This window comes from the organism of the source record quoted next, unplaced genomic scaffold (genome assembly GCF_019419815.1).
Source record: "Pyrus x bretschneideri cultivar Hongxiangsu unplaced genomic scaffold, Pyrus_bretschneideri_v1 Contig11, whole genome shotgun sequence".
NCBI lineage: Eukaryota > Viridiplantae > Streptophyta > Magnoliopsida > Rosales > Rosaceae > Pyrus > Pyrus x bretschneideri.
In genome coordinates this window covers 7,114,818-7,183,663 of record NW_025999402.1, presented here as the reverse complement: position 1 = coordinate 7,183,663, position 68,846 = coordinate 7,114,818, and the positions used below count along the sequence as shown (strand labels likewise).

Genomic DNA, 68,846 nt, shown 5'->3' with positions numbered 1-68,846 from the left:
CTCAACAATCTCGTCAATGACAAAGCAATGACTGAAAAATCTTTCACAAACCGTCCATGATAGCTTGTTAAGCTAGGATAACTCCGAATCCCAATCACGATTCGTGAATGTTCTAAATTCTCAATTTCTGCTACCTTTTATGAATTCACTTGAATACCTGAAGCAGATATAATATATCTCAAAAATGCTACTTGATTTATCCAACATTGGCATTTGCTAAACTTAGCATACAATCGACGTTCCCTCGATCTTTGCAATACCAATTTAAGATGTTTAGCATACTTTGCTCTAGTCTTATCAATCTTTTCAATAGCAACAATAACAAATCGGTCTAGATATCATTGGAATACTTCATTCATCAAATTCATAAAGTAGTAGATGCATTCGTCACTCCGAATGGCATCACCAAAACTTGAAATGACCTTAACGAGTCCTGAAAGTTATCATAAGGGCATCCTCACCGATAATCTTCAACTAATAATATCCAGACCTCAAGTCAAACTTAGAAAATATACAACCACCTAGAAGCTGATCAAACAACCATCAATGTGAGGTTACGAATAACGGTTTTCAATTGTTACTCGATTCAACTGCTTATAATCAAAGCACAGCCTTAACGTCCATTTTCTTTCTCACCAATAAACTGGGGTTCCCCCAACGTAATGTACTAGGTTGAATAAAAACCTTTATCAACCAATTTCCAATTCTCTTAGTTCAAAAGGCAACATTCTATAATATATGGTTTGTACCTGGAGACAAATCCATAGTGAACTCTACATCTTTAACTGGCGGCCATCCAGGTAAATTCTCAGGGAAAACGTCAGGTAAATGTTTGACTACTCCCACTTCTACCACACTACTAGGAGTGACATCATTTAGCACCACATGAGATAAGTATCCTTGGCAGCCTTTTGATAATAATCTCTTTGCTCTCACAGCATAATTAACGGTCTGCCTCACTTCACTTTACATACTTACAAAAGTAATCTCTAGTCATCCAGACCGATGGAAAATGACATATAATCAATTCAACATTCGGCTATAAACATAGCTCATACTCTTTCATTCTAATCAACTCAGCCCTCGGCTGCATATATAGCTCATCACTGTATATAACATAATATGCTCTATAATAACATCGAAATCCACAATCTAATGAAACAAAAATAGCTGGCAACAATACATACTCTACTAATACTGAGCACTCTGAATAAGTACGATACTAACATAGGATAACCTATCGGTTTACTTGCTTAACGAATCCACGAATAAGTTATTAATATTACGGTCTGCAGCCCGCAATACTGATAAATCATCGTTGTCTCGATAAGTAAGCAACAACTCTCGAGGGTGTAATATTACTATTTTGCCACTCATTAGGAAATACATACACACGTCTCAACCGCGATTAAATACTACTTTCAAGGCAATAACATTAATAACGTAAAATTTCTACATTAACAACAAATAGACTTTAGCTAAGTCATTAAGAATAATTATCGTACTCCTAATCAAATCCAAATAATTCTGAGTATCTTGCAGTGATGTGTGGTTAACACATCCCTGGGCTTGTTGTCGTCTCCCACAACCTCTATTAGTGTAAATACTTCGCTCGTGTACACCACGGCCTAACTGACCATAATTAATAGATCCAGGAACTTGCTGGATCGACGCTAGTTATGGCAAAGAAGACTGCTACGGCTTCTGTTGGCTTTGGACATAATTTGCAGTTCTATGTCCCATCTATCCACTTGTAAAGCGTCCACTGCTTCCTCGCCTACATTCTCAAAGGTGTCCATTATTGTACCTACAGCCCAAAGGTAAATTTCTTTTACCAAAATCACCTTGTCTCTGAGATCTGGGATTACCAATACATCTATCACTTCGCTTCTGGTCAATGGCATTAAAACCTTTGCCAACAGAACTAGAATTAGCTTCACTTCTTTTGAAGCTCTGAATCTTTCTATATTCTTGATATGACGAATCATTAACTTTATCGTCCTCTTTTGATTCCCATTCTTTTATCATTCTTCTTTACTCTCGCTGAACATGTTCTCAGAGTCCTTAAGGCTCAACAACATCTTGTATACTCCTGATAAAAATTACAATGGATAGTGGTCACCCAAAATACCACTGCCTTATGCCACCCAGCCTAAAACAATATAACACTTCAATCAAAATAGCAGCAATATTCGAATGGGACGAGGCAAGTCTGAGAACTTTCTATAATACTCATTGATCGTCAGCTTTCTTTGTCTCACATTTGCAAACTCTTGCTTTCTACCATCATAAGATGCCAAAGGAAATAATTCTTTTCTTTAAACAAATCCTTAAACAATTCTCAATCGGCTGTTTCCTTTGGTGACAACGAATTATACTCCTGTTTCCACCAGGATACAAGTTCATAACTCAAACCAGGTAGTCGTCTCAACCCTTCTGTCAAAAGGAAGATTCCTTTTACTTGCATAATCTAAAACATCTTTTCCAATTGGTTAATCCATCACTTTGCTCCCTCAGGTTCATCATTTCATAAGGTGATTCAAATTCAACTCATAACCCATCTTAAAATGTCCCTTTTAAATAATATACTGAATCACCAAAATAATAGTTTCCCCTAACAGCTAAATCAGGGAGACTAAATTCCTCTAACTACGTGGTTTGCTACGAGGCGGTGTAGTTCTGACAGAATTCACTAGAACTTCTCAAGATGTCCAAGATTGAAACTTAGGCTCTGATACCAACTTGACACACCCCGTCCCGAAGGAGGGTATGCTGGCCGTCACGTGAGAGTGACGTAACCATTTGCACAGTTCGGAAGCTTTAAAAATATACAACTTCTAAAATACAACACCCGAAGATGAGTCCTTATTTGGTCCATTCTGTCAGAACACCGTTGAATTTCCTCGTAGTCACCACACCTTTGCAATTCTTGAATCTGGAGGGGCGCAAAACAAAGTTGAGTGGGTCAGCAAAACAATTCTTTTCCAAATCCAAATACTTCTCAAAACTTTGTAACCCCTCGCCGTAAAACAAGTATAATTTCCCAGAAAATAAACATATATACGTATGTACAAATATGCCAACATGCACAAGGGTATATCATTCATGCTCAAGAATATGCCATTCATGCTTGAGAATATGCCACATTAGAATCTCATAATAAATGTAAATGCTCAAGCATAATTCATATCAATAACATATAATCTGGCAGCCGGGAGTCACCTAACGTGACCTGTACGGCTGCATGTAGAGCTCCAATCTCAACTCAATATCTGAATCTGCACACGAGTCGGAACCACCTAACGTGGTCTGTACGACAGGACTGGGTGTAATATATACGCTCTAGTGCTACGATCACGTGAAGACTGTGCGAATAATCGCGGGTCACCTACGAGTCGGAACCACCTAATGTGGTCTGTACGACAGGCTTGCACCTAACTTGGATCCAAGGCGAGCATGCGGTGCTGGTGAACATACACGTGAAGGCTGGGCCCTGGCCTCGGGCGGGAGCACTAACACCGGGGGTGCAGATTATGAACTCTCTAAGCATCTCAAACTACTATTGCATAATAAACAGGAATGCATAACAACGTGAACACCGCTTACCTGGCACTTACCTGTGCGCCCACAGCACCAAATACACATATATAAATGTATGTTACTACTAATGCATGTGATGATAGTATTTCAATCGTATTTCATACGTATATCAAATGTAGCTTACCTGGGCCTCCTCAGCACCATGCAACAGTATGCATAATTATGGTAATGCACATATTAAAATATGATGCATATATGACAGGATAATTAATTCGTATTTCTTTTAAAATACGTTTTCTGGGAAATACGTCAAGCATACGTATATATATATATATATATATCTATACTGAAAAATAACTGCCCACTCACTGATCACATCGACGTCTCATAGGTCCCTGAGCCTCCCCTAGCTTGGTTACATTCTTGCTCTGTATAATTTTCACCTATACAAAAAGTAACCAAATTGACGTTATTTAACGCGCATACACCAAACATTCGTCCATAACTTTTTCATACGTTACTCAATTTGGGTGTATGAATATACCACGGTGATCTACACGACGTCACGAACGCGTAACAATTTTCAGAACTCAATTTGGAGCTCTCACGCGCCCCCACGCGCACTGTTCACGCGCTGCCCACGCGCGCGTCTTCTTCCTCGCGTCGCCGGACTGGTTTCGCCGGAAATAGTGTTTTGCCGGAATTTCTGGGTAAATTTCAAAGTGTCATAACTTCTTCATTTCTTAACCATTTTCGACGTACTATATATCAAAATGAAGGTATTGACGAGACGAACACATCCATACCTGCCTTGACCTCTAACTCGCCGTGGTTTCGCCGGAAAACGCCCCGAAAGCTCCGGCCAACTTTGACCACGATGATCCCGACGTCCAAACTTCTCCAACGAAGTACTCCGAGGCTCCTTGGGACCTCACTAAGACATCTATGAGCTTCAAAATCCCAAAAACAAGCTAGATTAAATTCGCATGAACAGTACCTAAATCGGATTACCTTGAATCGACATGAAAACGAAGGATTTCTCACCTGAAAATGGTATGGTTGCACTCGTACGAGCTTCACGAGTCCAAAAATGCCCTTGGTTCCTTCGATCCATCAAGGTTTGGGTGATTTGGGTGTCGTCCGTACGTTTTCAGAAGGAAGAAGAATGATGGAGGACTCGGATAGAGAGAGAGAGAAATGACAGAAAAGAAACAAAGGGAGAGGAAAACACGGGAGAGAAAGAGAGTGTGTGAGTGTGTGTGTGGTCCTACAACACCACACAACACAAAACTACACGTAAAGTAACGAACTAGGGGTAAAATTGTAATTTCAAATGTGCGTTTCGATATTTCCGGGACGGGATGTCACACTTTAATTCAATCAGTTGTATAAAATAATTGACAATAAACATGCATATCACATGCATAATATACTTAGCCATACTAATCATGAATAATCTATCTATGAAATCTTTTGGCCTGTCACCATTAATCCTTATACTGCTTTGGCTTGAGCACAAACTCCATAAACTTAATATAGAAAATTAAGTTCATTATCTGGAAGATTACAATTACGATTACGAAGATTACAAACTCCATAAACTTATTGAATTTTCTAAATTAAGTTCATTATCTGGAAGATTACAATTAGATTTCATAAACTTAATATAGAAAATTCAATGAATTAGAAAGAAATTTGAGAAGCGAGACAATCTCACTAATAGTAGTACTGTGTAGTACTAGTTCCTGTTGCAGCAATCTCTGCAGGCTAAAAATGTTCGATTGACAAAGCAAAATTCCAGATCTAACTTGGATGGCAAGACATGAAAATATATTCCTGAGTCAAACTAATCAACCCAGTTGAACACACAGAAAAATAATTAAGGACACTTTAATTCAATCAGTTGTATAAAATGTTTGACAATAAACATGCATATCACATGCATAATATACTTAGCTATACTAATCATGAATCCTTATACTGCTTTGGCTTGAGCATAAACTCATTGGATAAGGAGATTCTTGCATGTCGCCAGAAATATTTCCACATGAGTTATCACATATTCATGTGACGAGTGTTATACTCATGAGGAGAATACCTCGGTGTTAACTAAGTCGTTGCAAATCGGATGATGCTTGCCTAGAGTCACCGTCTTGAGGGACTGAGCTTCGATGATTTTCGTAAGGAAGTTGAAGAGCCTCTGGAGAATTCCCAGCGGAAAGGCCTGGTCTTCTCTTGCATCCATTCTTCAAAACCTTCTGTGGAATCAGGGGTTGCTTATTATTTGAGTATTGCAAACCCTGTATTTATAGACGCGACTGAAACTTGAAGTGCTTGGAGTCAAAGAAGGTATTTATTACTTTGAATATTGCTTTGCAGAAAATCATATTATATCTGCTCGTGTCAGATAAAGATATCGTTATTCACACGCTGCATTGACGACACGGTTCAAATCTATAAAAAAACTTTTTATATGTGCTCGGAACATGATACTGTATATTTCAGTGTCATAATACAAATATTTAAAAATATTTTTTTGAGTATTCAAACATTTATATTACGATATTTAATATACGAACCATGCTACCGACAAACAAAAAAATCTCTCCCAATCAGGAACCGATTAAATTCACTAGGTTGAAGTGATAATAAAACTATTAAAAAATTCTAAAAAGTAATATACTAATTGAAGGCTACTCTAACTTTGATTTAGATGCTAAATCTGAAACACAAGCAGCGTTAGGATCCATAATTGGAATAGTACCAAGAAGATTACAAATTCTTAAAATACTTGCAACGATGGTTTGACCTAATAAATGATATAAAAAGTTATGAATAAAAAATATAGATTTAAATTCACTCATCGTGCACTTTTGTGAGAAAGTGTCATGTGTCACGAGTCATAGACGTGTTATTCTTTGTCAAGATATAATATTGCTCATCGTTTGGCCCGTGTTTCATTACATATTGGCATAGAGTGCTACCGGTTTGAAGATACACCCTAAGATTTAGTTCTGGTGTAATCTTTGCTGATATGTAACATAGGTATGGTGCTCTTTCTCCTTGGTTTGGAGTTTTTCCCACTAAATATGGACTCGTTTGGATGTATTTTTAAAATGGCTCAAAGCGCTTTTAGAAAAAATATTTTTGAGAACCAAAAGCACTTTAAGTGCTTTATACAAGAAACACCAATTATGTGCTTCTTCTAGGAAGCACTTTAAATGCTTTTTTCAAGATTTACTTGCATTTTTACTAAGGATTGGTTCCAAAAGCATTTCCATCAAAAACGCTTTCAGTTATGTTAAAAGCACATCCAAACGAACTTTATAGCTATGAGTTAATCATTTTCAATTTAAAACGTGCACTCCACCGCTTGGGAAGCAACACCACCACACCCACTTCTTCCTACCCAAACACCCCAAATTTCCAACATGTCTATGTCAGGGGTTTGTTTTCGGCTACTCACTATCCAACTTTTTAATTCAATCGTTTAATTTCTTAGAATCAACCGTTACTGTTTTTTTTTCCAAACTACTTTCCGGACTACTAAAGAAAGAAAATAGCTACGTCAATCACAAGGTTTTGTTTCATAGATATTTTCCAAAGTGGCTTTAGCATTGGGCAGCATCAGATTCAGAGGAGAGGCACATTCAATATCTACCCAATTATTACGGTCCTTGTGCCAATTGCAGACCAAGTTGTAAATGTTTTGGTGGGACATATTCTTTTCTTTACTTCAAAGGTTGAAATCTTAAACCTGAAGTTTCTCGACCCCATAGGTATCCGAAAAGGAACTCGTAAAAATATTGAAAATATGCGTAAATAGAATCGTTTATAACTTCAATAAAAAACAAAATTTATAGACATTAAACAAACAATAAGCCGTATATAAACCACATCTTCAATGTTAACTTGCTGTTTATTTAGCATCCATCCAGTTCTCCGTATGTTTGTTTAAGTTTTGTAACCAGTTCCATATATTTGTGCATATTTTTTGAGAATATTAGAAGACGAGATCGTAATTACCAAACTTTAAGGGAAATGAAAGGCTATAACACAATCATAATTAACTATCTTAATAATATATTTAATTAACTGGTCATCCCAAATTAGTCAGATTCTGTGATCTAGTACACACAACAGATGATAATCTGATATAATTCCAGCTGCAAACCATGGTAAAGTTATGAACATCTGGTGGTGGTTGAATTCACAAATGTGCCCACCTTCCCGCTCAGATCAGAATCTACCCTTAGAATTGATCTTACAGCTCTTGGCTCATCCCTTCCCAGCTCTAACCAGTTCAACTTCTCGAACGATTTACTCTTTCGTCGTAACTTCATTGCTTCCTCCATGTCCTCCACCCTGTCATTTATGCTGACCATTTTCTTCGGAGCTTCTGCTCGACGCGCAACTGTTGATACTTCTCGTGTTTCATCTTCTCGAGTCATCGGGTGAACCTTTCGGTCTCTTTCGGTCCCGGCTTCATTAGGGTTAGCATCAGAAATGGCCGAAGGGCCTAGTTTCATGGGCTTGAAGGTGATGAAGTTGTAGAGCCTTTGGCAAATGCCTAGAAACTGGAAATGCTCCTCTCTTCTGTTCATCTGTTGATTTTGTTTCCCAACTGCGAAGTGTCGAATACGAATGCAAAGTTGCAAACAAAGGAGTAGATAATGCGGAAATTTGGATGAATGGTTTGCTTGTGTGGATACCATTCTTAGGAGGTGTAATTTGGAACTGTGAAGCAAGGTATTCTCACTTAAACAAAACAAAGTTTCTTGTGAAACTTTATGAAAGAATACTAAAAATGGCATTGCCCTTTCCAATGAAGCAAGACAGAATATCTAGGAAGGCATCGTTTGGAAGAATGGCATGCCTGAGACGTACTGGCCTACATTTCCGGTACATTGCCGGTGAAGATACACATAGCGAAAGGAGAGTTCCTTTATAATTGCAAAAGAACGAGGTAGAAATAAAAATAATGTTAGAATGCTCTAAGGATCAATCCCGAAGTATTATATCCCTGCATGATCGGGTTAAAAGTTGAATTCAACAACAAAAAACGTAGCTACATCATACAGCTAGTTTGGTAAATTGAGATATGCTCGGTTTACCAATTGGGTAACAGCTTATATCTCGTCATCAACACGGCAGATTTTATGAAGGATGGCTTGCTTAGATAGAAATCCTCCCACAAAGACGCCAGAAAGCTTTACGCTGGAAGAGAGATTTTTCAAATACCCAGATATCGCGAACAAGGACCTACAGAGCACAGAAAGCATGTCAACATCACTTGGAAGAGCATAAATGGGAAAGAAACCGAAAGTGAAAAGGAGAGAAAAGGTGTTGTGTATATTGAAGAAAAAAGAACCTTGAATAACAGAACCCTTAATATTTTGTGTTACTGGTAAATATTCTTGTGCACCGGTTTTTTTACTTTTTACCCGGACATGCACTGGTGTTTTCTTTTCAATCACACTTTACCTCCTTCGATTTATCTCCAGCAACAACAGCACCCTTCGAGTCATATGCTTCGAATTTCTGCCAGAAAAAAACAAAAAGGAAAAAGGAGTAGCACCCTCAGAAGGTAAAGTTTTGAATTAAAAGCATTAGGTTACAAGACAATGAAAGAAAGCAACATGAAAATTATAAATGCGTTGTGAATCCAGCTGTCCATGTACCTGCTTTGTCAGAAACTCGAGCGTAAGCTGTATGAACACCTTTTCGAGATCATTTCGATCGACACCAATCTGTGATTAGAGAGTTTCTTCAACCTAAGCAGTTAAAAGTTAAAATGAAACGGTCAACATCAAGAATTCAGCCAAATAATCTCAACATGAGTAAATCCCATTTTCCGTCATGGTGAAGTGTTTGCATAGCATAAATCACAATTTATATTAATCAGATAGACACTTACCAGTCATGCTCGCAAAGTTTGTATTTTTACAACCGGTTCCACCATTTCCCAGAAAACCTTACTCGATATTGAGTCTCTTTGTTTTATTTCATTCTTGAGTTCCTGCAAACGAGAAGATCATACATAATCGTTAACTTCAAAAGCAAATCCTTTACATAAAAAAAGCAGCATAAATAAAGCTTAAGAGAAACTAAAAAGTACTGAAGCATACCGAAAACATTCTCTCTGTAACTGCTTTCCTTAAAGAATTTTTGTCCCCATTTGCCATTAGAGTATTTATCTGGAGAAGAAGGAGAATAGATTAGCTACGGGAAGAAACTCAAATAATGCAACTGAAAGAAGCAATACAAACTTGAAAGGATTTATAAATACACTACTATGAGGACTATTTATAAAAATAAAGAATGCATAAAACCTAGCGAGATGAAACTCGAAGAAAAAGAGAAATATACCTCCATGTATAAGTTTATTGCTTCTTTGTAGAATAGATCCTTTGAATACCCCTTTTTTATTAATTTAGAAATGGCATATGCACTTTTGAGCTGAAAATTGGAAAACCAGAAATATTGAACGGAGATGTCAAATATTAGGCCTCAATTGACTGGAATATAAATAATCAAATTCAATCTGCAATCTATACTTATTATGAGTTGCATTCCAAAACCAAAACATAAAAAATGGAGTGGGTCGGAATTTAGAATGAGATTTGGGGGAATGAAGGACAGTTGTGAAAGAATAGAAGAAAGAAGCGTCAACAGAATTAACCAAAAGCTGGAATCACTAAAACAAGAGATCCTTAGAGCTTCACCTCTATAATTGTGTCTTCTTTTGTTCTTTTCCACCCCCTTCTTGTGAACCATCTGATGCATAAAAACATCAGAATGTTCATACGTATGATCTGGAGATTAAGAAAAAAAATATAAGTAACCAAGTCTAACATTTATCTTGTGAAACTAAAGCTATAAGAGTTTAATGAGAAACTTAATCGTAGCATAAGTAATTCTTAATCATAGTATGTCTCTCATAGCTAATTTCTATAATTGCTAAAGAAAACAAAGACTATACTACCGATACAGTGAAAAGAGAGACCTGCCTAAATGTAGTGATCCTCGATAGAGTTCCATGCTGGTGACCGGTTTACTCTAATTACTAACAATCTACGAGAACAATAAAATTCACTTTTGAAATAACTAACCTCTTGAAAAATGAGATTTTTTCACCAGGTGTATAAGGCTCATAGATAAAACCTGGACTCAACATGGCTACTCTAAGAGCACCTTGCAAATATCATAAGGTAACCACACACGGTATTATGATCTGTGATGCAAACGAGCAGACGAAGAAAATTAGAAGTTCATTGGTTCTCTTCATCAAGAGAGCAAGATTACATATACAACTCTAACCTTCAAAAATGGATACTTGTTTCAGTACCGAACTAATGGAATATAGTAAGAAGAAGCGAACTGCCTGAGCATCATCCACATAAACTGTTCAGAAAGATAACATACCATTTGTCTTGCTTGTGCAGGGGCTTTTACTTGTGTTGATAGCGACCTTGTGTCACTCGAGAAAAGCGGCAACTCAACAGCCTAAATGAAAGACAACGAAAGAATAAAAAAGGGATGGTCATAATCAAAATTAGCATCGGCATCCAACCGATTCAAGTTATAAGTTTTAGTAACTCAACACAGCCTAAATGCACAATGAACAAACAATCAAAAGGGATGCTTACAATCCAAATTAAGCATTGGTTCAAACAGATTCAAGTTATGAAGAAACAATTGAAAGGGATGTTCATCATCTAAAATTAGCATTGGCATCCAACCGATTCGAGTTGTAAGTTTTAGCAACTCGCCGAAATGAGAAATAAAGAAACAATCAAAAGGCATGCTCATAATTCAAATTTAGCACTGGCATAAAACCAATTCAAGTTACAAGTGTTCGAAACTTACCATTGCAGAACGCAAAGTCATGGAACTCCCTGACTCGAAGGAAGATTCCGGGACTGATAAAAAAATAAGTAAAATTATTAAATTTACAAAAAAAAAAAAAAACTGTGCGCCAACCCAATAAATCAGTTACTATTTACTCCATCACTTGCAGAAAATTCCAAATTACTAAGTACCATTTGAAATACCAGTTGCATAGTTTCTTGAGCTTCCAAGCCTGAAATTCAAAGAAGATGCAATCTTTGAAATACCCATTTCAATTGATCATCAGAAGCATTTTGTTTTCCAATCCAAAGCTTGGGAAAAATTGAAAATTTTCAAGTTCTCAGCAACCAATCAGGGCATTAACCAGTCGTTTCTACTCACAGATGGGAGGATTCTGCGATCTGGGCTGTACGATAGAGAGCTCCAATCTGGTGTAAGCTTCTGAAAGCCATCGTTAATCACAAATCTTCGAGAACTCCAATTTGATCTTCTGTCAGCAACATGGAGAGATCGATAACACACAAAGAGAGAGAGGGAGGTTTTGTTGTAGACTTGCAGCGTAAAAGGGTTTAAGGAGGATTTAAACGGTGCTTCGCAGTTTTACCACTTGCACCTCCATACATCCAATAATTTTTTTTTGAGTTTTTCTTTTTACTATATATTATATATCAAGAAAATCCTCTTTGTCAACCTTTTTGTCGCTTTTTTATTTTTTCATTTTGCTCTCACTTTTGAGATCTTGGCCTTGTAGGTAAGACTCTATACATTTCGTCCATGTGTTGTAATTTTTGTTGTTCAACTTCTTGATTCCTCCAACAACTTAAAGGTCTCCCATTGTGTCGGCAGAGCTTCGATAAGCCGAACAAGATTAACCAATAATCTTGCAAAGTACTAAACTTCTCACAATTCTCGACAACTTCATTGGGGAAGGTTCCTGATCGTACCGTTCTGATACCAATTGTTGGGAAAAGATTAGAGTACACAACTCTAACACAAGTGTTGAAGAGATAACATAAGTAAACAAATTACTTATATTACACACACAAAATATTACAACACACAAACTCTTAAGAACACTCTTTAGAAACTATGACACTCACTCTTTCTAAAGACACACTCTAGAAAACTCACACTCCTACCAAATTCCTCTTGCTTCTCACTTGCTTGATTTCCTACTTGCTTGATTCTTACTTGCATTACACCATTACATATTTATAGACTTGCCAAACCGACTTTCGTGGAATGGACTTAATTTCATCCCAGCATTGTTCTAGGCTATTCTACAATCAGCCTACCGACATGGGCTTTGCATGACAACCTCACCATTGTACAATAGTTAGATCTTTCTAAATAGTGATTCACCGACATATCCATGCAAAAAATTTCTAGCATTTGCATGGATCGAACTTTTAGCCTATCATCATGGGTCGGATATCATCTTGAATCAAGGTAAAATTACACTTCAACACAAACATCAATTGAGCTGGTGTTGATCTTCAAAGAGATTACTTAATGATACTGAGATGAGACCTAATTGAATTACTAGAAAGATCAAGGTGGCCAAATTTCGTAGACTTTCCAACATGGTCTGTCAAACGGCCTGAAAGATTATTATTTGCCAACAACAATGACTATTCGATATGAACTACACACGGACAGACTCTCAAAGATTTCAGATACATTTCCATGGAGACTGTTGGATGACAGGTCTAGATCTATCAACTTACAAAGGTTGTCCGGTGAAAGATCGGGCGGACGGGTAGAAACTGTGCCCCGCAAACCAGAATCTCGGAGATAAAGATAAACTAGATCTGTAAGATTGAAAGCCCAGCTAGGCATCAAATTTCTGGTTAAAGAAAGATCAAGGATGGAAAGTGAAGGTAAATTGATGATGGTTGGAGGGGGAACGGGAGCAAGTATACAAGCCTCCATACGTAACTCTAACAAAGATGGGAGCTTATTTATCTCGTTCAACCAATTAGCTGGTTTGCTAAGTTACTAAAACTCATGTCTTGGTTTTGCAAGTGGGAAATACCGGAAACCCTTTCGAGATTCTCAGCCTTTAGCATGTAATCGCTGAGACCAAGAACACGTAGGTTTGAGAGATTTCCCAGTTAAGGAGGCATCATCCCCTGGAACCCTGCCTGTGAGAGTTTAAGATATCTTAAAGATTTAAGAGTACCAAAGAAGCTAGGTATCTGATTTCCTTGAAAGTTGTTGTAACTTAAGTCCAAGTAGTTGAGATGCTTCAAATTGAGCAAAGAAGGATTTATCTTACCTCCCAACTAAGTAAGTCCTTTGTAGTTAAGAATAAAAAGGAAAGGCACGCAAACGTAGGGATTGGGATTATTGAGGTGGAGATCACGAACGTGACCGGTGAAGCTGTCACAGACAACTCCAGACCAATTGCAACAGTCTCCTTCACTAGTCCATGATGACAGCCGATTTGAAAGATCCTTAAGGTCTTGCTTGAACATCAGAAGCCCTCGTTTCTGACTTTCTCTGCAAGGCACACCCCGAGTTCCATTGCGTAAACCAAAACTGAAAGATGGAGTAGACTTTGTTGCAATGGTTCGAACTGATAAAAACAAGTAAAACAACTCTCATGGGGATCTCCATAAAGTTGACTTTATATCAGTGAATTCTGAGTAATTCTTCGGATGAGAGCAAGAATCGAATACGGGATCTTTATTCTTGTTATATATTGAACTCGCCATACCTATAGGGTGTCGAACTTTAAACCTTCTACTTACAAATGGAGGTACTACCAAACTGTACTACTAGCGGCAATGCATTCGCATGTATAATTCTCAGCTTGTAAAATTCTTTTCCTAGTGCGGTAATCCTACTTCCTTATGCGTTTCTTATACAAATGTTTACGTTATTGCACAAGTAAATATAGACAAAATCGACAGTGACATAGCTAGAAATTCATATTTATTAGAGGGCCCTCTTAGATCATGGAAGAAAGGATGTTCTAACTATAGCATAGCTTCACATTCTTACTTTACAAAACAAGAACAACCCGCTTCCTAATACATTTAATTGTCCATAAAAAAACAATGAAATAAAATTTTAATTTTACATTTATCTTGAACTGTTGATCTCAAGAAGTATGTTCGGTATGTTCAGTATGTTCTGCAGCTTGATCTTCTGCTGCACCAGTTGGTGAACCAGGAGCAAATGGAACGAAACCCCGTCCCCCAAAAACTGGTCTCATGAACTTGTCATCAAACTTTCTCCACAAGTAGTGAGCAGTTGTGGAAGCTGGATGTGTCATTAACAACCTTAAGCTGCTTGGTTTTCGGATTGGCTCACTGTTGCCTCTCTCACTTGGTTCACCATTGCCTCCCTCGCTTGGCTGGCCGGCTTCCAGGAAAAGTACCCTCAAGTCTTCTAGACTTGGCATATCAGTCGCATCTGAAATGTTTGCTTTTGCATGTGGCTGTATCAGAGCTGAGATTAATGGCTTTGTGATGGAGCCAAATACCTGTTTGGATAGAAGGAAAAAGATTCAAATGACCGATTTTAGTAATGCGACAAGTTAGTTAACCAAGTACAAAATGGCCATGTTTCTTTTGTGCTTCAGAGCTCTAAGTGCAAACAGTGGTAATCTACTAGTCCAGGAACCCAAGCTACCATCCCGAGATAGTAATGCACTAGTCGGATGATGTGAAAAGTCTGTTCGCACATAGTGCTCTGAAGCCCTCAAGAAAAATCGAGAAAATGGACCTTACTGCATTGAGCCCTTCTACTATACATCAATGTATAGCATACATTGCCTTTTCCAATGGCCCAGATTCACTCGTTAAAATTCATGGATATATTCTAGAGTTTCGGTACTGCAACATAAATAAGTTATAGAGACAAAGCAGGCATACCACTGTGCTGAAGAGAACAACAATGATGGTACTGGTAATCATCAAAGAACCATCTTGCGTTGATGTTGATTCGGTCGTGTCTGCAAACTGCATTATCAAATTGTGCTGGTTAGTACTTCTGCAGAACCGAAAATCTTGATCTCTTAGGTTTCGAAACAGCATCAACTTACTTGGTTGTATGACAAAGCAATGGTGACTGCACCCCTCATTAGGCCTGCCCACCACATTATAAACTGGTTTTTGAACTCGATTTTCCTACCCTCTCTTTTCATAAAACAGTTTTTGATGTTTGCAATCGGGAAGACAAATGCTGCTCTTCCGACTAATACAAGTCCAAACAGCATTGAACTGACACCAACTGAAGTCCCTGGACTGAACGAAAGAGTATGTTACAAGTCAGGCATAACATGTTTCAACATTATAACAACAGAGTCGGGGATAAAATACAATTTGTTCGAACTTGTTTTTCGCGTTATTATGAAGTATTAACGAAGATAATACTACGATTACTTAGATTAGTGAGATAATTACCTTGCATTGCTGGCTTTCCATTTGTCAATGTCCAAGGCATCCATGCCAACATAAAGGAATATAAAGGTTTCTGCAATGAACGACAATGTTGCAAATGCATGCCTGAAACAAACCATCAAGCAATACGGATTAAAGATTCATATTTCGCATTTCCTTTCATTCTAGTTTGACTAGTAACTCAACCGGTAGATCATCTACGAAAAGGATTACAATAGTGTCAAAAATTAGAAACGAAGAGAGAAATCTGGTCTTACTTGGTTGTTACCCTTGAGCTTTCTGTAACGTTGTGCCATGTATAATGTGACATAACTATGCCGCAGAAAAACACCGTCAAAATTCCACTGAGACTCATAAGCTGCAAAAGAAAGGCGATTTAGATATCTTTTGCTCTTATCTCGTTAAATTCCATTCTGAAATCAGTTCATCTGATCCGTTGCGATAATATTATTTTGTGGTCGATACTATGCAAAGTTCATAAAATTAGTCAAAGCCAGATTTCTGATTTGCTCGGTCTGCATTTGCTAGATATTTTTGGTGGGATCGCCGCTAAATACTTAGATGATCGACTACCATAAATTAAATAACAAGATAAACTGATTACAAGATACCGAAAAGAACTAAAGAAATACTCAGATACTAAAAATCAAAATCAATTCCTAGTCTTCTGAGGTTGACATCTAGGTAATGTAAAAACCAGTACTAATTAATATGAGAGATTTTGTTTAAGGTACCTCGGCCAACATGTATGACAAATAAGCCATAAGAATCATCAGCGCAACTTCACGATCTGTAGAATGCCTGTTCGAAAGAGAATCATAACGTCAGGGAAAGTAACTCACAAGTGTGGACAGATGAGGAAATGCATCACCAGAGGCTAATATTTGAAGTGTCTGCTCATACCTTCCAAAGTAAAGCGTTTTTATGATAAAAGCGCTCATCAGACCGGCCTTACACATTTTAATGAATCAATGTTAGAACATAGAACAAGCTCTCTGATGTAGTCCAAACAAAGTGATTCCTAACCATTTGAGCAATAATCTACAACTTACTGCTATACCAAGAAGAGTACTGGTGAAGAAGAGGTAAAGAAAATTCCCCAACAAGGTCAACGCTGTAAGAGCGTCAACGTTGCTGACATCTAGCGATTGTACTGCGTTGAAAAGCACAATGGAGGTAGCATCATTCACTACTCCCTCCCCAAACACAACACTGTAAAGAAACGGTGTCTCATCTTGATTTAGAACCTTTGCACATGAGAAGAAGATTACAAGATTAGACATGAGTTGAAGAAAATGTTGTATTCGGATTGGGATTATAGATTACCTGCAATGTACAAACTGAATCAGTTGCTGAGAATATGGCACCGATCGCTGCACAGAGGAACCGGTAAGCACAAATGATCACTATATAATATAACCATGAAAACATATTATTCGCATCGAGATAATGATTGTAGATGAATTCGTGGTCACCTAGGAAGTCTTTAGTGGTCAGAGTTGTGAAACCGAATCTATTGAAAAGTAAATAGGCACCTGCAAAATGTTTCCAAAAAGAGCAACAGTTTGAAGATAAATTAGTCATAATTCCATTAGGGAAGCAACTTCCACACACTCCTGTTTTTGTGTGGCCTCTGCAGAAGGAGAAAAGTTGTGTGCAGAAATCATTTTCCTTCGATTAAATTTCGAAAGATTGCAGGTCTTACCTAGTGATATGAGGCAGAAAGAAATTACTGTACCGACGATTCCAAACAACAAAATTGTGGTGAAGTTCTTGAAAAACTGCTTTTTCTTGACCTGGAAACTGAACAAGATCAAAACTTCTGAGATCAGAACCAATGCTTAATCATAACTTTGAAGATCCCATGTGACAAAATTTAAGATTTGCATACTAAATTCAAGCACAAAGGCGATATTTGAGATCCAAATTCGAACAACATTAAAGAAACTACAAACCAAGCATTGAAATCGAAACCGGAATTGAGAGTTGATTCATACCCGGCATTGAAAATGATTGGAGGCAATAGATACAGAAAGAACAAGTCCTCACTAAAGATCAAAATCTTCGAGCTTTCGAACCCTGTCACCAGCAACACCACCACTCCAGCAACCAAACCCTGAAACCCAACAACACAAAAACAAAGTTAAACAACAAAAAGAACCAAAACTTCGCATAATTTTTGTGTTCTTGGCCCGAAAATTTCAGTACAAAAACCATGTGGCACAAATAAAAGTGTACAACTTTTTACGTACCAAGAGAAGGGCAGTGATCGATTCATTCGCCCAGCGGTTCTCTTCGAGCAAATGACCGATAATGATACAAACACAGAGGAGTGTGAAGAACACAGTGAGTGCAATGACAGTGCTGGTGCTGAGAAATGAGGAATCTTGAAGTGGCAACTGAGACTGTATGGTTTCTAGAGCTGCCATTTTCTTTGGGTTTTTGTGTATCTGACTTTGGCATTCACCTGGTCGGATTTGAAGTCGATCCGAATCGGAGCCGAGAGGACGGTGCTGAGATGGATTGGAGTTTTTGGACCATGAAAAAGAAGAGAAGTTTCTTGGAGTGATGAGGCTTCTTGTTGGTTTTGTGTATGGTTGTCTTTGAATAGGAGGTCGTTATGGACTTAAAAAATTGGAGGGAAGAATGGTAGTTGACGAGCATGGATCCCCTGCAGAGGGATCTAACTCAACTGTTGTACTCCTGCCAAGTGATATTATTAGTAGAAATTAAGAAGTGATTTTTGTACACTCTAATTTTATTTTAAAAGCTTTGTTTCAAGTTAAAAAAAAAAAAAAAAAAAAAAAAGACATTTTTTTTTCCGAACATTTAGATTGATTAGGATATAAGAAACTCAAATGATCAAAAAAAAAAAACTTACGCTAAATAAAGAAAGCAACGTTACGGAAAAAGCTACTCATTGCACATGCACGTAATACTAACACAAGATGATTTTGGACCTTGTAATGGGGCTTCAAACGTATCAATAATTTTGATAGCGTTGCTTGGCCATGTACGTGACTTTAACCGATCTAATTTGTCGAATATTGAAGAATTTTGATACTTCTGCCAACCAGGAAGCTGAACGCAAACAAACCTTAAAACTCAATCATTGTCAGACAAATTTAAAGACCTTAAAAGAGTCAAAGAAAAAGAGCTAAAAAGGATGATGGACACATTGGACTTATCAACTTATCAACTTATCATATGTCATGTCACCCTCAAAAATTGACGTGCCGTATGATATGTCCGATGATCCAGTGTCCTCCAGCTCCCACAGGCGAACGTGGCTCCATAAGTCTCGGCAGTCAGCACGTTCCAAATTTCCAATCTGAACACGTGTTGCAGGTGAGGTGAGGACCTGAGGGGCCCCACTTTGATCAGATCTTGATCTTACTTCCGGATTTGGATTCTCTCCTGAGCAGGGGGTCCGAATGCTCCTGATCCAATAACACGGATTGTTAGATTTTAATCCAACGTTTATAATTATTATAATTTTTAAAATGATCTCCTATTTATAATTATTGGATCAAAATTCAACGGTCCGTGTTATTATATCAGGAGAATTCGAACCCCTGCTCTCCCTTAACTCCCACCCACGAGAAGTCTTCTCTGTCGAGAGAGTGATTAGCGATGGTTATGCATCTTGCTCATCCACGATGGATCTCAAACTCCAACTCCAAGTAATTAATCATGAAAAAAAAAAAAAAAATACCTTTAAAAGTTTATGTTATCATCCATGATAGCGGCCAAAAGTAGGAATCGATCTTTTTTGGCTCCATTTGGGAGGATATCGTCTACCGTTTGTAGTTATATTTACACACGTTTTTATTTATTTTTCATGTCTTTGTTAATGTTTGTCTTTTGATATATTTTTTTTAATTTATCTGATCCGACTATTAAAAATTGAGAAAAATATGTGAGAGATAAAAATAGATGTATGGATCACTCTTGTAACGTTATGCTTGTGCTCGTAACATTTTGCTTTGTCTTTATTATTGTTTTTGTTAATCGCTCTTTCCTTTTGGATTTTGGTTACGTCCTTTTGTTTGTATTATTTTCTTTATTATTAATAGAATACGATGAAAGATGGACGGAGAAGGAGTTTCCTAAGTATAGTTGTTCTCACTTGTGCGAAGGAGGGTAACTTGGTTAAATCAACTAATTCACTGATTAGTAGGACAAAAAGTCTATTTACAATATAACTAATATGCATATAAAACTCGCAACAAGATTTCGTACACGTTATCATTCTTGAAGAGCGAATCTCCTAATCTTTCCTCCCTTCACTTGCAAGAAAATATAGAATATAAAAAAGGGTCAAGATCTTATTATATTAAGTATTTGGGTAAATGATAAAAAAACTACCTCAAATATTAGGCTCACGACACTATCATATCTTATCTTTAGAAATTGGTCCAATGTTATACCTTTCGTTACTTGGGTGTGAATTTTTCAATTAAATGCTGATGTACCTTCATTCGGGATCCACTTTTTATTAATAAAATATTATTAAAAACTAACAAAATTATTTAATATTTTTTAAATATTAAAATAATACAAAAAAGTAACCAAAAAAAAAAAAAACCTCAGTTCGTCATTTTCTCCCCCCTTCTCTCTTTTCTCGCCCTTTGAAAACCCATCAACCCCCCCCCCCCCCCCGGGCGCGCCCGAAACCCCATGCCTGAACCCCACCCCACCCCCCCTCCCGGCCCAGATCCCGTCACACCTCCCAAAAATATCATTATCATCACCTCAGCAACCCCCCCCCCCCAAAAAAAAAAAGCCAACCTACAACCCAGAAAGAAGTAGAAAGAAAGGAAAAAGGAAAAAAAAAAAAAAAAAAAACCAGTTCGTCTCTCCTCCAATAGTGGAGGTAGTTTTTTTATAATTTATCTTAAGTATTTTGGCAAAAACAAAAAAAAAGAAGGAAACCTAGTTCTGCCAAAACAAAAAAAATGAACCCCCCCCCCCTCAAAAAAAAAAGCCAACCTGCAACCCAGAAAGAAGAAAGGAAGGGGACCAAAAAAAAAAAAAGGAAACCCAGTTCGTCTCTTCTCCAATAGTTGAGGTAGTTTTTTATAATTTATCTTAAGTATTTTGTAGGCCAATTTTTATTTGTTGCAAGAATTTTCGGTTGGGTCATATTCTGAAAGATTATTTTAGTTGCTATCATCGATCGAGCTAGACGACTACATTAGAAAATGTATAGTTAAATCACTAAAATCTCACATCAGTTGCCATCGCATCAGTTGATTGTACGCAGCGCAAACATATTGATTTTGAACCTAATTCATTTGGTAGGTATACGTCCTGTTTTGTGATCACTTGATATACACCAACGGCCACACAAGTATCTAATTAGAGGACAATAATATTGAGAAGTCACTTACATGCACGGATATATACAGTATCGCCGTGGAAGTATATATTGTATAATATTAGTCGCATGCATGAATCTTCTTTTTATACGCATTGAAACCAACCAAACCAAAGCGATTAACAAATTTTCAGTTTGATTCGGTTTTAATAATAGTACGTGTCAAAAGTTATCAAACCGAAAATTGTTAAATGCTAGTTGATTCCGGTTACGTTTCATGTCAAATCAGTTAAATTAAATATGATCGAATTAAAAAGTATCACAAATGCTACATGAATAAAGAAATATGAAAACTATTGAAAAATAGGTTAAAAACTTTGAATTTTAATGATAAAAATAAAATAAATGATAAAGTGGATAGTATCAGGATTTATTTTTTAGTATAAAAAATGTAACTTTTTGTTAAAATAAACAATACTGTAAATTTTTCGTTAAATTTTCTTAAAAAGAAATAGACAACAATAAATATAAGGGACCTATGTGGCTCCGCCATTATGTCTCTTCTTCTGTTCTTTTAGTACCACTGCCATAATAACCAGGGAGGGCCAAAATTCAAAATTTTCACAAACAAATGAAGACACGGTGTGTTTCCAACTCGTTTTCTATGCTGCGTTCTACTCATTGTCCAGTTGAAACTTGCTTTATATATCTTGCTTTCCAAAGCATCCAATAAAACTGCCGAATCCGATACGTTTTTAGTCATTTCATTGAGAAATCCTCGTAAAACTGAGGATGCTGATATTTTAAGATTTTTAGTTAAAATGGTTTCTGAAATTGATATAATTCTTCATTTTGATTCTTAAGATTTGAAATTGATAGAATTGGTCATTGAGTTTGTCCACCGTATATCATTTTAGTCATTCTCTTAAAAATCTGTTAAAAAATAACCAATTACAAAAATATTCTCAATTTAATAACTAATTGATCAAAATAATTTGCCAAAAATTGGAGGTATCTTTATCAATTTTGGTCACGTCATAATCTCAAAGTTTATTTTAGTTGCTAACATCAATCGAGCTAGACGACTACAATTATCATAATGTATAGTACAATCACCAAATTCTCCATCACATCAGTTGATTGTACGTAGCCCAAAAATATTAAGCTTCTTCAACTAAGTTATCGATTTTGGTAGGTATATTCTGTTTCGTGATTACTTGATATACATTGAGTATCAACGTAGGTATCTAATTAGAGGGCAATAATATCGATAAGTAACTTACATGCACCTAAACAGAAAGACCTTATGAAACTCTACTGTTCTCTTGGATTGGCTTTGCATCTTTCCTGCGCATAGTTTAGGTGGAAGGCGAAGAAGGCCCCCTTCCCTGTGTGAGCACACAGAGAAGGGGGGGTGTGGCAAGGGACAGTCCCAGTAGACAACTTCCATGGGGTGTAGGCCTCACAAAAGGTAACAAAGGCGTGCAAAGGTTTCCTCGGGCCAAACGGAGATCGACCTTCGTGCAAAGGATAAAGGAGCTTGACCACAAGACCCATCCGTTGAGCAAGACAAAAGTCAGCCTTAGTGATCCAATGATGCCAAATGGAAGAATTGTCACTCAACGGATAAAAGATATTCTTAGAATAACAAGTTGATCTTTCTCAAGAGCTTGCATCAACGGGAAGGTACGGTTACATGCATAAATTCTCCTTCATATACACATTAAAACAAGATTTTTCGTAAATGGAGACTAAAATCTAAAAATAAAATAGTTATCAAACATATTTAAGTTTAACTTTGGCATAAATATAATGTTTACTAGTCATCACAACGTCACAAGTTAATGATAGTTAATTAAGACTTAATTGACCATCATGAGAGTGCCAATCTAATTGAACTCTGCCTTTTAAGGGTAATCTAGTCATATGACTGTATCATTTTCTTTTCCTTTAGAACTCCCACCACATGCACACATGTGTCATTTCCTTAGTATTAATTAAGTCAAAATCCAATTAAATATTTTTTAAATTTTCTTAGATCAATAATTTGTTAATTTCAGAAAAGATGATGCTTTACAAATCAAGTAGAATTAATAAACATTTCTTGATGACCTTCTCGATCGAACATGGCCACCATATTGGCTCAGGCAATATTTACTTAATGAATTATAGAATCTAAATTAGGGATTTTAATTTAGATTTTTTTTATTGAGTACATTGATACTTTTACACTAAGGGGAGGCAGAGTTCATCAAAATCACATAATAGACAGCCTAATTTAGTATCAAATTCGCTATTTTAAATTTGGATTTGAACAACTTATTTCATAAGTAAATACAGAGCCATATATTTTTTAAGGATATGGCCTACGTAGGGTGGGCGTCAAACAGAGCGATCTGAATTGTTTGTTCAGTTTGGTTTGATTGTGACTAAGAAAAAAGTCAAACAATTTGAGAATCAAATCGATTTGTTTTGGTTTGGTTGATTTTTGAAATCGACCAAAGCCAAACCGAAGCAACCATAAATCTTTTAATACCTAAATTTATTTATTTATTTTACACATGTCAAGTTGTCAACATGTTATACGTTATGTGAATGTCTTTATTGTACACGTATTATAACTTATAAGTTGTAATGACTATTGACAATTAGGAGATTTGTTTGTACTTTATGTTTACGTGAGATTTTGACTAATAAATCAGTTGTTAAAACGACATATTATTTCAAAAATTTAAATTCTTGAAATGTTTGACCTTTTTTTTTATACATTGGAATACGTTTAAACCAACCAAACGTAGAGCGATTAACAATTTTTTGGTTTGATTTGGTTTTAATAGTAGTACTCCTCAAAAGTTATCAAACTGAAAATTGTTAAATGCTAGTTAATTTCGAGTACATCGTGTCATACCAATCAAACTGAACCACCGAATTGAAAAGTATCACGAGAGCCATGTGAATGAAGAAATAGACAACCATAAATATAAGGGGCCTATGTGGCTCCGCCATTATGTCTCTTCTTCTGTCCTTTCAGTACTATTGCCAATAACCAGAGGCAACTCGTTTTCTGCACTGTACTCGTTTTCCATTTGAAACTTACTCTCTTTGTCTTGCCTTCCGAAGCATCCAAAAAAACTGCCAAAGCCGATACGTTTTTAGTCATTTCTTTGGAAATCCTCACAAAAACTTAGAATACTGACATTTTACAGATTTTTTTAATTAAAATGGTTCTGAGATTTGAAATTGATAGAACTCTTTTTTGAGTTTGTCTATCATCAATCTTTTTGGTTATGGTGTTGAAAATCGTTGTTAAATAAGATTAAAATGCCAAAAAAAAAAAAAAAAAACAACCCCAATTTAAAAAACAATTGGCCAAAATGGTTTAACAAGAATTGAATGTATTTTTGTCATTTTCTTCCTTATTTAATAGAGATTTTTTACGAAATGACCAAAATGATTGATGATAGACAAACTCAGAATCAGTTCTATCAACTTTAAATATCAGGAGCCAGGTCTATCGATTTTAAATCTTAGGAACCAAAATGAGGAGTTTTGCGAATCTCAAAAACCATTTTAGCTAAAATGCCTACTTTTAATTACATTAGTTTAACAAAGCTCGAATTAAAACGGAGCTAATCACCAGTAATGATCAGAGTGACAAGCTAATGAGTTGAACAAGAACTCGAAAGAACTGCACAGAGCTCAAACTGTCAACATAGTTTCGACAAGGAATGCCCTTGTAAAATCTCAACAATGATGCGAGGACCCTCGACTGTAAGTTTTTGATACAAGCTATTCTGCTTCCACACCGTCTCCAGGTGACTCTGAATCGTATACGTTTCAAAAAATTTAAGCTGAAAGCCGCCTTTCAAACTCGACATTCATAAACGACTATAGAACAGTCATGGATATAGCAGCCGAGCGAAGCTTCACGCCATCATCGTTCCACTTAGACTGCGGGGCAGTTGCTCCAGCGATGTATGTCTATAACAGAAAATGGGGAGAACTGTTAACTTGACGAAGATATAGAAACCTTTGCGCGAACGATTCTATGAGATTGTAGTATTCAAGTTCAAAGGTAGGGTTTTGAATGTTTCGAAACTACGTGTTGACAAACCTTTCCACCGTTAACAGCAGCTACAAGAGCTGCATGCTGTTCTTGCACACCAAACTCGTAGAAATAATAAGTCCTGAAACGTGTTGAACAACATATATCAAGACACATATTGCAAATACCATTTGCAAAAACATCCGAAAAGAAGCTATGGTTCCACACGTTGTTCCAACGACAATATCTTACAAATGGAGCGGAGCTTAGAAGCTTTCCAAGTAGTGTACTCACAGACAAGAATTCATTATAGTCAGTTAAGCGTAGGGAATGAAGAATACGTGATAGCATGACAGGCATGACTTCTTTCTTGAGAGAAAAGAAAGCAAAATCGAGTTTACCTAAAACCTTCTTCTTCCTTTATCCTTATAGCTCGGGCAGAGTATACAGTTGATCCAACTGCAATTGCAGAATGATTAGGAATAAGAATCAATACAAGACATAGCTGAAGGAGGATAAGGAGAGAAGCAAACTATAGGTTTATACACATTCTCGTACGCTAGAATTTAGAACAAGCAGAATGCAAATCTGGATCAACGCTTATGTATAATTAAAGTTTTAAACCGTATTTTTTGGTTTACCAAATCAGAGGCTGAGAAGACAGAAACCATGCTACAATGTACCTGGAATGAAGATTTTTGCTGCCTCCTTCAAGGAACCTAAATCTGTTATGTCTTTGGCCTGTCCAAGTTAGCATGTATCAGATGAATTTGTCTTACGTTAGCATTTATCAAGCAATTTAGAAAGAGAACATAACGGAATCGCCTAATGTGGATTCATGACGATATAGGAAGGAGATACATGAGCTGAAGAGGAAGTCAGAGAGAGAGAGGTCCAATTCTAAGACTAAAACCATCAACTGAAACCATACATGCAATGAGAAGATTTGGATGACAAACTCCAGTCAAAAACCAACCTAAGAGGAGATAAACAGCTAAAGTATGTCTATATAACTGTAAAAGTTCCACACCACCAGCCATCTCCTCACACAAATAACACCAGAAAAATATATTAGTATGACTATGCAAAAATAACACTACCCTTATGTCCATAAAACATTCGGTTTGGCCAGATACCACCTCAATAAACAATTAAACACAGTGGCTACAAACCAAAACAAATAACGAGAGAGAGCGAGGGAGAGAATAAGAAAAAGGCACAAGATTCATCAAATTAATGCAGTACCATATTGTTAATTCATGCGTGTGCACAGACATGCTCTAGTAATATAGCCATAGAGTAAATCAGTGTTCTAAAAGGCCCCGCCTAGCTGCTAGTTGGATGGCCACCGCCACAATAAATTCCTAGGCGTTTAAAAAATAAGAAAAGGGTACCTACACCTACCAAGGAGTCCGCCTACCCCACCTAGATGCCTAGGCACTAGGCCCCTGCCCGCCGCCCGACTAGCACCTATTAGAACCTTGGAGTAAATCGGTACAGGACAAGTTATATAAAGAAAAATCAGTGACTGTCACTACCAACCTCTAAAAAGGTGATCTTGAGTGAATTGGATGGGCGAATAACAACACTCACAACCTCATATCTGCATCAACCAATAACAAGAAGAAAAACATAATAAATACTGAAACTGATACAAATTCCTGGAAAGCATGGCCCGAAAACAAAAACTATTTGTCAAAGAACTGTTCTACATTATTGGTTTTGCTTTGTGCAAAGAAAAAAGCTTTAAATGTGTAAATTTAGACGAAACTGAGACAAACAAGTTAACAAAATCTTTGAAGAGAAGGGAACTTATACAAATGGCATACCCATCAGCAGATGCAAAACGCGCCGCGAAGGTCTTGGGCTTTACCTTATCTCCATAAAGGGACAATCCCGAGTTGTAATCCTAGATTTAAAACACAATGCCGCACCCAGTTAGGAAATTGTGAACATTTCGAGATTACATTTACCAAATCCTAATTTACTGGTACAGCAATCAACTTGAAGAAACAAAAAAATGAACTCTGAAGTATCTATATCTGAAATTTCTGATGTCAGGATAAAAAAATATCAAGTAACTTTACAAAAAAATGCAATCAACCCGAAAGAGAACTGCCCCAGAAACTTTGCTAATCATAAACCCTTTGTATATAATCCACAGAATGAAGCTCCCCCTTAAGCCTAACATTATCTCTCTAATCCAAAAAATAAGCCTAACAAGTGGATGCCAAAACATATGCAAGTTCGAACCTTTCACAGAGTACTGAAAACATATTGAATGTAACTATAATTTTTGAGAAACTTAGGAACTTAGAAAATACAAAATCTTCAAAGTTGTTGAATGTAATGTTACCTCAGGCTCCTGAACGTCCTGAAACTGGGGTGGGACCCTAATGGCGAACCCATCGCCGAAGAACTGGAACCAGTTTTTCGTGTTGGAGATGCCGGAAAGGGCGGGTCTTGGAGGCGGCGGTGGAGCTTGTGGTGAAGAATGGGCAACTGGGTATTGCTGAGGGGTCAGAGAAATGAGGAAGAGGGAGGTTGTCTTGAGGATCAAGTTTCTTTTGGAGGAGGTGGGAGTGGTGGTGGGGAGAGAGATTGTGGGTTTTGGGGTGGTGGGATTAGGGTTTTGGGGAGGATTTGGTGGGTGGGGAGAGAGGGAGAGAAGAAGAATGGCCATGAGAGAATGAGGATGGCATTCATGGCTGTCGAAAATTTGGAGGGAGATAATGTGGGGACAGGATTTGGGGGTTTTATGTATTTTAGGATTGGGAAAGTTGGTTTTAAGGATTTGGATAATGAAAAGGGCAGTTTGGTCTTTTAAAATATAGTGTGCAAAAGGATCGAGACTTCTGCCTATAAATTGGTCACTTGAACTAAGTTGATCCTGAAATAGGGTGTTGAATTCTTGCATGACGACGGCTAATCTAACATCTAATATAACAAAATCTATCGTTTGACATTAAAAAAACAAAAAAAAAAAAAAGTTGATTCCAATCTCTATGACTCTTAATAAAAGGATAGTCTATCTACACACTTATTTTTACTTTTCACATACCTTTCTTGATTTTCACACTCATTTTAATTTTCTTAATAAAATGATATGATAATACGGTATGACTAATTTACTCAATAAATTGACCTATAATATCTACCGTTTAAGCCAATAAATTTACAATTTTAGGTCAATCATATTCTCACAGAAAACTCAAGAGTAGAGGATTTGAATCCCACAAGGTTACAATTATGTGTAAATTCCATTATTACCCTTGCTATCAAGGCTCAACTATATCAACCAAACAAGTGACGTGTACAAGAAGCCACTTTTGAAACCAACAGAGAGCTTCCATGTTATCCACATTCAAGTTCAGCCAACCAATCCAATAACAAAAACAAAAACAAATCCAAACCACCCAAAAATAACACAAAAACATGTAGAAAATCAAACCCTCCTCTCTCTCCTCTCATGGTTCACCATTCCTAAAATTCCTTGGTCTCTCTCTCTCTCTCTCTCTCTCTCTCTCCCCCCCCCAATGGAAACCATTCTTTCTTCTCCCTCACTCTCTCCTTTCTTCAACCCAAAACCTTCTTCTTTCAAAACCCTTTTGCCCCCCTCCCTCCAACCCAATCCCAAGCCTCTCCTCATCACTTCAAGCCTCAAAAATCACTCAGTTCAATCACCAAAAACATCTCTCCCAACACCCACAAATTGGGTTTCTTATGCTCAGCAAGGACTAGCCGCTCTTGCACTTTCTTTGGCACTAAACTTCTGCCCGGTTTTGCCTGATGGCAATGCACTAGCATCTGAGTTTGATGTGCTCAATGAAGGACCCCCCAAAGAGTCCTATGTTTTTGATGATGCTGGCGTGCTTAGCCGCGTGACCAAAGCGGATATAAAGAATTTGATGCAGGAATTGGAGTACAAGAAGAACTTCCGGATCAATTTCATCACTGTTAGAAAGCTCACTGTAAGTTTGTTTCTGTTTTCTAAGTTTTGTTAATATGTTTGTTTTGAGTTTTGTGAATATTGACCTTTTTGGGATACACTCTTGAGTTTTTAACTTCATATGCATTGTGTTTTAAGTGACTCACATTCGACTGTTAAATTCCTTAGAGTATTTCACCGCACATCCAACCGTTAAATTCAAAAGTATGTCATACATTAACGGACACTGTAATTTTTTACGATTTGGTTGCAGAGCAAAGCTGATGCATTTGAGTATGCTGACCAAGTTTTGGAAAAATGGTACCCTTCTGTTGAAGAAGGCAACAATAAGGGCATTGTTGTGCTCGTCACCAGCCAAAAAGAAGGTGCGGTCACAGGTGGTCCTGCGTTTGTTCAAGCTGTTGGAGAAAGTATCCTTGATGCAACTGTGTCCGAAAACCTTCCTGGTAACTAATGTCTTTACTTTTCTTACTTCAAGCAACTGTTCTTTTACGATACTAATATTTTGTGTCAAGTCGTAGTTTCTGAGCGTGATTCAGATCATATATAATATGTAACTGAGAGTTGAACTAGTTTTGTTCGATTGAAATGTCGGGTGGCGGAAAGCAGAGAAATGTAATATGAGTACCGAGTAGAGAATGGTAATGCATTAAACCAAAACTCAAAGCACACAAGTATTACAACAATTTCAATTCATCTGGCATAAATTTTTAGCTTAGAGGATGGGGATACTCGGGTAGCTTAGTATACACGATCCAATGAAACAGAAGTTTTAACTCGGAGCTCCTTTTTAAGTTAAAAATGTTAGATGTGCTCATATAAGACTGTTGAAGTGAACAGTTCCTGCAAATTAAAGGGCACCACGCGCACGGCAAGCCTTTGCAAAATGTTTGGTGAAGGACTACCCGTCCGATAGTTCCATACATGATACGCCATTGCTTTAGTTTGTAAGAATTTTTCAGCTAAGTTGATGAGATTATTGGATGTGTTGACTGCAGTCTTGGCAACAGAAGAAAAGTACAATGAAGCCATTTCCAGCAGTGCCAAACGGCTAGTTGCTGCGATTAACGGACTTCCAGATCCTGGCGGACCCAAAGTTAACGAAAACAAACGGGAATCCAACTTCAAAACCAAGGAGGAGACGGAAGAGAAACGTGGGCAGTTCACTCTTGTAGTTGGAGGATTGCTGGTGATTGCCTTTGTTGTTCCTATGGCACAATACTATGCTTATGTCTCAAGGAAATAAGAGTGGAACTTGTTCATCAGTTAGATTCGTCTTCCATTATTTCCCATAAATTTCGAAAACATGTATAACATGCAGTTGTACAAATCGATCATATTAAAATGGTTGATAAGAGACTTGAAATCAGAAAGGAACATGGTTCTTGTTGATATTTGTAAAAATATAATCGAACTGAGTTGATTACACGCGAATGCTTTCATTTTCGGCCACAACCTGTCTGCTTGCGTATGATGCAACGGTGTATACCTGCTTATGCAGATGAATTTTTAAATGAGAAACATGCATCCAGTGCCGGACTTTGAAATGGAATTTCTGTATAAATTTGTGACAACTTAAGGTTTACTGCTACATTAAAGACTTAGCCTTACAAATACCAGACAAATGTTAAAATATGTAAATAAAACATGTTGGGGCTTCAGAACTTGAGCTTCAAAAGGAAAGGCATTTTGTCCGAGAAGGGCGGATCAGAATACTTTCCGGTGAGTATCTTTGACGAAACAAACTGGTTCGCAGCTTCGGTGTAATGAATTCCATCCCAACTAATGTAATCAGAACTATCAGTGCATCCTTTTGCTGTGACAGTTGTTCCGTTCAAGGTCTTCGTTTGTCCGCAGGTAATCTGACTGTCATAGTTCAACGGTGGACCTCCATACCCGCAGCAAGCCATAATAGGTTGTTCAAATCCTGCAGATACAATTCATAAACATCAGATATGAGATGATTAAAACAGAAAGTAACTACGCATATACGGTAAAATTCACAACGAAGAATTTTAAGGTCCTCAGATGTACTAACCATTTTTCGAATAATTTGATATGAGCTCAGATTTGATCGAAAAGATATCAACATAAATGACACTTGCATCCGAGTACTGGCCTTGCAACTTTTTGGTGAGGGCATGAAGCTGCAGGTTAAAGAGTTTAGCAGCTTGGTTATGGTCGCTGACGCATCCTTGTTCGTCAAGCTTCGAAGGATCAGTTCCAAACTTGGCAACATTCTGCGTCAAGCACCCGAGAGGACCCGTGTTGTGTATCCAAAAGTTCCTACCTCCTTGGTCATATAATCTCTGAAAAGAAAAAAAAAAAACAAGGAATGTTAGGTGGATGTCATCTTTCAATTCAAATTATTGATCATCCTTGTTGTGTTAATGTACTGACATTTATTCCTGTTTCGAATTCTGTCAAAATCATTGGAATGGAAGCGAGAATCTGATCCAATGATTTCGAATAAAATGCACCAGCGAGATCATTCTGGCCTATATCGAACATGTAGAGCCCCTTCGCGAAAAAAACTTCCGCGGGCAGATACTTGGGAAAGCTCCTACCTCTAGCTAGCAATTCAAGAACCTTAGCTTTGAATCTAAAAAACTGGGAGACCTGGACCCCGAAAGAAAACGGGCTGATGGATGTTGCAGTTGCTGGAAGTATCGTTGACCCTGCCGCGGCAAAGTTGCAACCTTTTTTGAATATTGGCAGGCCAACGGAATCCAGATAGGCATTGAGAAATGGAAGCTGCATTGCATCCACTGCAAAACGTTAGACACAAAACATAAGGACACGTTCATCACAAAAATGTACAAGTGCTAAAACCATAGACTTAGAAATATATGTATGAATTAAATGCGGTAGAAAAAAGCTAGGAGGGAACAAAATTGAAAATTTACAAAGAAAATCAACGATGAGGCGGCCATCGGAGTATCTCCCAGATGGGGTTTTGAAATAAGATTGTCCATAAGGAGGAAGAATGCTCTCAATGCCGGCGGAAACAAGATTGCCAGTGTCGGAATTCGAATCGCCAAAGTTGAAAACGGCAGGGTGGTTGAAGTGGATGGATTTGGAAAGAGGTAAGGAGATGGAAATCAATGTGAGAATTTGGATGACGCAGGTTTTGGTGTCCATAAGTTCTCTTACTTCTTAGGCTGTTGCTTTCACTTCAATGCAAACAAACCAACAGAAAAATATATACACTTTATGAAGCCTTTGACGATACGTTTTTGTTTGGTGAGCAGTAGTGGTGCTCAAGTGTAAGTTGGTGGTCTGCTTTCACATGTGGAAAGCCAAAGGGCCAAGACAAAAGTGATATTAAATTTATGAGAATGAGGATTCAAATTGACATGTAAGGGGTGGGTGACTGCCTTAACCAACTGACGTAACTCATGTTTGGAACAATATCCATAAACGTTTACATGTGTAATGCATACAAATGTGAAAGTGGTATAAACCGTAAAATTGTGGGGTAAAGTAAAAACATTGCAAAAGTGCATTGTGAGAAATTTACAGAAGAAATCTATGAGGAGACGGGCATCATGAAACCTCCCAGATGGAGTTTTGAAGAAAGACTGTCCATAAGGTGGTGGAAGCTGGAAATCAGCCGGCAGCAAGCACGCCTGTGTCGGAGTTTGAATCGCCGAAGTTGAAAGCGGTGGGGTAGTAGAACTTGGTTGAGTTTCAAGAAGGTAGAAAAATGGAAAATAAGGTGAAAATTTGGAGGGTCGAAGTTTTCGTAGCCATGGATGAAGAGACTTGATGTTCACGGATGTGTTAATTAAGTACCAACCACCAAAACACAGTGATGCATCATGTGTCATATGGAGCCAATTTTATGAGCATAGCGAAAGCTTAAAAAGTTTGCTTTGACTTTTGGCATTCCTCGTTTAATCATCTGAATTTTAAATTGAATATTTTATTGGAGAAAGTTAATCAACACATTAAACGAAACATAATATGAAAATGATTTTTAACTTGCACACTCTTTTACTCTTCTTACGCATCTATAATTATTTATCATCGTTGAATTGAATAAATTTAAAAGAATAAAAATAAACATGAGTGTGCAAGCAAAGAAAAAATGTGTACAAATTATGTTTCCATGTAATATATGTACATATATATATATATAATTTAGACAAATAGACCTATGTTCATAATCTATACTAACGAGTCTCTTTGGGGACATCTGATAAAATTGGAACTTGCATGTGGTCCGCTATCCTAATGGATAGGATGTTGGGTTTTTACCTAGGCGTTTTGGGTTCGAAACTCTACTTTCTTAATTATTGTAATAATTTCAACCTCTTCCGTCAATAATAATAAATTAAATAATAATAATCTACGACCGAAAAAATTTTAAACTTGAAGCTAAAAATAATTTAAAGCTTATTTAGTAATTTAATTCCACTTTCCCAAACATTTTTTTTTCACTCCCAGACAAATAAGCTGAGTTCTAATAATAATACTTACAAATAAGATGACAATGTAATATCATCACTATAGATGTATGTATGTTCATAATTTGAAAATACTTCTCCTACAAATATAAAATTCGAGTAGAAAACTTATGTCGAGTTTTATGCAGAGAAAATTAAATTTAAAGGGTTAAAGTCATATTTTTAGTATAATATTATAATGCATGCACGAGATACATAGAAGTTTGTCAACACCCGCAAGTAGTGCATGTGAGTAATAAGCCCGGAAACTTACTCAGAAAATCTACGATCAGACGGCCATCGGAAGCCCTCCCCGATGATGACGGAGGTTTGAAGTAGTTCTGTCCATAAGGCAGCGGAAGGTTGAAACCAAGCCCAGCACCAAGCTCCCCGGTGTCGGAGTTTGAATCCCCGAAGTTGAAAACCGCCGGATAGCTGAACTTTATCGAGTTCGCAGCCGGTAAAACAGTTGCCAGCAAGGCAAACATTCTGAGAATAATGTAGTTCTTGGCAGCCATGGATGTTGAAATATGAAAGCTTAGGACAGAGAAGCTGCAATGTGATTGAAGTATTGTGCATGTGAGTGTGTATTTATAGGGTTGTTTTGGGTAATGTACCCAAAGTTTTCTTTCCTATTTTTTGGTGGAAAGCCACGTTTTCCCTTTTCTTTGCCCAAAAAAGGTGTTTCCTTTGAGTTTCGGAAAGGCAAATATTGCCAAAAAAGCAAAGCTTAATTGTTCAATTACGATTCTACCCTTCATGCACTCCAATTAGCCACATCTAAATGTACGAACACAGCTATATGTGGCTAATTAGTCCCCGTAATAAGACGGCTTCTAAGGGTGTATTTGGAAATTTGAAGAACCAGATGGGATTCTTTACTACTTGAAGCAAGAACTACATGAAGGACCTTAGAGCAAGCAAGGGCTCAAAACTTGTATTTTTGAAAACGTCTAACAAAACTTTTTTTTTTCTGTTTTTTCCTATAAAGAGTTCGAAATTATTACAATAATTTAAGAGAGGGGAGTTTCGAACCTGGGACAGTGAGTTGAAACAACACCATATCTACTAAGATATTGGACCATATACTTTTTTTCCCCTTCTTTGTGATTCATCTAAGATTTTGTTTCCAAGTCCCATTAGACCAAAAATCTAAAGACGTGCTCTTCTAAAAGCTTAATACAATGTGTCTGCTCTGTTGCATTAACAATTGAGTAGTGCTATTCACATATCATTTTTTATCTCCCGCCCAACCTTGTACTTTTTGTCTACCAATCTTTTTTAATTCATTCAATTTGACTTCGAAAATTAAAAGAGGTTTGTAAAGAAGTAAAAATATTTAATGCTCATCTTTGTAAACTAGAGTGATAACGTTGCCTTGTAAAAATAGATAGTTGATGCTCATCTTGACCTCACTCTTTTTCACAAATGTTCATACATTTGGCTTAACATGTGTCGATATGGTAATTTTTAGTGGTTAACAGTACATGTCTAACTATGTAACGCTCTTACTAAAATTTCTCTCCTAAATTATAATTCAATTTTATTTTGAATATAGTATGAAAATACTAATCTCCTCATTGTTTTCTTGAATTCGTTAATGAATTCGTGTTAATGTTAAGTTTAGATTCGTGTCAAGTGATGATAGGATAATCCAATAAAAAAGAACGAATAGGTTCACACCCAATCCGAGTCGAATTGATCAGACCGGACCAGGTTCGGGTTAATATTTCAGTTTTTAGAATAGAATGAATCGGACCAAACCACCTTCATTGGGCAGGGATAAACGATGTCGTTCTACTCTGTTTTTTCTTGTAAATAAAACCTCTGCTTCCATGGCGGGTAGTTGTTTCCGCAGCCCAACGGATATTCCTAAAACCCTAGAATATCCAACCGTAAAATGACGGCCACGGCGGAGCACGACCTCCTCCATCCTTCAACCCCTCCGTGTCTCCACTTGCTCTCGGCTTTCCTCGCCATAGAGCCCACCGACTCCCTCATCGCCTTGGCCCGGTAACTCCCCCGGCGCACTTTAGCACAACGCCTTACTATCCAGACGATAGGAGCACCGATTGCACCAATTTTTGTGCTTTATGCGCTATTCGGTGCACTTTAGCGTATGGTGGTGCAAGTTAGCACCTTCTTCTTCTTGTTTCTGAATACCTTGTATTTGTGAATTTTGCAGGGAATGCGGCGGAGGAAGGGTTACTGAGAGAGTGCAGAGGTTCATTTGGGATCATTGCATGGGTAAAAATGTAATTTTCTATGTCCTCTACTTATTGCACAGTTTGTAATTACATATTTGAATTGTTATATTTTGGTTGCTGAGAAATTTGGGGGGAAAAGAATCGATTTTTGGGTTTTTAATTGATTGTTTTAGTACTAGTGAATCAATTCAGCGTGGAAGTTTTATTGTTTGTGGCGTGTTCGATTGGATGCGGTTGTGTTTGTCTTTGGCTGGAATCGAATTCCTGAGTTGGAAAGTGTTACTTTTCGATTTCTCTAAGTGTAAATTTTGGCTCAGTTGAATGGTAAATGCAGGCTGGGAAATTACACGCACCGTACCTGAAGAAATTTCTGAAGAAGCTTATTGCCGAAGTTGAGTTGAACCGCGGAGATGTGTTGGATGAGCTATACGAGCATTACGCCCATTTCATGACTTCTTTGAAGGTATAGCTGATGTGCAATGTTTGATGAAGCTGTCATTTACATTATTCGCTTGTTTTCCAGTGGAATTAACAAGCTGTTTTGTTCATTAGGACGGTGATCTTGAAAGAGACAATGCAAGGGTCTTCAAATCTATTTCGTTTCTGTTTCCCGATGGTATAATTCATGTGATGTTGGTTTATGGAGTTTGTCATTCTTGATTAGCATGTTGATTCAATGACTTTGTACCTCTAGGTTGTTTGGAACTTACAAGTTGTCCCGAGTCGCGGAAGCTGATGGTTCCCCTGCAATGTTCACTCAACATGCTTGAAGGAGATACCGGGTATGCTTAATCGTTGATATCTTTTAGACTTTTATCTTCTAGTTGATATGCAATACCTTATTTTCTGTGTTACGTTTTCTGCATGCACAGTATACAAGAATTTGACAAGTTTTAGCGTTCTACATGTTTTAATTGGTTTGTACTAGTTCACAATAATCACTTCATTTTTTTTTATTACGAAGGGTTAATTATTATTGGCTTGTTTTAATGCAGGTGTTCAGTTTGGCCGTCAAGTCTTTATTTATCAGAGTGTATACTTTCGTTTCCCGACTTATTTACTAATAAGTTGTGCTTCGAGGTAAGTTCAATTTTCTAGCATTCATCTCATCGAGTTGCACAAACAGATTATTCGTTACATGAAGGGAGCCATGATAATCCAAGAGCTGGCTGGCTTTGCTGTTGCCTGTTCAACTAATGTCTGAAAGAATCAGCTAAATTATGTTTTGTGGGAAAAGTATTCTTCCTAAGCTAGTTATTACCTTTTGTTTCTTTTTTAAAGCACATTTCTTGATCTTTCTGTGCACTTTTATTCATGGATTTTGTTGTAGTATATTCGCTATGATGCCCTACGTGCATATTACATGATTATATCGTTTACCGTGAATAGGTTGGCTCAGGTGTTGGTTTGGTTGGTATCTGTCTTGCCCATGTCAAGGCATCTAAGGTATGTTATCCAAATTTGAAAGAAGAGGAAAACATTCTCCTTTTATAGTACCATTAGATTTTTCATGAATAATCAGCAAACGGTCTAGAAGAATTTCTGTTCTTTCATTGCACACATGAATTATTGTAAAGTGAAACATTATTGTCGGTGACATTGTGGATTCAATTAGGACCGAGGGTGATTTAACATGATTTTTTCAGTCTTTTAATTTTCAATATTAAACACATACCCACCAACAGACACATGTATCACTAATTATAATAAGGCAAATGGCGTCGGTATTCAGCTGAGGAAAGTTTGTGTTGGATATAGGTGATCCTAAGTGATGGTGACCTGTCAACTTTAGCAAACATGATGGTCAATCTGGAATTGAACCACATTAGCGTTGAAACTAATATGTCAGAAACTACCGAAGATCCATATATGGTGAGTCACTTACCATGATTTCACTCTAGTTGGTAAATGAATGGAATTGATGGTGTTTGAAAATTGCTTGACTTGTAATACCATTACATTATAATAATCTTAACAAACTCAGGTAAAAACCGTAAAATGCCTTCATCTTCCTTGGGAGTCTGTCTCAGAGAGTGAGCTTCAGAACCTCAAGCCAGACATAATGTGAGTATTTCTTTCATGAGACTGCAGACTTCAACTACCAACGCTTACCCCTATCAAAATTTAGACTGCTTTAATTCCTTGCTACGTTAATCAAAGTTTTGAGATAGCGATATGTGATAAAGTTAGATTATTTAGGGATGCTGCAGTTTTGTTTAGTTATTTTGCCAGAAAGCTATGCTGATTTGAGTAATTTCCTTACTTCTCATTCAACAGTTTGGGTGCAGACGTAATTTATGATCCCATATGCCTCCCTCATCTTGTTCGAATACTTGCTTTACTTCTAAACCAGGCGAAATTGGAGAGTAAAGGTGCTGATGGTAGCGTCAATGGATATCATCAAGGGAATGGCAACGGCGATAAATTTGATGCTTTCCTAGCCAAAAGAACAGACAACAGTGCCACAAATGCTGGATCAAAGAAAGGTTCGATGGCTTTTATCGCTACTGTCATCCGCACTATTGACACATTCGATAAATTTTGTGCTTTGTTGGACTCGGCTAACCTTATCATCAAAGACGTAACTGAAGCACTTCGGCCTTCGAATTTGCTTCCGTACATGCTGTCATATGATCGAACCGCTGTTCGGCTGTTTGCCATCTCATGTAAATAGGCTATTTGAATTTCTAGTTAGGCACATTGTTGCTCAACGGCTACAAATGCATGGCATGTTCCCGCGATTTGAAGATTTTTGTTGTAGAAGTTGTAAGATTTGTTGAACTTGTAAGGTACTTTCAAGGGTTGTAAGGTTTTTCTTGTTCGAGTGGCACACAAAATTTGGGAGAAATTCTTGGCGTGCGTGTGACGCTGTTGTCTCACCTATACGCCCAGGACACGACAAATCTCACCTAGTAACAAATCTTGTATACGGCCCTTCGTATCTGGTAAGTGGGGTGGGACTACGATGTGGGCCAAGTGTTGAGAAAATACAATCAGCTCTTGTTTTGCTAATGTGGCCCCAAGAACTCGTCTTAGATACAGGAGAAGAATTTACGTGGAACAGAAATCTTGTGTAAATGGTATCAAGACACATGAAGAGAAACTAACAAGTCTTTATAGTCTTGGCATAAGATGCCACTACAACAATGTATCTGTGTCAAAATTTTCTCCGAGCATTCAGTGTGGATCATAGTCTTGGCATGAAACGCTACCATAACATTCTATGTGTGACATATAAATCATTTTCCAAGCATTCTAAGAGTGGATTTTAGTTTTGGCATTAAACATGACCATGACAATATATCGGCATCATACAAAACTTTCTCCAAGAATTCTAACTGTGGATGATTCGACAGCCAAACCCAATAATTTCTCCACCAAACTTATCCATCCACCAAGTTAGGTTATTATTCTTACTTTTTTAACTTTCTTATCTTTATTTGACCGTTTGATTTAGCAGTCTTCATGTTCATCTGAAATTACTTACGTAAAAATTATTATTTTTCATTGTAAGTTGTGTATTGTCTTGATGATTAGTCTTCCTCTTAACTCGCTAATTCACTATGCTCGAATTCAGACACTCTTATCTTCTCATAAGGTAAATTAAATCTATATTATTGCTTGTATTCAAAATAGAAAAAAAATATTATTTTTATAAATAAACACAAGTGTTTCCATTAGAAACATATTGAATTCTTTCAATAAAAGTTCAACTGCTTCTTGAACGAGCAATTTGAAGTGCACTTCAAAAAGTACTTCCAAGGCCCAAAAACATTTTTGTCATTTACAATCAAACAAAATTAAAAATATTTTTAAGGAAACTTTGACGAAAAGTTATCGGTATCATAATTTTACACTAAAAAGTCAATCTTGGTATTATTCATTTTACCTTTTATTTTGTTCTTATAATTAAAACTCAAAATTTTCAAACCATTTTCATTAGCTTTTTTTATTTCTAATAGTTATAAAGGGTAACCCAAAGACAATTCCAAGTAAATTCAAATGGTAAATAGTAAATAGTAAAAAGAGATGAACTTTAATTATTTATTGCATAACCCTCAGTTTACTAACAGTAACTCCACCAGGGAACATTGAGATAGATGCAAGAGCTGACTTTCCAGTCCCGTCGGTTTTCCTTTGACAAAATCTGGGTAAATCCAGACCATCCAGTTCCAATCAATCAGTTTTCAAGTTGCAGAGCTGTCAGCTCTATATGCAGCAATTTGCTCAGATTCTCAGAACTTCAAAATCCCAATTAATCCCTCATAAAGTTTGTGAAATTTGATTTTAGTCCAAACCAATTCACCATGGAAGAGCTCAAGAACCAAGCAGAAGCTGAAGTGGAAGTGATTCACATGTGGGCAGCTCCAAGATCACTGTCGACCACCCTCATGTATTCTTTTGCTCAGGTGCCCTCCAATGTCTCCAATATTCTCTCTTCTGGGTTCTGTAAGGCCTTGATTGGGACTGCTTCATTAGGAAGCAGTTCTGCTGATAAGTGATTTTTTTCCAGAAGTATTTTTTTCTATAAGCGCTTGTGCTACAAGTGCTTTTTGGGGAAGCATCTAGCAGTGTCAGGTTGTAAGTGCATTTATGCCCAAAAGCACTTTTAACCGTTTCTGCCAAACGCAGTCAGCAGCATTTTTGGTTGCCAGGAAACGCTTTTAGCTCTTGAAGAATCAATCCCAAATCGGCCTAAGAAACTGCAATGTTAAAGATTGCGTCTTTTTTTAGTAGAAGAAAACATAAATTTTGGGCTTTTAGTAATCGAGACTTGTTTTTTGTATTGTTTTGTTTTGTGTTTAGAGGAATGACATGGAAGTGCTTGATGAACCACTGTATGCAACTTTCCTGCAAGTGACAGGTTTTGACAGGCCCTACAGGGAGGAAGTTCTATCCAAAATGGTAAGTCAGTAAAAAATTTCATCCCTAATTACAAGTTTATTTGCTGTTGTAAAATTTACTTTTTACTCTTTATTTGGTAATATCTCAATTTGTTTTTATGCTTTGGTTGATTGTAAAAGTTTGTGAATTTGTCGAATTTTGCTGTCTTGCGTTGGTTATATAATTTGTCGAAGTTTGGAGTACTTGGACCTAATGGAAGACATGGTGCAAAACCGAGCACAGTGGTGTTTTAGGATTCATACAGCCGACCTCACTTAGTGGGATGAGGCTTGGTTGTTGTTGTTGCATTGGGTATATAATTAATCTTGCTACTGTTGTTATTGTTAGCATTAGTGGCAGTGGCTGGTGTAGGAAAAGTAGGATCTATACGAGCAGGATTGCCATTTGCCAATGTTATATTAAAAGCGTTGTTTCTTGTTTTTAGATTCTTTAGTTTGAGTTGAAAATGAAGGTTGAAGGACCTGGATAGAGGTTACTCTTTGGTTTATTGGCAAAACATAAGATTAATCTGATTTTCTGTTATTCGCCAGTGTGATCTCTGATGTCTTTGTAGACATCGAAATTTCAGTAAAACAAATGTTCACCCAACGCATTAAAGTTTTGACGTGTCAAGGCATACATGGCATACGCCACGTGTTGTACAAATTGTACACATGGCGTGTGACTCAACAAAATAGAAAGAAATACCCTTGAAGGATTAAACAAGTTTTTCTTCTCATGTTGGGCAATGACAAGGTAAGCACACTTCAATCCATTACGGATCAAAGCAAGTTTTTCTCATTTGGGCAATGACAAAGCATACACATTTCAAGTTTAAAATGGTGTTAAGTGGGAAATTAGGCCATAAGTTAGACCACTTCAAGTTTAAAATGGTATTAAGTGGGAAATTAGGCCATAAGTTACACCACTTCAATTTCAATATTGCATTAAGTGGGAAAATTAGGCAATGGTGCTTGGAAAGGAAAAAAATATTTTGTGGTGGTGATTCATTCTCAAAGCCTATAAATAGGCTTCTCCATCAAGGTATCAAGCATCAAGGAATTCACAAATACATTTCTCTACTCCCAAATTGGAAGAGAATTCCCCAAATCCTTGAAGCTTTGAAACTCCAAAGCTCTCAAGCATCCAAATTCCCAAGAATTCCGAAGGATCAAGAAAGCACTCTTCGTTCTTCGTCAAATCCTCCTTCAAGATCAAGCCCAAAAGCCCTTGAAGAAAACCAACTGTTCATTCAAGATCAAGCCTCGACGGCCCTTGAAGAAAACCAACCGTTCTTCAAGATCAAGCCCAAAAGCCCTTGAATATCCGCTCATCCATCAACATTCAAGATCAAGCCCCGAAGGCCCTTGAAGAAACTTACAACTGTTCATCCAAGATCAAGCCTCGACGGCCCTTGGATCAACAAATCTAGATCTTACGGAGATAGAATCAGAGGACCAAATTTGAGAGAGATCGTAACCCCAAAATCATAAACACAAAAATATTATTTTGTACACGTCATTCTGGTTTCTTGTTTCAAGGAATCTTTCGTGTTCACAAATTTGGCACGCCCGGTGGGACCATCTCTACCTCTCATCTCTGTCTCCGTTCGAGATATTTAAGCACAGTCCATGGCTTCAAAAAAAGAACAAGTCATGACTATCGGCACTACCTCCATTGAAAAACAGTTGATTCAGATGAAGGAAACAATTGCAAGGCTGCTAAAGACTGCAGAGGAGAAAAACTTGCAAACCGCCGGACTCATCAACCGTCTGGAGGCGCAACATGGCGTCAAAGTGAAACCAAGCTCTCTTCCAACTAAGAAGACCGAAGAAGGCTTTAACCCAAATGCCTACGAACTCATGTCAAAGGCTAGGCATGACTTTGCTTCCTCTTCAAATCTTGGAAAGAAGGTTTCAAACACCGTCAACGACAAAGATCGTGACCTCACCAAAACTCAAAAGAAGTTGAAGGAGCATGGTTACGGAGTTGACAACAACCAAAGCACACCTCCAAAATCAATGGCATCAAGCAAGGGACAAGCCGTTCTTGCAACCACCAAGGGAAGAAGCATAAGCACTTCCGCCGCAAATGGAGCATCCATTGGTGCCACAACCACTTCTCAACATGCCGCTGCAAAGTTGGTACTGCTAAGCAAGCAAGAGCAGCATCAAAGGCGCGAGTCGGTCATCCACCTGACCTTGATGGGGGCACCAAAGCATGCTATTGAGGCACACAAGATGACACCCCAAAATGGCCAATGGGGTTCTTCATCAGCACTATGGATGTCTGAAGGAAAGTCATGTCTATTGGTTGCACAAGTCATGACCATCGGCGTCACCTCTGTTGAAGAACAACTGGCTCAAATGAGCGAAGCAATTGCAAAGCTTACACAGACTGTGGAAGAGAAGGACTTGCAGATTGCCGCACTTGTCAACCAACTAGATGCGCTGCCCGACGTGAAAGTCGACCCAAATGTTGGCCTATTAAAGAAAGAAGTCGACGAAGAAGAGGAGCCTCCAGTGGAGAAAGTCGAAGAGAAGCTGAAGCTAGACCAAGCAACGGCGTTCATGGAATCTCTCTCTATCCAGCAGCTACAGGAGATGATCGCAAGCACTGTCAAGACACAGTACGAAGGAAGCTCGCATGACTCCGTACTGTACTCAAAGCCTTACTCCAAGAAGATTGATGCTTTGAAGATGCCAAGGGGTTATCAGCCCCCAAAATTCATGCAGTTCGATGGAAAAGGCAACCCGAAGCAACATGTCGCCCATTTCATTGAAACTTGCAACAATGCTGGGACAGAGGGAGACTACCTTGTCAAACAGTTCGTACGTTCGCTGAAAAGTAACGCTTTTGACTGGTACACCGACCTCGAACCCGAGTCTATCAACAGTTGGGACCAGCTAGAAAAGGAATTCCTCAACCGTTTCTACAGCACTCGTCGTACTGTAAGCATGCTAGAGTTGACCAGTACGAAACAGTGGAGAGATGAACCTGTCATCAACTACATAAATAGATGGCGCTCCTTAAGTCTGGATTGTAAAGATCGGCTTTCTGAAATCTCTGCCATTGAGATGTGCGTTCAAGGCATGCAGTGGGGACTACACTACATCCTTCAAGGCATTAAACCACGAACATTTGAGGAGTTAGCCACCCGTGCCCATGATATGGAGTTAAGCATCACCCGTCATGAGAAGAAAGAACAGATCGCCGACTACAAGAATGACAAAGTTTTGGGGCCCAAGGTGGATAAGGCTGCGTGGAAACCCACCAAGGAAGCAATGACGGTCAACACAACTCCAGTCAAAACCCATACACGAGGCAAGGCGATTCAAACCGAAGCTTTTCGTGATCAAGAGATACGTAGACGCACTTTGAAGGAGCTTGAGGAGAAGACATATCCATTCCCCGACTCTGACGTGGTTGCCATGTTGAAAGACTTGCTTGACAAAAAGGTGATCGACCTACCTGAGTGCAAACGGCCGGAAGAGATGAACCGTACTGACAGTCCAAGGTACTGTAAATTCCACCGCTTCATTGGTCATCCGACGGAAAAGTGCTTTGTGCTAAAAGATCTCATCATGAAGTTAGCTCAGAAAGGGATCATCGAGCTAGATCTTAATGATGTGGTGAAGTCAAACTATACCACCGTCACTTCTGGCTCTTTGAACTCAAAATCTTCACCTCAACCGTTGGGGGCATGCTCCAAAACCATGTCAGTCACGTCAAGTGAAGTTGAAGGATGGACTTATGTCACTCCAAAGAAAATGCACAAGAAACATAGGTCTCCTCCACAAGTTCACCAATCGGAAAGGGGGCAAAGCAGCTACCGTCAACCTTCAAAGCTACATGAAAGTGTTGAGGATGAGGAAGTTATGACACAAAGATCGTCCGTTGCCATCACAATGCGCGATTTCTTCCCCAAAGACTTCTTCAATCACTCAGTCAGGACTCCTTGCTATGAAGATTGCAAGGAATGCCTCTCTAAGATCGTTTGACAAATTCAAAAAAGCTCCTCGTTCGCACGAGCATAAAAGGCGACAACCAACGCTCCTCGTTCGCACGAGCCTAAAAGGCGACAACCAAAGCTCCTCGTTCGCACGAGCCTAAAAGGTGACAACAAACGCTCCTTGCCTGCACGAGCTGAAACTGCAAACGGCACCAAAACGCTCCTGGCCCGCAAGAGCATAAACTGTGTACGGCAAAATCATCATCAAAATCATCATCAAAACCATCACTCATTTGAACTACGTCATGACTTGATCCCTCCTCAACCAAGGGTACGTAGGCAACTTGAAACTTCAAAACTTCAAGTACAGTCACATCATCAAAATTAAAAAAAAAAAATTAAAAAAAAAAAAAAGGAAATAACACATCTTGGTGATGTATATGTTTTATCTGTATTTAGCACAATACACTAAATAAAATAAAGCATGTTCATTGATCTCCGAGAAATTACAAGTGCGTACCAAAAAAAAAAAAAAAAAAAAAAAAAGAAAGAGAGATGGAGCTTTCATAAAGGTTGTTCACGTAAAGCCCCACTACTTGGGGAAACTACAGAAGCGGGAGGCATCAAAGAAGAAGCCTCAATACTTGGTGGAACGCTAGATGAGCCAGGAAAAATGTGCCTCTGGAAGAAAGCAGCAAGTCTTTGACGGTCACTTTGAATTCGACCACTGGATTCTTGCAGCTCATCAAGCTTCCTCTTCATGCCCGTCGAATAGTTATTTGCAAGCACATGCAAACTTCTATTCTCGTGCTTAAGCTGTTTGATCTCTTGCTTAAGAGTTTCCACCTCCGCCATCAATGATTCCACTTGGCGGGATCGAGCAAGTAGGCGTTGGCCCATGTTGGACACAGAGCCTGCGCACTGAACACTGAGAGTTAGGGACTCTTGAACGGCCAACTCATCGGACCGTTCTGAAAGCAGCCTACTATCTTTTGGAGTGAGGAAGTTTCTAGCTACTATCGTAGCTGTTGTTGCGTCCTTCATCACAGAATCTTCACCCGTCAAAGGGCCATTAGAAGATAAGAAAGAAGGGCACCATACATTTACCTGACGCGGCGCACTCGGATCACTGCTGAGACTTAAATCTAAGCAAATGTTAGACGGGTTAGCCATTGTCAAAAGGTTAAAAGAGAAAGGTGGATGGAGTAAAATCAGAAAGAGCCGAAGACGATTTTCACAAACGGGCGATCTTCAAAGTGTGCATGTTGGAGGTAATCGATACCTCTATAAAAAGCCAAGGCGACACGACCACCGATTCAAAAAATCGGATTTTCCTGCGTGAAGTTCGGCGACGCTTTCGCGGCTTTTCAGATAACGCGTTCAACTTTGTCAAAAGATCTCTGACAAAGTTGAAAACACGTGAAGGTTATCATCCCAACTACGCGCCTTTGCCAACAAGCGTGGTGACAGAGCCGCACCCGTGACTACTTTTTCGAAGAGGCGCTCGCTCAGAAATCGAAGAGACGCTTGTTAAAAAATCGAAGAGACGTTTGTCGACAAGGGTAAAAGAACATAACCACCACTTGCTATTGGGAAATCCCTATATATGTCGACCTTCATCTTTTATGGCAAGGCAGACCTGAAAAAAAAAAATGCCCAACTCTTCCTCACCTCTGAGGGCGCACTCCCAGCAAAGCCTTTCGAAATACTCAATTTTTTCTTCTTTCCCAAAGAAGATACCAGATGCCTGGAGTACAGATGACCCAGGAGGAAACGGTAGATTGAAATATGTGGAGACAAGCACAACAAATACATGTGCTGATCCATTCGCCGCTTCTTCAAAAGCAAAGGTATCTCATATCATCAAGGTCGAAAGCAAAGGTATCTCATATCATGCTTTTTCCTTGTCTTTTCCTTTGTCCTTGTTCTTACTCGCATGGCAAAGTGAAAGAAGCAATCAGCCGGCACTTGGAGTCAGTCTTCTGATCTGGAACCGACTGCCTGGAATCTATTCCCTGGTTGCTTACCTAGCGTTGCTCTCGAGTAGTCATCTTCAACGGTTGATACACTTCCAGAGAAGGGACCACTTCTGCAAAGGGGAGCAAGTAAGGCAAGTGAAAATGATACATTAAAGCATGTGGAGACAAGCAACAACTGCATATGCTGAGCTATCCTCTAACCCTCTTCAATACAAATTGGAGAGATTGAACAAAGAAACAGAAAAAAAGAGTAAAGCTCAGACCTTCGGGGGCCAGAAAATCTTCCAGTCGAACTCAAGATCAAGCCTCGATGGCCCTTGAAGAAATTTCCTGCTGCCCAGTTCAAGAGTAGCACAAAGGAAAATCAACGATTGGAGGAAACCAGAAAATCTTCCAGTCGAACTCAAGATCAAGCCTCGATGGCCCTTGAAGAAATTTCCTGCTGCCCAGTTCAAGAGTAGCACAAAGGAAAATCAACGATTGGAGGAAACCATAAAATCTTCCAGTCGAACTCAAGATCAAGCCTCGATGGCCCTTGAAGAAATTTCCTGCTGCCCAGTTCAAGAGTAGCACAAAGGAAAATCAACGATTGGAGGAAACCAGAAAATCTTCCAGTCGAACTCAAGATCAAGCCTCAATGGCCCTTGAAGAAATTTCCAGCCTAGTTCAAGACTAAGCCTGTGGAAAATCAACGATTGGAGGAAACCAAAAAATCTTCCAGTCAAACTCAAGATCAAGCCTCAATGGCCCTTGAAGAAATTTCCAGCCCAATTCAAGATCAAGCCTCGACGGCCCTTGGGTTGACATCTACATTAAGGGACTTCAAAACGCATCTTCTACACGTGACAAGCACATGTCTACGACGCGCCTTGAAGTGGGGGCATTTGTAGACATCGAAATTTCAGTAAAACAAATGTTCACCCAACGCATTAAAGTTTTGACGTGTCAAGGCATACATGGCATACGCCACGTGTTGTACAAATTGTACACATGGCGTGTGACTCAACAAAATAGAAAGAAATACCCTTGAAGGATTAAACAAGTTTTTCTTCTCATGTTGGGCAATGACAAGGTAAGCACACTTCAATCCATTACGGATCAAAGCAAGTTTTTCTCATTTGGGCAATGACAAAGCATACACATTTCAAGTTTAAAATGGTGTTAAGTGGGAAATTAGGCCATAAGTTAGACCACTTCAAGTTTAAAATGGTATTAAGTGGGAAATTAGGCCATAAGTTACACCACTTCAATTTCAATATTGCATTAAGTGGGAAAATTAGGCAATGGTGCTTGGAAAGGAAAAAAATATTTTGTGGTGGTGATTCATTCTCAAAGCCTATAAATAGGCTTCTCCATCAAGGTATCAAGCATCAAGGAATTCACAAATACATTTCTCTACTCCCAAATTGGAAGAGAATTCCCCAAATCCTTGAAGCTTTGAAACTCCAAAGCTCTCAAGCATCCAAATTCCCAAGAATTCCGAAGGATCAAGAAAGCACTCTTCGTTCTTCGTCAAATCCTCCTTCAAGATCAAGCCCAAAAGCCCTTGAAGAAAACCAACTGTTCATTCAAGATCAAGCCTCGACGGCCCTTGAAGAAAACCAACCGTTCTTCAAGATCAAGCCCAAAAGCCCTTGAATATCCGCTCATCCATCAACATTCAAGATCAAGCCCCGAAGGCCCTTGAAGAAACTTACAACTGTTCATCCAAGATCAAGCCTCGACGGCCCTTGGATCAACAAATCTAGATCTTACGGAGATAGAATCAGAGGACCAAATTTGAGAGAGATCGTAACCCCAAAATCATAAACACAAAAATATTATTTTGTACACGTCATTCTGGTTTCTTGTTTCAAGGAATCTTTCGTGTTCACAGTCTTTTCGTGTTTATTTTGCCGTTTGCATCCTAATGTTTTGTTTCCCTTGAAAAACTGGCATGATTCATCGTAAAATTTAAATTTATGTTTTGGCTCCAATTTGTTCTCTTTTCCCTGATTCTCTTAACGTTGAATTTTTATGTCATTTCTATTAGGAATCTGATGGAAATAAAGTTGTAAAAGATATCATCTACGGCCCTGGAAGAAAGAAGTATCGCCTCTGTAAGGTGATAAACGATATTTTCCCTGATTGAGCAAGCTAATGGCTGTGTTTTTGTTATCCTATCTGGACCACCCCAGAAAATGCTTTTGTTTCGGTGTTTTTGCTAGTTGATTCAATACTGATGTCAGTATTTTCGTGATCTGCAGCATATCGCAAAGCAACGTGTGCCTGGATTACCTAATGATTTAATGAAGAAAGGAAAGCACTTCATTCTGATCCGGAATCCACTTGATATTTTGGTAAGAGTCTGTGTGCGTAAACAGAGTGAAATCTATTTTGTGGTCTTGGTAATTTTGAATTTAGCCATGCTTCACATCTTAGGCTGCTGACTTTACTGTTCGATGTTTGTCAGCCATCCTTTGAGAAGGTTGTTCCTCCATCCCTTGTTGAATTAAGTTTAGCAGAAATGGTCGCCATATATAGTGAGCTCTCGCAACTGGGGCGACCCCCTCCCGTTGTTGATGCAGCAGAACTTCAACGAGATCCTGAGGTATTAGAGAGTTTTTTGATACAGATTCATGACTTATCACAAGTGATTTCTCTGCATTGACCAAGCATTGCATAGTGTTTATGTATTGATTAAGTAAAACTTTCTCAATCTTCTGTTTTCTTTTCCCCTTTATCTCATTGATGATTAGGCTACATTAAGCGGTCTTTGTGAAGACTTGGAAATTCCTTTTCAGCCCACAATGCTCAAGTATGCAAAAGCTATTCCATTTAAGTTGATAGTGTTCTTGTCTATTTTTAGTTCTTTTAACATAAATGTTGCTTTTGTAGTTTAGTTTATTTATTTATTTTTTTTTTTGTGCATGACAAGTTCCCAATGATTTTTTTTTATCTGTTTTAGATGGGAGGCCGGTCCAAAAGCAATAGATGGTGTTTGGGCTCCATGGTGGTACGCAACTGTGCATAAATCGACAGGCTTTCAACCACCAAGAAAATATCCTGCGGTATGATATTTGCGCATTGCATTACATTAAATTTGTGATATGTTGAAACCATAAGTGTTGTATTTTCAGTCAAGGAACTAGTCATTTTTGTCGCATGGAAAAACTGGACGCAAAGATCATCCAAAAATAAAAGATATTGGCAACTCAAGTTATGACATTACTGAATGTTTTGTTTGAGCTTATGCTCTTTTTGTGTTTTTCAGCCATTCCCTATGTCTCTGTATGACGTGCTTGAGCAAAGCCTACCATTCTACAACCTTCTTAGGCGCCATATGAGGCAGACATCGAGCCTTCTGAAGTCTCCTTTGCCTGATCCCGATCTTCCAGTTCCAGAAAATAAGAAGCTACTTGCATGGGTTGGTGATGAGATTGTACCGCGTGATAGTGCAAAGGTAATTGTGCGCAAGATACTTGATGATCTCCAGCCGACAGAATCACTCCAGTGTTTTGTTTTAATGCTAAGGTTGGATATTTATTTTTATCCTGTATCCTGTCTAAGGTTTCTGTGTTTGACTCGGTTGTCCAAGGCGGTGATTCAGTTTGGGAAGGTCTTCGAGTTTATGATGGGAAGATATTCAAGCTTGAAGAGCATTTAGATAGGTAAGAGGAGAGAAAATCTGATTTTCGATGAGATTGATTCCTGGTGACTTGATAAGTTGGAAAAACTTATAATTTAGAATGTTCTATTATGATATGTTGGCGATGCTTAATATCCTTTGAAAGAGTTAATCTTTAATGTTGAATCTTATCCTTTCATTAACCTAATGTATGCATTATTTTGATACCAATAGGTTATTTGACTCTGCAAAGGCTTTGGCATTCAACAATGTTCCTACTCGCGAAGAGGTGAGAGTTCAATTCATCGTCTTGGGTCTTATGTGAAGAGATTTTTTCTTCAGTAGATTTGGCCTATATGGAAATGAGTCGTCAGCTCATCCTAGTACTGCATCTCATTTCTTCAGGTTAAGGAAGCCATCTTTAGAACTCTTATTCGAAATGGAATGTTCGACAAGTCACACATCCGATTAAGTCTGACACGTGGCAAAAAGGTAATGCATTTTATGTGGCATCGATATCAGTTTTAGCTAGAGATTTGTTATCTGCTGTTTTTGTAGTTGCATTGTTTATTATGGTTTGCAAAATGGTTTGGGCTGGAATGGGACATAGTAAATGGAATCAATGAAATAGACCCTAAGTCTCCGTGGTTAATAATGTTTACATCAATGGTACCTGGTAAGGCTCCATCAAAAGTATTACGAGGTATTTTTTCATTAAGTATCATAAGCTTGGTGGTGATAAAAGTGGTGAGTAGCAGACTGTTGCGAGTGTGTCCGCTTTAATTTCATGTTAAAAGTTGGGACAAGTTTTTGATTGAATATTTTTGGTGTAGTTGTTTGGTGCACTCTTTATTCCTCGAGTGATTTTATCGTTTCTTGTCATCTTCAGGTTACTTCTGGCATGAGCCCAGCATTCAATCTCTATGGATGCACCTTGATTGGTACAATAAAAATCTCAATCCTCTGCCCTCCCATGCAACATTTGATTTTGTTTGACATGCATGTTCTGTTCTTTGCTATGAGAAAAAAGAAACCTAAGCTGATTGTGTAATGCGCTAGTAAAATTTTTGGTCTTTCTAATGCTGTACTTTCTATTTCTCCAAACATGCAGTGCTTCCTGAATGGAAGCCCCCGGTCTATGACAATACAAAGGGAATAACTCTTGTTACAGCTACCACCCGTCGTAATTCACCAAATGTAGTCTTCTCATTTTTCTCTTTCTTTTCTCGTGCTTCATTTGTCTGATTGATTTTTCTGCTATATCCGTTGACTTTTAATTTTTTTTTTTTTTTCCCTTTTTCTTTTACCAGAATTTGGATTCAAAGATTCACCACAATAACCTACTCAATAATATACTTGCAAAGGTTTGTTCTGTTCTTATCATCTGCTAGTAACATGCCACACGCCGTGTATTGATCTTGCAGAACTTTGACCTACATTTGTTTAAGTCATCTTGAATATATTGCAGATAGAAGGAAACAATGTAAACGTTGATGATGCAATCATGCTTGACAAGGATGGTTATGTGTCTGAAACAAATGCTACGAACATTGTAAGCCTGTGCTCTTTCTATTCAGGTTTTGGTGCTGTATGAACAGTTGGTGGCTAGGTTCCACTTTCCAGATGTAGTTTTTCATTGTTATTTATGAATTTCATTTGTGAAAGGATCGGAAATGTATCCATGTAAACTAGTCTCAAGTGAATGTTAGAGGGCTGGATCAACTTACTTTCTAGTTCGTACATTTTTAATGAGCACAAAATTTAGGCCTGTCCTTAAGTAATGCAATGCTGTAGGGACTTCTGCTATTGTATTATCACATCCTATCAGTTCCTTTCACTCCATGTAAGCAATGCTGTAGGGACTTCTGCTATCGTATTATCACGTCCTATCAGTTCCTTTCACTCCATGCAAATTACGTGACATCCACACTGTAAACAAACTCCTGTGTTTGATTATGCAGTTTTTGGTGAAGAAAGGCCGTGTTTTGACTCCTCATGCTGATTACTGCCTTCCTGGCATTACTCGAGCAACTGTAAGTTCTGTAGATTTCCCTCTTATTATTGGAATTGCCATCGTTCTCCATGAATTTTAAATATTTTTATCCTTCACTTTGGTGATAATGAGATATTAGCCTGAGTACATTGACCCTTGACAAAGTAGCGATAATATTTTACACCTGATTTTCCTGCGACTCAATGATCTTATCGAATTTGCAGGTGATAGATCTTGTAGTGAAGGAGAAGTTGGTCTTAGAGGAGAGAAGGATCAGCCTATCAGAGTTCCATACTGCTGATGAGGTTTTCTTACATAAATACGCATAGTTGGTTACTTAATATATACTTATTAATGGAAGTGTTATTCCCATGTGTTTGTTTTGAACATATTCTTCATCTGTTCTGTATTACGTAATTATCATTTACAGCTATTATGGATGCCCTGCAGGTATGGACTACAGGAACAATGGGAGAACTCACTCCGGTGAGTGCCTTGCATACTACATATTCAACTGTTCATGCTTCCGTTCATTGATGCTGAAATGGTCCTCTTCACAAGAAGTAATACTTAGTTGATGGGATTTTGTTTACCAGGTCATAAAGATTGATGGTCGCCAAGTTGGTGAAGGAAAAGTGGGGCCTGTGACTCGAAGATTGCAGAATGCTTTCAAGGAGCTGACAGAAGCATCGGGAGTGCCCATACCAAACTATCGTGAAACTTGAAGATAATTTCTTCAAAAGGTGAGAGTGCCTCACTTTCTTCATTCAGCTATTGACATTTTTCCACGTCAGTCTTGGTACATGCTGCTAACCAAACCTTACATGTAGCTTAACCAAGTTCTTGTATGCTTAATAGTGTTCATCTTCTGTTTAGAAAACCTTTAGCGGATATCTGATCTAAAACGAATGCTTACTACTTCCGTTTCTTTGTATATTCGTAACTTTCGTGAATCGCAGGTTGTATTAACGGACTAGTGAATTTGTTGGATCCATGGTTTGCAGTTGGAATTGATGAGAGCTTCTCTCACAGATGAATAAAAGTACCAATTCTTTGAACACCACAAATGTTGCTGGTACAGATGTGCAAATCGCCATTGCTTTTTCATTTGTCCTTTATTTCACTTTTAACGGATCAGTGGGAACATGTCTAAATTTATAGTTCTTATAACTCAGAAGTTGTACAAGCATATTCAACAATGTCCTTTATTTCTCTTTTTGCACCTCTCTTTTTCTAGCTGTTTGGGGGAATAAATCAAAGAAAATTAAGGGACATTAGACAAAGGGATAAGTGCAGAATGAGAAAACAATAAGGCGGAAATCATTTCTCTTGACAATATGGCTTGTTGCATGCTGAGAGTATCAATCCCCAGTCGGAAAAAGAAAGGATCTTGTACGTGCTTATAAGAAATTGTGCTACTTTTCATATTTCCAATCGGTTTTTTGATGGAGCCTCAAGTTTCTTCATGTTATATATCATAGTAGGTTGTTTCATGTGTAAAGCCTAATGGCCACACGTCCTCTACGTCACCTCATTTGTATTGTTCATGTGCTAGGCTTGAAAATTTTGCCACACGTGAGAGGACATGTTAGAGATTATCAATCTCACATTAGAAAATAAGGGACCTTGTATGTGCTTATAAGTAATTGGACTACTTTCTATACAAAAATGCAACCCTTAACATGTTTTTCATATCATATTCGTACATAGAATCTTAACTTTCTTCACTGCATTCATATGATGATATGAGTATAGCATATGAAGATGATCATTGCTTATGCAGCAGCAGCCAAGTCAGATCCTTAATTAGAGGGTTAATTAAAAACTAAACAGCATTATAAGTACATTACCAATTGCCTTTTAGTGGGAAGTTTTAAAGGATTAAGGCTAGTTGTCCACAACAATGTACCCTTCTTTTTTGCACTATAAAAACCAACATCCACAAGCTTTCGTGTGGAATGCACACTCCACTCACTTGATTAATGATATTTTCTACCAAAATCTACAAAAGATGGATTTCTCTTTCGGTCAATATGTATTCTTTAATTGGTAATTTGATGGTGGCATTTGTGTGGAATGCGCACTTCAAATAATTTACACTTTCAGGTATTTGAACAATTATAGCACTTCGTCACTACATACACAATTTGTGGATTTGATTAAGATGCACACACAAAGGCCACCAAAGTGAACAAGGTCTCAAATTTCCAAAATAGGATATGCATGTATGCACTCAATATGGAAGAAATGAGCCCAAAACCGATAAAAATGACATTTTAAGCGGGAAAATATTTAGCTCGTTATTTGTAAGAGAGTATTCATCATTTCAGACAAATCAGAACTTGATATATGTGTTGATGCATGTTTCACATCGAAAATCATATGAAGTTAAATTGTAGTGAGGTCTTTGATGATAAAACTTTACATTTATTGAATTGCAACGATGATTAAGTTGAAGACATTATCAATATTGATTAGTAGTGGACCACTAGAATGTTTCTAAAAATTTACATAAAATTTACATTTTATCGTCTTTGAAACTCAGTTTGAGTGAGAAATGACTCCTTAATTGTACAAAACATAATTTGATCAACCATTCAACCATTAATCTTGATTAAGTAAAGTAACTCTCACGGGTAATGCCATCCACATATGGTGTTTCCCTCCTCATCACCACTTAGCTCCAAAAATGGTCCATCAACATGTGCACTAACCACGACAGAAAAATCATAAAACCGTACGCACCTCCCTATAAATACCTTAACACGGGCGTGTGTCCTCCACAAGCAATCAATATCCTAATCTCTCTTCTTTTCTGTCCATACCAAATCCTACACAAAACTTCATATATGGCTTCCCAACGTGACCAATTTTCAACTAACCACATAGAAATTCCAGTTTATGGAAATGTGACTGATCAACCAAGACAATCTCCAATCCCCAAAGACGACGAAGGTGACACCTTCGACTACTCCCAGAGGACACAGTGGCTTCGCGCTGCCGTGTTGGGAGCCAATGACGGGCTGGTTTCCGTTGCATCGCTCATGATGGGTGTGGGAGCTGTGAAACAAGATGTGAAGGCCATGCTTCTTGCCGGGTTTGCGGGGCTTGTGGCCGGGGCATGTAGCATGGCAATAGGAGAGTTTGTGTCTGTGTACACTCAGTACGACGTAGAGATATCTCAAATGAAGAGAGAGATGAAGGCAAATGGTAGGACAGAGAACGGAGAGGAGGCAAAGAAGAAGTCGCTGCCAAATCCAGCGCAAGCCGCCTTGGCGTCGGCCATTGCTTTTTCGATAGGTGCGGTGGTGCCTTTGTTGGGAGCAGCATTTATAACTGAGCACAAGATGAGGCTGGCCGTGGTGGCAGTTTTGGTGAGCATCGCGCTGATTGTGTTTGGAGGGGTAGGGGCTAGGCTGGGGGGGTCACCAGTGGGGAAGTCTTGTGCAAGAGTACTTGTTGGAGGATGGATGGCTATGGCAATAACTTTTGGACTCACAAAGTTAATTGGGTCTAGTGGTTTGGGAATCTGATTAAAATGCGTACTATTGTTGTCATTATGTTCAATTTCTTCTGTTCTTGTTTTGTTATTGTTGCTGTTGCTAGTGGTGGTTTTGCAGCTGTTGCCAACACCATTTGCATAGAGGTAGACGTGTAAAATCATCGTGTAACTAAGTTGTGTTCCATCAAATAACGTTGGAAGCCTTATCATGATATGCAACCATTTATTGGTTGTGATTAATTAAAGATTATTGTGATTGTTTTGGAATGTAAGCAGTTTCTGTCAACTAAAAGTGTTTCTAATTACTTTCGACATGAAATGTTAAAAGTAATTTGAGCTAATAGAAATTTCTTCTTTTTTTTTTTTTTTTTTTTTTTTTTTTTTTGGAAAACCACATACCAAATGCTTCTTCAAAAAACACTTCAAAGTGATCTTTCAGAAAGGTTAATAAAACTTGCAACATGCTTTTAACAAAAAAAAAAAAATTCTAGAAAAAACAAGTATGAGCAGAGAAACTTGCACTCACCCTCCAATTATAGTAACCATCAAGCCCTAGATGAGGTACCTAGCTTGCTAGAAAACAGTTAATTGTCGACTCATGAATGTTTAGTTGCAGAAAGAGCTAACCATCTCAGGTCTTGACGTACGGAATTAACACAAGATAGTTCAACACCCTAATGCACATGCGCTTTCAGAAGTAATAAAACCTAACACTTCAAGATATTGAATAATTAGAGGTAGATGATTATCCTATATACGCAACACAACTTCTTAATTTAGTTTTTTTAGTTAATTTCTATATCCTGCGCAGGTGACAAATTGTCTACTAGGGCGGGGTTTTTACCATACGATAGATAGGTAAGTTTCGTTGCTTCGATAGACGAGTGTGACGCAGGGCTCGTGGTCGATCGGGGCATAGTAGGGGAGTTTGTCACTTCACACCCAATCATGACGTGTCCATAATTAGCTTTTGCTTCACGAAATAATATCATACGGAAGATGCTTGGGATATCACATTTTGTAAATCACATGTGAGTCATTTTTGTGATAGCAGTGGAACTGACTTGTTTGGTGAGCTATATCTCTAATAGAGATGGTTTAAATATAATTTGCAAAATATGGTCTCTCTAGCATCACTCTTATCATAATACTAACCATCTTCTGAAGGAGCTCGATCCAATGACTAAAATTTAAAAGATTAACAATAAGTAGAAACGAGAAAAAAGATATCTTTGTTAGATGTGTACAATTAAACTCGAAACGGTGGCTTCAAGCTAAATATTGTTTTTGTTATATTCATACACGTACATCACACCTGGAAGAAGGAAGTACAGTACAGATATTCTACACAAATTCCATTCCATTAACCTTTTGGTGCTAAACATATCGATTTCCTTTTAAATGAAAGGCACTCATCAGTTTCCTTCTTACATTTATGCAAAATTATTGCCATTCTCTTTTATCTCTTCGCCAACAAAAAAAATAAAATGAAGGATATGATTCATTTATTAATATAAAAGAGTAATTTATGCACGCTTTTTTAATTCCAACCTTTAATATTTTGTGTTCAATCCGATAGATAAATGAGAGAGGGTTGTGCATAACTTAAAAAATGGATTTCCCTTGACATATGATGACATAAAAGTCGAGTCACACACTCAATCGCAAACATGCCATTCATCTAGGAACATAGAAAATTAACATACAATTGCCAACTTGGTTGCAAATGCGTAGGCTTTTTGTTGTTTTGGTTACATTGTCCAGAACCTCGAAGAACATATATAGAAGGCCTAACATGGTAACATGCACATGCAGTTGCCTTCAAGTTCAGTTGCTTAGAAGGCCTAACATACTATGTATGTACAGTTTCTTCAAGTCAGTTAGGCAGATTGTATGTGCTCGATTATTGCGTTATCAGTTCTAACTACTCTTGGTATTTCCATAGCTTACCTTATCTAATGTTGTTTATTAGGGTGGAGTTTTGCTGGAATGTCTTTCCGGCCGTCAAGCATGTACTCGTCGGCAATGTTTCTTTTTCTTCAACCAGTAGTACTGGTCGGTCGATGGACAACCCCATCTGAATATCCTTATATGGACAACAAAACATCGACTGAAAACAAAGATAAATGATGCTGCATTTACTAGTTCTTCATAAAAAAACGCTTATTACAGACGATACTGAATCTGCTAATGTAGAACAAAGGCAACTTCCAGCTTCTTTTTCTTCCCTTGTTTTAACTTGGTGTACTCTACAAAGCATTAGGTTTCGTTTGTTCTCTTGAAATTGTTGTTCCAGTGTGTATCAGTTATCATTTGTACAATTGGAATACTGCTCTTCTTACTTGCTTTAAGAACACAATCCGGTGTCGGAATCGTTTTGAGTTGATGGATAATATCACAAGACAGCCAAAAGAACACAATCCCTTCGCACCCAATCATGATGTCCTTAAGTAGCTTTTTCTTCACAAAAATATTATAATACAGAAAATGTACAGAAAATACTAGAGAGACCATATATATTTTGTAAACCACATGTGAACCATCTCTCTAATAGCAGTAGAATTGGCTAGTTTGGTGAGCCATGTCTCTACTAGATAAATGGTTCAAATGTGATTTACAAAATGTGGTCTTTGTAACATCACCCTTATCATAATACTGGTTATTTTCTGAAAGAGTTCGATCCAAACTCCAGTGACCAAAGTTCAAAAAGACTAACAATAAATAGAAACGAGAACAAAAATATTTCAGTTAGATGTGTAACAATAGTACTCATTTATATTGATCGGTTGACGGATAAGCATATCATGACGCAAACAACATTTTATTTATATCTCCAGTCCACTAAATCCTATTTAAACAGACTCATGACAGTACTCATAGGCCGCGTTTGTTTGGCGGTAATCTATACCTCTAATGGGAATTCATTTCTCATTCAATCGAGTTGTAACGTTTGGGTAGGCTAGGAAAGGAAACAAGAGATGAGTTTCACGGGAAACAATTCCCATTTAATCTACACCAACTGCCCCTCTGTCGTTGCAAGACTGAAACACACACGAACCAGCATCTGTGGCTAACCTGCCAATCCGATGGTCAACAAAATTATAAAAAAAAAAAATTAAAAAAATTAGGATCATGGTGGAGCAGATTGTCTTCTTCAGAAATCTGTTGGCTGACAGTTTCGTGTGGTTTGGTAGTGACAGACTATGCCGCTAGGTGTGGGTGAGGTCAGCGGAGGAGGAGGGGGAAGAAGCGATAATGAAGGGTGATGGAGTGGGTGAGAGAGCACACAGCAGATCTGCCATGGCCCGAAAAAGGTTGGAGGATTTCCTTATCATAATTCCTTAGTTTAACCAAACATTTGAAATGGAAATAACACAACCAATTCATTCAAGAATAAGTAAGGAATTGAATTCGATCACTATTCCGATATTAACATTCCAGTCAAACAAGCGAGGCCATGTTGATCAGTTGATCGCTAAGCATTGACATGCTGTAAGCGCTCAGTCCATTGGATTCTGTTTTGACAAACTCATGATAGTACTCTTAGGCATGCTGCTAAGTGCTCGGTCCACTGGATTCTGTTTTGACGAACGTATGATAGTACTTCTATTAGTCGGTTAAATGATAAGAATTACACACGCTGCTAAGCGCAAAAATAACTTTTTATTTATGTCTCCACTCCACTGGATCGTGTTTTAACAAACTCATGATAATATTCCTATTGTTCAGTTGACTGATAAGCATTACGCACGCTGTTAGGCGCAAATAACTTTCTATTTATGTCTCCCGCCCACTAAATCTTGTTTTGACAAATTCATGATAATACTCCTATTGCTCAGTCGACGGGTAAGTATTATGAATGATGCTGGGTGCAAACAACCTTTCTATTTATATCTCCAGTGTACTACATCCTGTTTTGACAATCTCGTAGTAGCACTCCTATTGATCAGTCGGTGGATATGCATTATGCATGTGCAGCCAACAGCTGATAGGCAAGATTCCGCAAATGTGTGCCGGCCAACTTATCAGGTAGCTAACGAACTCCTCATGCTTTCATGGAATGAAATTTGGAACCTATCCACATATGAGGATTCAACCTAAAACCAATCTCATGCCTTTATAGGGTTGCGTGGCTAAGGGCTCTCCTTACTTTCCGACTTGTGATATATTTCTTTGAAATTTCAAGCTAGCACGCAAAGAGGAAACCGATGGCTAACGAAACATTCGTTCCAAGAACCTGATCAATGATCATGACGTCCTTACCTATCTTTTTCTTCACTTCTCTGCATCTCCTTCCAACCTTGTGTACTGGTCACCATTTCTTGTTTGAGGGGGTGCAACATCACCAAATGGTCCAAATTATGATCAACTGTATTCGGACCAAGTGAATGAGAGATGGACAGCAGAAATAGAATCAGGGAAGCTAAATTAAGGAGAAGAACGTCCATGCATCGGTCATGTTACTGTGACGATCTACTCAACTGCACTTCCACAATGGAAAGTTAACTTTGACATTGCGCGATTGGTCTGGGAGCTAGAGGCAGAATCTAGGCCCTCAAAACGATGATATAGTAGGCCAATATTTTTTAAATTTTAGTGGTGAAAAATTAGGAGTTAGAATTCTAAATGTTTAAGTGAGTTCACGCTGCCCAAGTCTTGGGCTGAGGCTAATTTGGCCTCGCACAATGCCTATGCTTCAATTTGACTAGGCAAATTTTATTGGAACAGAAGTTTTTTCAATTTTTAGGCAAGATTATAAATTTGCCTGTGCCATAAGGCTTCCATTACATATGCTCTTATCATTCACCTACATGACTATGGGTTGTGATTACAGTCATTTTACTAATGGAGAGAAACTTGCATACACCGGATCGTGATACACATGCACCAGCAATATGGTGCGTGCTAAAAGAATAATGGGGCATACGACTCGCCTAGGAGACCTCGAAACAAGCAAGTCTTTCTCCGGCTAGAGAACCAGTGGTCGAAATAATGTAGACGCTCAGTTTTCATAATGCATAAGACACTATTTCGAAACAGGACTACAAAATCCTAAAGCACCATCTCAATCAATAACGGACTGCATACATACAAGATTCAAACAAGAAAAAAATAGCTACGGAGTACGTTGAAAAAGCGGCGTGCTACCCGTACTTCGAAGACGTATAAAAGCCATAGAACACATGACATCTTCATTAGAAGTAGTAATCATAACTAAGCAGCAGCATTCCATAGCAGAAATGGAACAATAACGGGTTCAAAATTAACCAGAAAAGAAACAGAGCAGCTTTGAACAGGAAATCATATAACCCAAAAACTAGATTCTACAAAAATAATACCTACTTCATCACAACTGAACCAGAGCAACCTCGCCTCAGCAAACAAAGCACGGGCAGGAACAGAAAAACAAGGCAATTCCCCAGGTGCAATGTGATACGGGGGACCCGGAGAACAAAACAATCGAGCAGTTATTCAACTCAGCAAGAATGAAACTTCCCAATCATGTAACGAAAAAGAGCAGAACCTGCCAAAGGGAGCTCTCCCACCGGTGTGCTCTGTGTAACGTGAGGGACTTTATGTTGAGTTAAATTGCAGATGGCTTTGCTCAGGCCGAAAAGACTTTCAAAAAAGTAAGGTTTAAAACTATCACGTCCAATTAGTAACACAGAAACCCATATCATGTATCAAAAAAGACCAGATCCTGCCAAAAGGTTAAAAACATTATTATAGCAGGAATGGCAAACGAGAATATATCATGCGTCAAAGTAACTTATAAGAGAAAGTATTACCCGGTTCACTCCCATTTACTAGCAAAGATACCGAAAACAGGGCAGCCAAAAGGACGTTCTACTTATAGGACCACTTCTACTTCCAAGTAACAAGATGCAAACTCCCAATAGCGGACCCCTCACAATCTATCCTCCGACATACCCAACATCAAATGACCTTCCCAGATTGCAATTGCCAACGCAAAACAGTCAAGAGGAACCAAACGACCTTCCAATATTTCAAGTGCCCAAGCAAAACAGTCAACAGGGACAGACAGCAATCATAACATTTGCAGTCACCAATGAATGAAAGTCACAGACAACCACCAGTCGCAATGGATTCATAGAGTATAAGGCCAAATTGAAATATCATTTGCAAGCATGCATAAAATTCCATCGGATCAAACATTCGGTCGAGCATTTAGCAACAAAAAACAGGTGAATATCTATGCAAGATTCGCACTTCAAAATACTGGTCCAACCCAGAAAATCATCAGAGGACACATCCAGCGAGGGGAAACTTCAAAGCAGTGCAGAGAGAGACAGTCACCTGAGCAGCTCCTCAGGTTCCCAAGCTGCAAATAGCACATCAACAAAATTACCTTCATTACAATACTAACCGTGAAAAGCATAAAAATCATTGAACAAGTGTGTTTTACGTACCACTATAGGACGCAATTGTTCTATCCAGAACGGAAGCCACCTGTACTCCGACGGTCATATGGGCCAGAGCGGTCACGACTGTATCGATCACTTCCAGAACCTCCATGACTACCAGAATCCCTGCTGCGCCCACTAGATGATCGGTCTCCATTTCGATCAGGTCCATAACGACCACTACCACCGCCGCCGCCGCCGCCATACTTATCATCCCTATCACCATACCTGCCACCCCCTCCTCTTGAACCTTCACTTGGACACTCCCTGGCAAAATGCCCTGGCTTGCCACACTTGAAGCAGTCTCCTCCACCTCCACGCCCACCTCCACCTCCAAAGTCGCGACCACGGTCACGATCACGACCGCGGTCACGACCACGGTCGCCGTCAAAATCTCTACCTCCACCACCTTGGTGAGGCTGAGCTTTATCAACAGTGATAGTTCGTCCATCTAAATCCAATCCATTCATTTCCTCAATGGCCTCTTCCATTGCTTTTTTATCATCAAAAGTGACAAACCCAAATCCACGAGAGCGTCCAGAAAACTTATCAACAACTACCTACACGAGGAAATAACTGTCACCACAGAAGTTCCATTGAAGAGTATAATGAATGTCAAACAATATGATATTGGATAAAGAATGAACAATTACCATCTAACTTTTCAATCAAACCAAATCGAAATCATATTTTCCATATTTATAGGATATCAAAACTGGAACCAATAATCAACGGAAAGAAGATAGTTACAAACAAATGCTTGATTGAAATCAAATATATCCTATCTAAAATTGTATCCAAAGTTCCAAACATTAAAGGAAAAATATAATAAAAAATTACCTTAGCTTCAATGAGCTTTCCAAACTTTTCAAATGCTTCTCTTAGACTTCTATCAGATGTTGACCATGCAAGGCCACCGATGAAGCATCGATACTCCAGCTCTTCTGTCATCTTCTAAACTGAAATTCGCAAAAAAGGGCATCAATCATGGAAGCAAAGTAAATGGAATCAATATAAACCATTCAACAATCTATCAACAAACTAACATGAAATTCCCCCAATATTGCATAAATCCAAAGAATACTAATAAAATCCCTGACCCCAACACACAATACAACAAAGTACGAGCTTTCGAGCCTGAATTCGCCACACCCCATACTCAATCTGCTAACTGAGAGAAGCCCTTTCATATCCCATAAACTAATCGGATTCAATAACTCGTACAGATAGACACATACTGAAATAAATCAAAAACCCAATTAAGATATTGGGACATGTATCCTACAACTCCATGCCAGCACACAAACGCAAGTATATAACTTGAAATACCCAATACTTCTTGGGCTTTCTTTTGAAAATTACAGGCTTTATACAGTAAACCCTAATCAATTATCCAAATAACATATTTAATCAAATAATTGAGATCTAATAAACAAATTAACCACACAAAACAGCACAAAAATTGGCAAAACTAAACTCAGAGAAATTAAATTAAACGAATCTGCCCCCAAATTTGTAATTGAAAACAAGAATGACAAAATTGGAACTAACAATAAGTATGTAAAGCGGTGGAATTTACATACCAGGAAAAGAGAGGCTAGGGCTTTAGATCTCAAACGCAGACAGAGAGAGAGAGAGAGAGAGAGAGAGAGAGGAAGAGGAAGAGGGGGGCTGAGGGTTTCGGCTCTCGGCTTTGAACACAGAAGAGGGAGAGAGCGCTTGTGTGGGTGTAGGGATGGGAACCGGGTCAAGTCATCGGGTTGTAGGAATTTCTTTTGGTTCCCGGACTCTGTGTCTGATTGGGCCACATGTCCACCGGTATGAGATATTTATCCCTTTATAAATCAGCTTATTATAAACCTTTTTTTTTCTTATTTTTTTGACCAAACGATTGATTTTATTAGATTAGATATTAGATTAGTCATCGACAGAGTTCAAATGATGATAAAACTGTTGTGGCCAATTTATCTGACAGAAAGAGAGAGAGAGAGAGAGAGGTGCGGAAAGAGAGAGTGGAGAAATATGCAATATTTTGTGGTGTGTTATTCTGTTTACTTAGGATGAATATCACGTTTTGAGAGTTGCATGGTTTTTCAAAAAATTTCACAAAACTTAATAACTCATGCATGTATAGATTTAATCTTAATACCACATACGGATTGCATGTTTGATATATGTTGTATTTTGAGGGTCCAAGTAGACATATATTATGAAAATCTAACATTCGAAATATGCATATATAGGTCATAAGTAATTAGAATAACTATATAGAATTGTTAAGGTGACGGCAGATCTCTAGTGCTTTCCTAATTTGGTTTCTACAAAACTATTTCCTTTTCCTCATTTTTAATATTGCAAATTTGTCTACCCTCTTTAATTAAATTCTTTTTTTATTAAATTAGGTCATAAAATCAATCATCCAAAATCTTTACTTTACAATAATTAATTGGAATTTGGTTTGTTATGAATTATTTAATCATTCTCGTAGAGATACGACATTTCTTCTTATATACTTGTTTATTCAGCCCAAAAAATGTCCACACCAACTCTAAACAATGTTTACCATATGAGCTTATGGGCCATGCACGCGGTTTGCCAGTTGACTATTTTGTGTTCTTTTTATTTTTTTAGCACTACTAAAATTGGAGTATATAACATTCATAATTATAACTTGTTACTTCATCCATTCTTGTCACATAAGCTAACCCAAGACTTAAATATGAACAAATAGCTTGATTGGAGTCATCTTTTGAATACAACTCTTTTCTTCATTTTTTATTAACAAAATAATTTTTTGAAAGAGGGATTATCTCTTGCAATTAAGATATAATTTTAGTGGTGTCATAGCTAGCTAGTTTAATAGATACTTGTCTGTGTTCAAAAAGAGAGCATGTATCCTTTTTTTCTGAAATGAATTAATGTATTGCAGAAAACTTTATATTCATTGCATTACTTAAACTTTGACATGCTATAGAGAAAATATACTGAGCTCTTCTAAAGTTGCTCATGCATGGCACTGATGGCAGCGCTTCCGGCAAATTTTGAGATTTATCGACAAACAATTTTGTCGAGAAAGCCATCCTATTTTCTTTTTGTAGTGAGGGTGCGCCTTCTCTTGATGCTTGCACTACTTATTCAATAGGTGGTACAAACTTATAGGTACTCCCTATGAAATATAAAAGAATGAGCTGCATGTTCTTTCTAATACTTTTAAAGAACTCTTTTCGTATTCTTCTAAAATCTATCACAGGTTCGATACTTGATGATACAATATATGAGAAGCTAATTAATAGAAATACCAGAGTATACAATCATTCTTAACCATCCGATCAACCGAAAGCGTCTCTCAATGGTTGTAAGTAATGAGGTTGCCAATTAAATTACTAGTCAGAATATTTTGACCAGATAGGAAACACCCAGACATGAGTCTATGACATCATATTTAGGGTATAATTAAGTCTAGAAAAAAAGGTAATTGATTATTTAAAAGCGAGGTTTTGATGATCAGTCCAAAACAGCATTGCTTCTTCTTGAACCTGGCTAGCATCTCATGGACAGTTGGTACAATTTCATCACTGAAGCCAGCGTGCACTCATCTTCAACCTGCTTAATTTTTAAAAATTCATAATATATATATATCCTTAATTTTAATCTTCTAATTTTCTGCACAAAATTAATTTTCGAAGTGATTTTCCAATTACCTTGGGACTGAGAGAATGGAGGACAATATCATCAGCAGTGACAACATTGAGATGGAGAACGGTGAGGTCATTATCATGCAACCCTAAAACAATTTCAGGAGTTGCTTTGGGAGCCTTTTGGATCTTACTTTGAGGCTTGCATGGCTCTCCACCATTGCACTTGTTGCTCTAGCTCCTTCAGAAAGTTACTCGCACCCCCAATGATTGATGCTTTGTCACCTTAATAATAGAACTGTCAGATGTTGATCCAACGGCAAGAAAACCCGGACCATTAAATGGTCCGGTTCATGGAAAACAGACCTTTTTTTTTTGTAAAATCATGTATAGAAGAAACGCAGACATTAGGGTTCGAGAAATACCAAACCCCTATCTTTATACTGCCGACAACCATCAAACCGGCTGAAAAATGTACAGTCACATCTCCAAATGCTTTGAGGGGTTTTTAACTGCAGCGCGCTTTAGCACTGCAGCGTCCTTAGTCTTTTTTCCCTTCTGGGTTTTCATCAGGCTCTCAGGCGTACCGGACTATGATTCATCAAACACCATAACTATGATTCGAGGAAACACCATAAAGAAATAATGTATGAACTCACTCAGATTCGAAGATTCGAAGATTCTTGATACGTTAGTATATTCTTTTATTTATTTTTGAGTAATTTGTAGTTGTTAATTTGAAAAGCACGGCAGATTGGATGAAAAAGAAAGGAACAAGTGTGAGCTAAAACTTTAATGCGGATGTTTCCACTCATGATAATTTGAAATTTAATGTGGATGTTATTTGATGTCTGCACTAGCATGTTTTGGTTATTTGTCATGTGTACGACTGGAAAGGGATCAACATCCTTCTCTGCTAGTGTTTTGATTATCTCCTGAAATATTTGAACTTGTCATTAATTGTGTTAGAAATCCGCAGAGGCTGGCTATTAATCATTCTAGACTTCAGGATTTGGTTATTAATCATGTTAAGCCGTGGGTTGTGATTTTGCTTTCGCTCGTTTGCTTGCGGCTGGGGTTTTCGGTCTCTATGGTTATGATTTGTGTTAGTGGTGCCCTAGTTTGCTCGAGTTCGTTTAGGCTGGGCTCTGTTTGTTTTAGGTTCCGTTTGAGTTTTTTTTTTTTTTTTTTATGTTTGCTTTTTGCTCCTCTTTTGGATTAAGTTGAGGCCTTGCTCTTTGGTGGCCAAGTCTACCACTAGGTGATTGTTATGGTTTTTCTTGCACTTAGGGTGTTTTGTTTATGCCTTCTTAGCTTATTTTTGTTTCTTATAGACTTGTTTATTTATCCCAAAAAAATGTCCACACCAACTCTAAACAGTGCTTTCCAAGTGAGCCATGTACCCAGTTTAACAATCGAATATTTCGTATAGTTTTCTTTTTTGGCACTACTAGAATTGGACTATGTAACTTTCCTAGCTAATCTTAACTCCTTACCTCAACCAGCAAACATCAAACTCTTACTATTTCTTTCTCTCTAGCTCTCTTTTTCTTTCACATGAAAACTACTAACACAAAACAGCGCTAAACTTCCACCTCATGCTTAATTGTAAACATGTCCACACCACACTAAACAACGCTCTCCAAGTGAACCTATGAACCACGCGGTTTGCAAATTGACTATACTTTTTCTTTTTCTTTTTCGATCACACTAGAAGTAAACCACATGTAGCTTTCCAAATCCTAACTCATAAATTCATTCTTCTGTTAGAGTATGAGTATGAAACATGATTAAGGGTTGGCTAAAATACTGAATGAATTCTTGGTTGGAATTGTCTCGGCAGTGTGCTAGAATAAATCATTTTTCTTGTAGGATTGTAAGTATTTTGGTACTGCATTGTGTGAGGGTTTTGGATTCTGCACGGATTGGTCTTATACAATTGTAGTATGATAAGGTTTGTTCCATACGAGTTCTAATAGGAGAATGAGTTGGATTAATACTATATAGAACCTCATTCACTGCTTTTGCAAATACGCTGCTCATATTGTACTGAATACCTACTGTTCAGAGAGCACTTTTGTTTTGTAGAGAGGAGAAGATTGATTGGTTGTAAAGCTGCTATGGCTTCTTCGAGTTCAAATTCTGCAGGCATGTTCACAACAATCTTTGTTCTTGGTCATAGACTTATTGCTTGGTTTGTTTTAGTGTGTGGGTAATTCAATTGGTGTGTCAATGATCTATGATTAAGTTCTTACATGTGGTATCAGAGCATAGGTTGAACACTGTCATCGAGTTCAAGGTTTTACACGAGAATCTGAAACAAAAGCCAAGAAAACGTAAAGTTTATCAAACCCAGAAACGCATAACCTTGTTCTTGAATATAGGAAGAACAACACTGTTTAAACTTTGTTTTGAATATAGGTAGAAACAACATCGTCTTTAAAAAAAAAAACAAAAAAAAAAAGGGCTCCTGACATTTCAACCATTATGTTTTCTGGGTTTGCACCCTTCCTTCTTGTTTCTACAAATTATATTGATTCAAACACTCTATACTTCTAGTTTTTCTCGATCTATCTTATTCATGTTTTGGACTAAGGTTATTACATCTTTTGATTGCTCCAAAAGGTATGTTTATGACTTTAAACTCATATTTAGATTAAAATTAGTTTGAATGAAAGAATGCCATGTATCTGCATATAATTGACATTTAGACTAAGATCGTGCTGATTCGAATCAGGGGTATCAAAAACAATAAACTAAATTGACCATTATTCCAAGTTTCCGCTACTGTTTTATATTGAGTTTATTGAATTTTTTTATTCTTGATATATGTATGGTGTGATATAACACGAATCTGTACGTTCGAATGTGATTCCTGGATGCAATCTTCTGTGAGTTATTTGCTCTATGTATGGCCATCCTCGTTAAGATATAAGACCATGTGTATGACAAAATTGACTCATGATGAGGATTACATGGTGAAATAGATAGAAATCACGAATCCCAAAAGATTCAAAGTGTTGATTTCAGTGTTGTCTTCTGCAGTTTCACCAAAAACAATGAATTTGGTTGTTGTGCCTATACTTACTAGTGGAAGCAA

The 68,846-nt window shown here is 37.9% G+C and overlaps 8 protein-coding genes and 1 long non-coding RNA gene across 14 annotated transcripts in view; 3 read left to right on the top strand and 6 right to left on the bottom strand.

The window, feature by feature from the left end:
* LOC103928329 overlaps positions 1 to 11,931 on the bottom strand; it is a 22,916-nt gene extending 10,985 nt beyond the window's left edge. Inside the window, exons 1-7 of one of the 4 annotated variants that reach the window (XM_048577077.1) lie at positions 11,773 to 11,931; positions 11,583 to 11,623; positions 11,410 to 11,462; positions 10,966 to 11,046; positions 10,266 to 10,317; positions 9,669 to 9,737; positions 9,394 to 9,559 (exon numbers count right to left, since the gene is read on the bottom strand). In XM_048577077.1, coding sequence (XP_048433034.1) covers positions 9,546 to 9,559; positions 9,669 to 9,737; positions 10,266 to 10,317; positions 10,966 to 11,046; positions 11,410 to 11,462; positions 11,583 to 11,623; positions 11,773 to 11,843 — 381 coding nt within the window. In that variant the 5' untranslated portion in view covers positions 11,844 to 11,931 and the 3' untranslated portion in view covers positions 9,394 to 9,545. Of the gene's footprint in view, positions 1 to 9,393; positions 9,560 to 9,668; positions 9,738 to 9,772; positions 10,000 to 10,265; positions 10,318 to 10,965; positions 11,047 to 11,409; positions 11,463 to 11,582; positions 11,624 to 11,772 lie in introns of those variants that run through there. The other 3 variants (XM_048577085.1, XM_048577088.1, XR_007255613.1) reach the window with 3 other exon arrangements.
* A 2,380-nt stretch (positions 11,932 to 14,311) lies between these two features.
* LOC103928331 (sodium/hydrogen exchanger 1) lies at positions 14,312 to 18,879 on the bottom strand. The gene is made up of 14 exons (XM_018642821.2): positions 18,682 to 18,879; positions 18,053 to 18,503; positions 17,798 to 17,916; positions 17,506 to 17,603; positions 17,276 to 17,335; positions 17,127 to 17,173; positions 16,853 to 17,047; positions 16,704 to 16,750; positions 16,535 to 16,601; positions 16,058 to 16,158; positions 15,804 to 15,905; positions 15,443 to 15,644; positions 15,273 to 15,359; positions 14,312 to 14,881 (listed from the first exon to the last, which is right to left on the bottom strand). The coding sequence occupies exons 2-14, from the start codon at positions 18,227 to 18,229 to the stop codon at positions 14,498 to 14,500; spliced, it is 1,686 nt and encodes a 561-aa protein (XP_018498337.2). The 5' UTR covers positions 18,230 to 18,503; positions 18,682 to 18,879; the 3' UTR covers positions 14,312 to 14,497.
* Positions 18,880 to 24,688: 5,809 nt separating this feature from the next.
* Positions 24,689 to 27,884, bottom strand: LOC103928328. Of its 2 annotated transcripts, none has more exons than XM_048577060.1 (7): positions 27,522 to 27,884; positions 26,995 to 27,074; positions 26,708 to 26,768; positions 25,849 to 25,906; positions 25,567 to 25,624; positions 25,223 to 25,307; positions 24,689 to 25,101 (listed from the first exon to the last, which is right to left on the bottom strand). In XM_048577060.1, the coding sequence occupies exons 1-7, from the start codon at positions 27,846 to 27,848 to the stop codon at positions 25,009 to 25,011; spliced, it is 762 nt and encodes a 253-aa protein (XP_048433017.1). In that variant the 5' UTR covers positions 27,849 to 27,884; the 3' UTR covers positions 24,689 to 25,008. The 2 variants fall into 2 exon arrangements, with proteins under 2 accessions (XP_048433017.1, XP_009335634.2); XM_009337359.3 differs by having other exon boundaries at positions 25,235 to 25,307; positions 27,522 to 27,883.
* Positions 27,885 to 28,701: 817 nt separating this feature from the next.
* Positions 28,702 to 30,540, top strand: LOC103928327 (UPF0603 protein At1g54780, chloroplastic). The gene is made up of 3 exons (XM_009337358.3): positions 28,702 to 29,136; positions 29,368 to 29,560; positions 30,113 to 30,540. The coding sequence occupies exons 1-3, from the start codon at positions 28,702 to 28,704 to the stop codon at positions 30,358 to 30,360; spliced, it is 876 nt and encodes a 291-aa protein (XP_009335633.2). The 3' UTR covers positions 30,361 to 30,540.
* A 114-nt stretch (positions 30,541 to 30,654) lies between these two features.
* Positions 30,655 to 34,108, bottom strand: LOC103928325 (GDSL esterase/lipase At1g54790). Of its 2 annotated transcripts, none has more exons than XM_048577045.1 (4): positions 33,837 to 34,108; positions 31,515 to 31,882; positions 31,153 to 31,423; positions 30,655 to 31,041 (listed from the first exon to the last, which is right to left on the bottom strand). In XM_048577045.1, exons 1-4 carry the CDS (start codon positions 34,078 to 34,080, stop codon positions 30,773 to 30,775), a joined length of 1,152 nt encoding a protein of 383 aa, XP_048433002.1. In that variant the 5' UTR covers positions 34,081 to 34,108; the 3' UTR covers positions 30,655 to 30,772. The 2 variants fall into 2 exon arrangements, with proteins under 2 accessions (XP_048433002.1, XP_009335632.2); XM_009337357.2 differs by lacking the exon at positions 33,837 to 34,108 and adding an exon at positions 32,021 to 32,301.
* Positions 34,109 to 35,382: 1,274 nt separating this feature from the next.
* LOC103928360 (branched-chain-amino-acid aminotransferase-like protein 1) lies at positions 35,383 to 53,636 on the top strand. The gene is made up of 31 exons (XM_048577323.1): positions 35,383 to 35,575; positions 35,748 to 35,817; positions 36,104 to 36,232; positions 36,322 to 36,385; positions 36,464 to 36,551; positions 36,765 to 36,849; positions 37,159 to 37,215; positions 37,528 to 37,641; positions 37,754 to 37,833; positions 38,047 to 38,440; positions 38,559 to 38,714; positions 40,029 to 40,178; positions 40,576 to 40,674; positions 48,617 to 48,688; positions 48,831 to 48,923; positions 49,037 to 49,174; positions 49,323 to 49,381; positions 49,532 to 49,634; positions 49,838 to 50,026; positions 50,134 to 50,234; positions 50,426 to 50,480; positions 50,597 to 50,683; positions 51,081 to 51,132; positions 51,303 to 51,388; positions 51,502 to 51,555; positions 51,660 to 51,743; positions 52,153 to 52,224; positions 52,409 to 52,489; positions 52,635 to 52,670; positions 52,781 to 52,927; positions 53,144 to 53,636. Exons 1-30 carry the CDS (start codon positions 35,463 to 35,465, stop codon positions 52,907 to 52,909), a joined length of 3,090 nt encoding a protein of 1,029 aa, XP_048433280.1. The 5' UTR covers positions 35,383 to 35,462; the 3' UTR covers positions 52,910 to 52,927; positions 53,144 to 53,636.
* A 1,364-nt stretch (positions 53,637 to 55,000) lies between these two features.
* LOC103928324 (vacuolar iron transporter homolog 4-like) lies at positions 55,001 to 55,773 on the top strand. The gene has a single exon (XM_009337356.3). The coding sequence runs from the start codon at positions 55,034 to 55,036 to the stop codon at positions 55,715 to 55,717; it is 684 nt and encodes a 227-aa protein (XP_009335631.2). The 5' UTR covers positions 55,001 to 55,033; the 3' UTR covers positions 55,718 to 55,773.
* Positions 55,774 to 60,877: 5,104 nt separating this feature from the next.
* Positions 60,878 to 61,638, bottom strand: LOC125473760. Its single transcript, XR_007255605.1, has 2 exons — positions 61,476 to 61,638; positions 60,878 to 61,387 (listed from the first exon to the last, which is right to left on the bottom strand). It is a non-coding gene; the product is annotated as an uncharacterized LOC125473760 (long non-coding RNA).
* A 123-nt stretch (positions 61,639 to 61,761) lies between these two features.
* LOC103928323 (glycine-rich RNA-binding protein RZ1A) lies at positions 61,762 to 63,858 on the bottom strand. The gene is made up of 4 exons (XM_009337355.3): positions 63,695 to 63,858; positions 62,952 to 63,070; positions 62,118 to 62,671; positions 61,762 to 62,029 (listed from the first exon to the last, which is right to left on the bottom strand). Exons 2-3 carry the CDS (start codon positions 63,060 to 63,062, stop codon positions 62,138 to 62,140), a joined length of 645 nt encoding a protein of 214 aa, XP_009335630.2. The 5' UTR covers positions 63,063 to 63,070; positions 63,695 to 63,858; the 3' UTR covers positions 61,762 to 62,029; positions 62,118 to 62,137.
* Between the last annotated feature and the right edge of the window lie 4,988 nt (positions 63,859 to 68,846).

What these genes read in the sequence shown, in the direction of transcription:
- LOC103928331 (XM_018642821.2), bottom strand. Translation starts at nt 18,229, where the DNA reads ATGGCAGCTCTAGAAACCATACAGTCTCAGTTGCCACTTCAAGATTCC. An exon ending in CCAATCATTTTCAATGCCGG is followed by an intron (nt 17,604 to 17,797) that starts GTATGAATCAAC and finishes GATCTTGTTCAG; the next exon opens with TTTCCAGGTCAAGAAAAAGC. An exon ending in GTACTCTTCTTGGTATAGCA is followed by an intron (nt 16,751 to 16,852) that starts GTAAGTTGTAGA and finishes AAAATGTGTAAG; the next exon opens with GCCGGTCTGATGAGCGCTTT.
- LOC103928328 (XM_048577060.1), bottom strand. Translation starts at nt 27,848, where the DNA reads ATGGCCATTCTTCTTCTCTCCCTCTCTCCCCACCCACCAAATCCTCCC. An exon ending in AGGACGTTCAGGAGCCTGAG is followed by an intron (nt 27,075 to 27,521) that starts GTAACATTACAT and finishes TTTTAAATCTAG; the next exon opens with GATTACAACTCGGGATTGTC. An exon ending in AGCAAAAATCTTCATTCCAG is followed by an intron (nt 25,625 to 25,848) that starts GTACATTGTAGC and finishes CTGCAATTGCAG; the next exon opens with TTGGATCAACTGTATACTCT.
- LOC103928327 (XM_009337358.3), top strand. Translation starts at nt 28,702, where the DNA reads ATGGAAACCATTCTTTCTTCTCCCTCACTCTCTCCTTTCTTCAACCCA. An exon ending in TCACTGTTAGAAAGCTCACT is followed by an intron (nt 29,137 to 29,367) that starts GTAAGTTTGTTT and finishes ATTTGGTTGCAG; the next exon opens with AGCAAAGCTGATGCATTTGA. An exon ending in TGTGTCCGAAAACCTTCCTG is followed by an intron (nt 29,561 to 30,112) that starts GTAACTAATGTC and finishes TGTTGACTGCAG; the next exon opens with TCTTGGCAACAGAAGAAAAG.
- LOC103928325 (XM_048577045.1), bottom strand. Translation starts at nt 34,080, where the DNA reads ATGGCTGCCAAGAACTACATTATTCTCAGAATGTTTGCCTTGCTGGCA. An exon ending in TCTGATCGTAGATTTTCTGA is followed by an intron (nt 31,883 to 33,836) that starts GTAAGTTTCCGG and finishes AACGTTTTGCAG; the next exon opens with TGGATGCAATGCAGCTTCCA. An exon ending in AATTCGAAACAGGAATAAAT is followed by an intron (nt 31,424 to 31,514) that starts GTCAGTACATTA and finishes TTTTCTTTTCAG; the next exon opens with AGATTATATGACCAAGGAGG.
- LOC103928360 (XM_048577323.1), top strand. Translation starts at nt 35,463, where the DNA reads ATGACGGCCACGGCGGAGCACGACCTCCTCCATCCTTCAACCCCTCCG. An exon ending in CTACCGAAGATCCATATATG is followed by an intron (nt 37,642 to 37,753) that starts GTGAGTCACTTA and finishes TAACAAACTCAG; the next exon opens with GTAAAAACCGTAAAATGCCT. An exon ending in CTATGGATGCACCTTGATTG is followed by an intron (nt 51,133 to 51,302) that starts GTACAATAAAAA and finishes CCAAACATGCAG; the next exon opens with TGCTTCCTGAATGGAAGCCC.
- LOC103928324 (XM_009337356.3), top strand. Translation starts at nt 55,034, where the DNA reads ATGGCTTCCCAACGTGACCAATTTTCAACTAACCACATAGAAATTCCA.
- LOC103928323 (XM_009337355.3), bottom strand. Translation starts at nt 63,062, where the DNA reads ATGACAGAAGAGCTGGAGTATCGATGCTTCATCGGTGGCCTTGCATGG. An exon ending in GAAAGCTCATTGAAGCTAAG is followed by an intron (nt 62,672 to 62,951) that starts GTAATTTTTTAT and finishes TTCCTCGTGTAG; the next exon opens with GTAGTTGTTGATAAGTTTTC.